We start from the raw sequence: 72,089 nt of genomic DNA, 5'->3' as shown, positions 1-72,089 counted from the left end.
TTTAAACGTGTCGTGTAAAATCGTATCGTCTCAAAACATGTCATCATATAATTATATGTGTCGTGTAAAATCATATCATGTCAAAACATATCATCTCATGTTATCATATACGTATACATTTTCTTTTAATTGAATTCAGTTCATTAGTTGTGACTTTCGTATCAGCTCTATCGTATCAGCTCTATCGATGGATCCATCTATAAAAACCGTGGTACCCGGCGGCGGGGGACATCAGCGATAGCATTACCCGCCCACTGAGCCCGGGCCTCAGCTCCTCATATCTCATGTCATCGTATACTTATACATCGTCAGTCACAACCAATTCCCATCCTTCAAAAATATCATCATTTTCCTCACTTAATAAAAACATGCATATGCGTAACTTTTCCTTTAAAACAAGCATGCAACGTATTTATCGTAATTGCGTAAAAATCATAAAAATGATGCATAAACATTTAAAATATCATATATTTGTGCTCAGGGCGCTACCAGGACCAAAATCTCACCCCGGTGCAAAATGACCATTTTGCCCCTGGAAACCCAAAAATTACCTTTTTGCCCCTAGACGTCAAATTTCACCTTTTTGACATTTTCTTAATTCCATTGACTCTAACATGTCCCAAATAATTATTTAAGCCTACATGAACTTTCCCATATTTTTATTTGGCTTAAATCTATGACTTTTAAATTAATCTTTAAATATAACATATTAATGCGTTTTAATCCCGAATTAAACCAAACCTTAGCATAAACTTCCCAAATTAAAAACTTAGACTTCTAATAATTATTTGAGCTAAAATATAATTTCCCATAATTTTATCAAGCTTGAATCTAGGCGTTTCAATTAATCCTTTAATTTACGTTTCGTGCGGCGACTAAATCCCGGATAAATCCAAAACTCATTATTATTATCCGAAACTTACCGAACTCCTAAAAATGTCCCAAAACATATTTAAAAGCTTCCCTAGACGTAAATTCGAGCCTAAAACAAAACTTAATCGATTCATTTTAAAACTTGGACCGGGGTCCTGGTTTTAATCCGAATCGACTCAAAACACAACCAAATTTTTCCCAACTTTTTAACACATCTTACACACACTATAAAGCTCCTAAAACTTCCACCTCAGCCCCTAAAACTAACGGCTGATGAACCAGCAAGTCGTTGGACTCTAATTCCCGCCAACAAGACACGTACACCATCAATCACCCCTCTAAATATTTGTGATGGCCCTTCTCCACCGAAAACATCCCTCAACCAATCATATCTTGGCAACTCTAGGCTCTTCTGGACTCAAATAACCCATGCTTGAATTTCCATGCACTAACCCCTTCCCTCCCGATAAGAAATAACCGAACCCACTCCTCAAGGAAACCATCGACACGACCCTTTCCTTGCAGCATCCCACAACTAAAATAACACCCAAGCCAACTACTTGATACCACCAGCAGCCCCTTGCACGGTACATTAAAACGTGAGTGGAAAACAAAGAATACATGTATTTGACAAGAACAAACGGAAACCTTCCCTGGTATGGCTGGATCGAGATATACACACGCATATAACACATCACAGTATGTATAAGACGTAAATGATGCAGAAATAAGGGTACGGAGCGTGCCTTGAAGATTGAAAAACAAGAACAATGCAAAGGGAGACCCGGTTGAAGCTTTTCTTTTGCAAAACAAGAGAGAACCGACGCCTTCAATCATGGAGCTCTGAAACCGAGGGTGGGGAATGCTGAATGGGGAGAGAATCTGAATGGAGAGGGACGTGTATCAGCTGTGGGGGGGTTACGGGAGGTTAAGGGATTTAATTAGGCTTAATGAGGTTGCAATTAAAAAGGTTAATGGGCTCTAACCTTGATAATTAAAGGTTTAAAATAATATTTAAGTCTAATGAGTTCAAAAGTTGGCTCGTTAAATTCAAATACACTCCCGAAAAATATTTCGTGTTGAAAAGGTTTTGAAAATATTAGTCGAACCCTTAAAAAGTCCCCCGATTTGATAAAATTTGCGTACCGATAAAAATTAAAATCCTGCAGGTAAATATATCCATAAAAATCCTATTTTGCTAAATACCTTCAAAACACCTTATTTTAATGAATAAAAAATTAATTATGTAATAAAATAATTTTCCTGAAAATTCTCCGGTCTCCGTTTCTCTTCGATCGTGAAATTCACCTAGAAATCCTAATGCATGAATTTCATGAATTAAATCCTATCATGCATGAATTATGCATAAAATGCATAAAATAATTAAACACAAATTAATAAAATAAACATGCATTTAATGCTTTAAAATAATTTAATAAAATATCAAAGAAAATTAATAATTTACATGCACGTGGTTCACGTGGACTTTCATATTTTCGGGACGTTACAATCTTCCTCCCTTAAATTGAATTTCGTCCCAGAAATTCGCTTATCCTCGATACACCAAAATTTTAGACTGTTAATTCTAGTATCCCAATAATATACGCTTCCGCTGCGCTACTCTGATAAAATAAGTGTTAAACTGTCCTTACGTGTCCTCAATCCTAATTAAATTTGCCTACCTAAATTCTCATTGGCGGATCGCAACTTAAAACAACTTATGGTAACTTAGTTCTATTTTCTATAACCTCGAATTTCAACTTTTCTTAAACTTCCCAATATTAGAAATGACAGTCGGAATTTTATTGCGTCTTACTTTCTTATATTATACCCAAGATGTTCATTGACCTATTATACTCCAATATTGAAATATTAACAGCATCATTTCTTAAATTTATTGAACCCAAGATATGTTAAATCTTCAAATCCAAGTATTGACATTCATGCAGTTCGACTTAAGAGATCTTAGCATCAAAATTTTCTAATCGACTTCTATACTGGGTAAAACACTTAAAAGTTAAACATTATCTAAACCTTAATTATAATAATATTAGCATAAAATCCTTGAATCGAACTTTATCTTACCACACCAAACTTACATAAGTTAACTATTTAGAAGTACATCCTAACATAACGTTGTTGCAAATCTTAAATTCGAGTAGTGTTAATCCATAAAACCCAAGACATATGATACCGATCTTCTACCTAAATAATAAAATCATTCTAGCACCAATTACATGCTTAAACTATTATCTTCCCAATTACAAGAAAGTTGAGGCCGAAGACCCTTGAACTTTTCTCATTGGAACAAATGTCGCATTCTTACGCATCCTTAATGCTTAATTAGTAATAGCGTATAAAACTTATTAAGTTAGCCCATGGTAGTCTTAGACTAACTCTAATAAATCAACTATGCTTACAACTCATAGAGCTCTAGAATCCCCACATCAAGATTTTAGATTTTTTTTTTACTCGATAAGAATCTTAATATTCGTTTCTCGGTAATCTATGTTGAACACCACAAATTCCCTTTTCGTTTATTTCACCCAATTTTTAATATATAATATAACTCCAACACACATATCTGCTTTATTCCAAGTTTCTTAATGACTTTTAAAAATTTCCCAAAACAAGGTGTCTACCTCACCTCTTACATGCGTGTAACGACCCGAAAATCAGACTACGTATAAGCCATGCATAATTATTACTATTTAAATTTAAAAATGATATGTGTATATATATATATATATTTATATATATATATATATATGAAGGGCCTAATTCATTTTTGATATTTGACAAGTCATAACTATTTATTTTAAATGCAAAATTTTAGTTTTATCTTTTCAGTTAAATACGCGAGGCCGGACCGGAGTTACAGATTTGAGATAAGATTAATAATAAGAAAATATTCCTAAATTTAAATAAGTCAAGGAATAAGTTAATTTATAGAAAAAGAATGTTTTAGGATTTATTTAATTAATTGGAGTCAAGTTAGTAAATAAATTCTATTAGGTTCAATATTTAATTAAAGTTGAAGAAAAAGGTGTAAACAATTGTAGATGAATTAATCTAGGTATAATATATTCGAGAAATTAAACACAACATTTAAAAACATTTAAATTTGGAGGTCAAGCATGCCATACAAAATTCTAAGCAAGATTCTAAACTAAATTAATTTGTTAATGCATTAAAATATATAATGGAGGTTTAACATTTTAATCAAATAAAATGCAAGGATTAAATAAAAACCTATCATGCAAATGAGTAACAAATTCGGTCAAGCCTTAAACCATTTCTAATGTGATTAGTAACTCCCCATTCAAGTATGTATTCATCTCCCAATTTTAATGCATCATTTATAAGTAAATTCAAATGCAAAAGACACCTTAATTCTTCCTTAATCTGTCATGCTATCAAAGGGACGGAAACATACAGAAAAGAATAAGAACAAGAATCGGTGAGCAAAGGAATAAGGAAAACAATTCAAACTCCATTCAAATTCTGCACTTGTAACTCTCAAGTAAATGCAATTCAATATCCATTTAACACCTCTTGTAACACTCCTATTCAGTGTCTAGCAAACCCACACTCTCACCATTCGAAAATAATCAGAGAAAACAGCAGCTTAGTACCGAAACACAGCAGCTGAAACAAGAAAAGAATACCAACTCCGATCCCGCCGCTCGTATTCGTCGTTTTGAGTTGTTTTCTTCAAAACAAATTCCAGGCATGTATATATTGTTTCTTTTCTCTTCAATCAAGTCCTATAGATATTTTTAAACCATTATATAACCATGATTCAATCAATATCACGAAATTGACAGCAACTTTCCAAGCAAAAAGTCTGCACAGATTTTTCGGCTCTTTTGTTTCAACTTCACGGTTTTGGTGTGTTTTGTTGCTTACAGGGAGTTGCTCGATTCCAAGCTTTTAAGGCTGCTTCTAGGCATGATTTATAGTGTGTTAGGGTGTTGTTGGTTCAATGGTTTAAGTCCAAACACTCAAAAATAAAGAAAAGACAGCAACCTTTTTCTTAGATGCAGAATTGGATCACAGTTTTGTCATTTGGTTGTTTAGGGTGAGGGTTTGAATCAGTGGTGTGCTGTCGTTGTGCCACCAAATTAATTCCTACCCTTTTAAATAAAACTAGTGCAATGGTGAGTAGGGTCGAATCCACAGGGAACGGGAGATTTATTTCTTTCGAGTAAAATGCAAATAAAGGGGGGATTTGTTTGATAAAAACTAATACTAGAACTAATTTAACATGCAAGAAGAAATAACAAAATCAAGATGAATAACTAATTAAATGTAAATTAATATTACTAAGCTCGATTCAAGGGATTTCTACTATTCAATTGTATCACTGTTCATCGGCTAACATATATTTATTCATGCAATTACAAGCAATTAACTTTAGAATTATAGGGATAGCCGCTAAAATTCTTGTGTTTTCCTAAAATAATTGACCAAACCCAGCATCCAGTCAAAACTTATTAATAATTAACTGGGCACGATAGCGTTCCATATTAATTAAAAATAGCATTTTCGTTTTGTGAAAACAGTTAATCCTAAATCTAACAACCGAGATAGCTGCAATTGATAGATCGCGTTTCGTTGATTTATTTAGATTAAATATGCTATGATAGCACAACACACCTAATCTATCGCTACTCATGTTCCAATCATTCATGACAATTACGGATCACTGAATTCATGGATAGCAGTAGAAAATTATATATCGAATTAAATTGTCAGATTAATCAACATACAACTTTCATATAAATAAATCATAAATCAACAAATACTTGAACAAAGCACAAATATTAAATTAAAGCACAAAAGCCTCACAGTGATAAATCGAATTAGTAAAAAATATCCCTTGAATCAAAAACTAAAACTTAGCCTAAAGTTGTGGAAAGAGTTGGAGAGAAAATCTTGAGCCTCCTTGTTCTTGTGTTACGTGAGATTGGTTGGAAGATTGTAGAAAGCTTTCAATTTTGATTTTTCTCAAATCTTGTGTGCGGCTGTGTCTCTCCTTTTTAATTGAGTAGTGGATTTGGGTTTTATTAAGCTAACAAGCCCAATAATACTTAATTAACCTAATTCTTAAAATATAATATAATAGATAATATTTTATCTATATTTTCCCTTCTTGCAATTTTTTGGCAGCTGAAGTATCATCATAAGGCGTGGCCACGCCTTATTCCAAGACTTCTTCTGGTTTGGTCATTCACTTTGAACTCTATCTTGGAAACTTCAAATGTGATAAACATCACCTTTTTAGCTCAAATTTGTTCCAAGACCGTAAAAGTTCCTCCTACAATAAAATTACACAAAAATGTGTCAATTAAACATATCGGAGGTTAAAATAACGGGAAATATGAAAATAAAATGTTAACTATTACAAGCCTATCAATCAGGGTGGTTCCAGGGACTGTAACTACGGTCTCAAACCTTCTTTATCATGTCTAGGACGTGACCAAATCATCTTTTCAAAGCTTGTGTCATAGGTCCCTCAGATTTTTACAGAAACAGGACAAGTACCCTTCGGTTTCAAAATCTGATTTTTCTGTGGGAGTATAATTTCGGTTTTGGGGTGTGTTTTGGATTGTGGTTGGCTTTTAGCCTGTAGCCATGGTCCAAGCCATGCCTTAGGATGTTGGTAAGAGTCTAGGGTCGATGGTTCAAGCCAAGAGTTAAAATTTTTCAGAGTTTCAACCCAAATAAGCAACATAGCCGCTGCTGTAATTTTAGTGCTTTTTGACAGTAACTTGGGTCACGGTTTTTGGTGTTGGTTGAGTTCTTGGTTGTCTTTTAGCCCATGGCCTTGGACTGGACAATACCTCAATGAGTTAGGAAGGTCATGGTTTTGGCCGTTCGTGATTTGGTCGAGTTTAGAGGTCGTACGAGATTTTACGGCGAAAGGTGCCAAAATGACTCTCGAAAGAGCGTTTTATGTTTTTGGACTCATTTCACTTATTTTCGTGATTTACACTTATTGTGCATATTTTTCAGTATGTTTGTGGTATTTTAATCATGGTTAAACGTCGGTTTAATGTTGGGTCGGGTTGGTACGAAGCCATGGTTAAAAATCAAGTTATTGGTTCTATTTGTCTCGTTTTTGGTTCTATTGTTAAAATTTTGTCAAGTTAAGATTTATTGCATGTGTCACATATTATTAGTAAGTCGCAGCAAGCTTGGGAGCGATCCAACTCATCCGGTAAAATAAGGTTATAATTATATTACGTGCATAAAAATATAAAATGTTTATTTTTGAGATATATGTTATATGTCTTGTGGCCAACTTTATGCTTATGGGTTTGGAAGTCGGTAGGCGCAATCGAGGACCTCTCCGCCCGGTGACTTACGACCGGTTTATGATTATGTATGGGTACGGACATCCAGTCCAAGGGCTGTGATTGATCTCTACCGCCCAGTATACTGTGGTTTAGTCTGATCAGGCGCTTACGCTATGTTATGGGCCACTAGCTTAGAAACATTATCTCTACAGGAAATTATGATATGTTATGACAGAGCTCTATGGAGCAAATCTTTTACGTATGATTTTCAGTAATGCACGTAGGTATAATTATTCATGATATGATTTTCATCGTACGCTTTATGAAACTTTATTTTTACGTTGCAAGCGATTTTATGATATATATTACTTGTTATTCACGATATATACATGTTGAGTCTTTAGACTCACTAGACTTGATTGTTGTAGGTATTGACGAGGTCGAGACCACGGGCGGAGACCAGTGAGCGTTCTTGGGACAGCAGTAGTAAACCCGAGGACCTTACGATTTAGTTTATGCATCTTTTATTATTCAAACTCAGTTTTAATACGTTGGATAATTTATAAATTTTTTTTTACGTTGGATTATTTTTAAATTGTTGCTCGAAAATTTTATTTACTTCCGCTGTTATTTTAAAATGAATATTATTTACATGTTTACTTTAACTAAATAAGACAAGATAATTATTCATTTAGAAAATTTTTATTATTCATTTAGAAATTTTTTAATAATTCCGCAAAATTATGAATACGAAATACGGGCCTTTACAGTTGGTATCAGAGCCTATGATCTTGTAAAGGGTTGTACTACTACTGCTCTCGAGAAGCTCATGAAGTCACGTCTTCGGTCTGTAAGTTTTACATTTATGCATTTTATTTAAAGCATGAATAATTTTAAAAGCATGTTTTCATGAAATGTTTTTACGTTCAGATTTTAATTGTTCAGTGTTTATTTTAAAAAAAAATAAATTATGGAATTATGCATGTTGGGTACGTTTGGAATTGGACATGTCTAAGAATTTGAATATTGGGCTTTAGGAGAGGTTGAAAATGATTTGATTATATTAATTTTTAGGTCAGTAGAGTTGATGTCCTCCTTATGGGTCATAAGTTAATCTTGAAAATTATGAATGCTTTTGGGACTTGTAGAATATCTAAGAAATTATTGATGGTTCTTGGTTGCTAGTCGAGTAAATTTTTGAGGATTTCATAGAAGCAATAGCGATTTGAAGACTACGACAATCTTTAGGATTATAAATGTACAATTTGAGGATTTTAAGTATCTATGAAAATGTAAGATTAATTATAAGAATTTATTTAGGATGCATGCTCTACATAGTTGGATTTAAGGATTGAATTGCAGGAATTGAGAATTTTAAAGACCTAATTGTAATTACTAATAATTTGAGGACCTAAGTGCAAAACAAAATTCTAAGGGACTATTTTCGAATTTACCAAATTTTGGGGATTAAATTTTGAGTTCGAGAATTTAAAAGTTTAATGAGGTAAAGATGGAAAATTTTATGGGGACAATAATGCAAATTTCGAAGAGTTATAGGACCAAAATGTAAATTTGGAGAACTGTAAGGGCCAGATTGCAATTTTCAAAATTTTTATAGATTAAATGCTAACTTTTCAGGAACACTTGGGATTTTAAGTATTTATAGAAATGTAAGACGTGTTATGGGAAATTTTGGGTTTAATAAACTGAAGGTTATTGAACCTTATGATGCGAGAAATCTATAAAATGAAATTGAGAATACTGAGGACTCATGGGTAATTGTGGAATTTCGAGATTTAGAAAAAAAAAATTGGATGATATTCGAGGAAATTAAGAATTAATTTTACAATTTTAAGAAATTTGAGAACTTATTTAGTAGTAAGTGAGAATTGAACGGTTTAAATGATAGGAATTTTCGGTTATTTAGGCTCGAAGGAAATATAGAATATTTAGATATTTGGGTTATAATGTTATAAGAATGACAATCAAGGACACTGTAGGATGAATAAATCTTGGGTTTAAAAATTTAAGCGTTGGTGATATAACGTCGGGGCAAATTAAGAATTTAAAGTGACGACAAGTTAAAGTAAAAATTTATCGGTTAGCTAAGTTATAAGAGTAAACATTGAGTTAGCGAATTTTTTTGGGAATTTAAGTTTGATGTGTCGTAAGTTTTAACCAGGATCTTAACCGTTAGAATTATACCTTTGAGGGAATTTGATTTTTCTAGAAAGTTGAGTATGATGGATGGTTAGGTTACTCGATAAACGCATGTAAAAATTGAATTAGACACCTTATCTTGAGGAATTTTGAAAGTCATTAAGAAATTTGGGACTAAGCGGATATGTGGGCTGGAGTTATACTATCTAAAATATTATTTGGGTTGCATAAGCTTGAATTTCAAGATTTATAATATAGGTGTTCATACATAAGTTTTGGGTGAAATAAAAACAAAAAGAGAATTAGAGGCGTTCAACATAGAGTACCAATGAACTAAAATTAAGATATTAATTGAGTAAGAAATCCGAAATCTTGATATGGGAATTTTAGAACTCTATGGGTGATATGAGCGAAGTTGAATTATTAGAGTAAGTTTATCGCTAACATGAGATAACTTATTAAGTTTTATACACTAGACTTAATTAAGCATTGATGATACTTAAGAATGCGACATTTGTTTCAATGAGGAAAGTCCAGAGTCTTAGGCCTCAACTATATTGTAATTGGAAAGAAAATGGTTTAAGCATATAATTGAGGCTTGAAGGGCTTTAAAATATTGGTAGAAGGTCGATGTTGTATAATTGGGTTTTATGGATTAACGTTATTTGAGGTTTAAGATTTGCAACAATTTTATATTTGGGGTGTACTCGTAAATAGTTAAGTTATATAAGTTTGGGCTGTAGGATAAAGATTCGATTCAAGGATCTTAGACTAATTTTGTTATGGAGCTGAGATAAGATTTAACTTTTAAGTGTATCACCGAGGATAGAAGTTGATCAGTAACCTTTGGTGCTAAGAGTCTTTAAGTTAAGTTATATAAGTTTGGGCTGTAGGATAAAGATTCGATTCAAGGATCTTAGACTAATTTTGTTATGGAGCTGAGATAAGATTTAACTTTTAAGTGTATCACCGAGGATAGAAGTTGATCAGTAACCTTTGGTGCTAAGAGTCTTTAAGTTGAACTGCGTAAATGCTAATGTAATAGGTCGTTGAACATTACGGGTATAGTATAAGGAAGGTAAGACATGATAAGTTTGAACCACCAATTCTAATATTGAGAACGATGAGAAAAGTCAGAATTCGAGGTCATAGTAAAGTAAAGCTAAGTTACTATAAGTCGTTTTAAGTTGCGATTCGCAAATGAGATTTTTGTAGGCAATCTAATTAGGATTGAAGAAACGTAAGGACAGCCTATGACTTAATTTTTATCAGAGTAGTGCAGCGGTAGCGTGGATTGTTGGGATAATAGAATTAAGAATATAAACTTTTGGATTATCGAGGATTAGCGAATTTCGGAGACGAAATTCAATTTAAGGGGGGAAGATTGTAACGACCCGAAAATCAGACTACGTATAAGCCATGCATAATTATTACTATTTAAATTTAAAAATGATATGTGTGTATATATATATATATATTTATATATATATATATATATGAAGGGCCTAATTCATTTTTGATATTTGACAAGTCATAACTATTTATTTTAAATGCAAAATTTTAGTTTTATCTTTTCAGTTAAATACGCGAGGCCGGACCGGAGTTACAGATTTGAGATAAGATTAATAATAAGAAAATATTCCTAAATTTAAATAAGTCAAGGAATAAGTTAATTTATAGAAAAAGAATGTTTTAGGATTTATTTAATTAATTGGAGTCAAGTTAGTAAATAAATTCTATTAGGTTCAATATTTAATTAAAGTTGAAGAAAAAGGTGTAAACAATTGTAGATGAATTAATCTAGGTATAATATATTCGAGAAATTAAACACAACATTTAAAAACATTTAAATTTGGAGGTCAAGCATGCCATACAAAATTCTAAGCAAGATTCTAAACTAAATTAATTTGTTAATGCATTAAAATATATAATGGAGGTTTAACATTTTAATCAAATAAAATGCAAGGATTAAATAAAAACCTATCATGCAAATGAGTAACAAATTCGGTCAAGCCTTAAACCATTTCTAATGTGATTAGTAACTCCCCATTCAAGTATGTATTCATCTCCCAATTTTAATGCATCATTTATAAGTAAATTCAAATGCAAAAGACACCTTAATTCTTCCTTAATCTGTCATGCTATCAAAGGGACGGAAACATACAGAAAAGAATAAGAACAAGAATCGGTGAGCAAAGGAATAAGGAAAACAATTCAAACTCCATTCAAATTCTGCACTTGTAACTCTCAAGTAAATGCAATTCAATATCCATTTAACACCTCTTGTAACACTCCTATTCAGTGTCTAGCAAACCCACACTCTCACCATTCGAAAATAATCAGAGAAAACAGCAGCTTAGTACCGAAACACAGCAGCTGAAACAAGAAAAGAATACCAACTCCGATCCCGCCGCTCGTATTCGTCGTTTTGAGTTGTTTTCTTCAAAACAAATTCCAGGCATGTATATATTGTTTCTTTTCTCTTCAATCAAGTCCTATAGATATTTTTAAACCATTATATAACCATGATTCAATCAATATCACGAAATTGACAGCAACTTTCCAAGCAAAAAGTCTGCACAGATTTTTCGGCTCTTTTGTTTCAACTTCACGGTTTTGGTGTGTTTTGTTGCTTACAGGGAGTTGCTCGATTCCAAGCTTTTAAGGCTGCTTCTAGGCATGATTTATAGTGTGTTAGGGTGTTGTTGGTTCAATGGTTTAAGTCCAAACACTCAAAAATAAAGAAAAGACAGCAACCTTTTTCTTAGATGCAGAATTGGATCACAGTTTTGTCATTTGGTTGTTTAGGGTGAGGGTTTGAATCAGGGTGGTTCCAGGGACTGTAACTACGGTCTCAAACCTTCTTTATCATGTCTAGGACGTGACCAAATCATCTTTTCAAAGCTTGTGTCATAGGTCCCTCAGATTTTTACAGAAACAGGACAAGTACCCTTCGGTTTCAAAATCTGATTTTTCTGTGGGAGTATAATTTCGGTTTTGGGGTGTGTTTTGGATTGTGGTTGGCTTTTAGCCTGTAGCCATGGTCCAAGCCATGCCTTAGGATGTTGGTAAGAGTCTAGGGTCGATGGTTCAAGCCAAGAGTTAAAATTGTTCAGAGTTTCAACCCAAATAAGCAACATAGCCGCTGCTGTAATTTTTCTGCTTTTTGACAGTAACTTGGGTCACGGTTTTTGGTGTTGGTTGAGTTCTTGGTTGGCTTTTAGCCCATGGCATTGGACTGGACAATACCTCAATGAGTTAGGAAGGTCATGGTTTTGGCCGTTCGTGATTTGGTCGAGTTTAGAGGTCGTACGAGATTTTACGGCGAAAGGTGCCAAAATGACTCTCGAAAGAGCGTTTTATGTTTTTGGACTCATTTCACTTATTTTCGTGATTTACACTTATTGTGCATATTTTTCAGTATGTTTGTGGTATTTTAATCATGGTTAAACGTCGGTTTAATGTTGGGTCGGGTTGGTACGAAGCCATGGTTAAAAATCAAGTTATTGGTTCTATTTGTCTGGTTTTTGGTTCTATTGTTAAAATTTTGTCAAGTTAAGATTTATTGCATGTGTCACATATTATTAGTAAGTCGCAGCAAGCTTGGGAGCGATCCAACTCATCCGGTAAAATAAGGTTATAATTATATTACGTGCATAAAAATATAAAATGTTTATTTTTGAGATATATGTTATATGTCTTGTGGCCAACTTTATGCTTATGGGTTTGGAAGTCGGTAGGCGCAATCGAGGACCTCTCCGCCCGGTGACTTACGACCGGTTTATGATTATGTATGGGTACGGACATCCAGTCCAAGGGCTGTGATTGATCTCTACCGCCCAGTATACTGTGGTTTAGTCTGATCAGGCGCTTACGCTATGTTATGGGCCACTAGCTTAGAAACATTATCTCTACAGGAAATTATGATATGTTATGACAGAGCTCTATGGAGCAAATCTTTTACGTATGATTTTCAGTTATGCACGTAGGTATAATTATTCATGATATGATTTTCATCGTACGCTTTATGAAACTTTATTTTTACGTTGCAAGCGATTTTATGATATATATTACTTGTTATTCACGATATATACATGTTGAGTCTTTAGACTCACTAGACTTGATTGTTGTAGGTATTGACGAGGTCGAGACCACGGGCGGAGACCAGTGAGCGATCTTGGGACAGCAATAGTAAACCCGAGGACCTTACGATTTAGTTTATGCATCTTTTATTATTCAAACTCAGTTTAATACGTTGGATAATTTATAAATTTTTTTTTACGTTGGATTATTTTTAAATTGTTGCTCGAAAATTTTATTTACTTCCGCTGTTATTTTAAAATGAATATTATTTACATGTTTACTTTAATTAAATAAGACAAGATAATTATTCATTTAGAAAATTTTTATTATTCATTTAGAAATTTTTTAATAATTCCGCAAAATTATGAATACGAAATACGGGCCTTTACAATGCGTCTGTCAAATATCCTAATCATCAATCACACCCAACTTTCTAGAAAAATTAAATTCCAACAAAAGTATAATTTTAACTCTTAAGATCACGATAAAAAAAATTATGATACATCAAACTTAAATTCCCAAAATTTTGTTAGCTCCATGTCTATTCTTATAACTTAACTAACTGATCAACTTCACCTTAATTTGCTATCGTTTTAAATTCTTAATTTGTCACATATTATTTTACTAACGCTTAGATTTTCGAGCCCAACACCGATTCATGCTACAATGTCCTTGATTACCATTCCTTATAACATTATAACCCAAATGTTTCGAGATTCTAAATATACCTGGGAGCCTAAATCATCGAAAATTTCTATCTTTTAAACCGTTTGATTCTCACTTACTGATAAACTAGTCTCCAAATTTCTTAAAAGTTAAAAAATTAATTCTTACTTTCCTCAAATATTATCCTATTTTTCCTAAATTTTGAAAATTCCACAATTACTCATAAATTATTAGCGTTCCTAATCCCACATTATATGTTTCTCGTGGCATAAAGTTCAATAATCTTAAGATTATTAGACCCAAGATCATTTCTCATAACCTCGAAAATTATTGATTTTACCCAAGTGTTCCTCAAAATTTCGAATTTAATCCTCAAAATTTCAAAATTTACAATTTTGTCCTTAAAATTCTCGAAGATTACAATTTTTGCCCTATAACTCTTCGAAATTTGTATTTTTGTCCCCATAAAATTTTCGCCTTGGCCTCAATAAACCTTAAAATTCTTAAAACTAAAAATTAAATCCCAAAGTTTTGTAAATTCGAAATAGTCCCTTAGAATTTTATTGTTGCACTTAGGTCTTCAAATTATTGGTTAATACAGTTAGGTCCTTAAAATTCTCAATCCATGCAATTCAATCCTTAGCTCCCCCTAAGTAGAGCATGAATCCTAAATAAATTCTACGTTTTTATACTTCCAAACATCGTTGTAGTTTTCAAATCATTAATCCTTACATGGAATCCTCAAAACTTAATTCAACTAGCAACCACGGACCATCAGTAATTTCTTAGAAATTCTACAAGTCTCAAAAGCATTTATAATTTTCAAGATTAAGTTATGACCCATAAGGAGAACATCAGTACTACTAACCCAAAAATTAATATAATCAAATCATTTCCCGTATTTCATAATGCCCAATAGAAAAATTTCTTATTCATGTCCAATTCCACCGCAAAGCCATCATGAATGAAATCGTAACATGCATAAAATTTTTTTAAAGCAACTAATCTCAAAACATAATGAAACATAAACATGTACTGCAAAGCATATATCATGTACACATGCAGGTGATAACATTAAATTATTTAAAACATTTAAATCATAAAATCTTACAGACTTGAGGCTTGAAGACTGAGCGGCAGAAGCTGGCGGTGGCACAACCCTATACAGGACCCTTGCTCTGATACCAACTATCACGTCTACGAGTTTTAAAAGTGCGGAAATATTTTTTTATTATAATAAAACTCACATTTTCGAATAACATTTAAAAATGATCTTAAATATTCGACCATAAAAATAGCGTCGTTTAAAAATAATCAAACTCATCTTTTAAAATAATCATATTTATTTTAACATAAAAATAGGCATGCTGTCGTACTGAAATTATCATTTAACAATACTCGTAAGTATTTGCCAATAAAAATTATCACGGGAAATAAGCGAGTAAAAATCCTAACATCCAAATCATAAACGTAGGAAAATTTTCATCTCCTCTCAACATCATAAAATCATAATGCGGAAAACATGTCGTCCTCGGGTCGTGTCGTCGCACCAGGTCTGCCTACTCAGAGTTCGGCACCTCCAGTCTCCTCATCATTTAGCTCACCTGCATCACACACGTCTAGTGAGTCTAAAGACTCAACACACCTGCACCGTTGATAACAAGTACATATACATAGCACACAGCAATGAAAAATATCATACTCAACATATCTTTCATGAACTTAAAAGCATAATTTAAACGTGTCGTGCAAAATCGTATCGTCTCAAAACATGTCATCATATAATTATATGTGTCGTGTAAAATCATATCATGTCAAAACATATCATCTCATGTTATCATATATGTATACATTTTCTTTTAATTGAATTCAGTTCATTAGTTGTGACTTTCGTATCAGCTCTATCGTATCAGCTCTATCGATGGATCCATCTATAAAAACCGTGGTACCCGGCGGCGGGGGACATCAGCGACAGCATTACCCGCCCACTGAGCCCGGGCCTCAGCTCATCATATCTCATGTCATCGTATACTTATACATCGTCAATCACAACCAATTCCCATCCTTCAAAAATATCATCATTTTCCTCACTTAATAAAAACATGCATATGCGTAACTTTTCCTTTAAAACAAGCATGCAACGTATTTATCGTAATTGCGTAAAAATCATAAAAATGATGCATAAACATTTAAAATATCATATATTTGTGCTCAGGGCGCTACCAGGACCAAAATCTCACCCCGGGTGCAAAATGACCATTTTGCCCCTGGAAACCCAAAAATTGCCTTTTTGCCCCTAGACGTCAAATTTCACCTTTTTGACATTTTCTTAATTCCATTGACTCTAACATGTCCCAAATAATTATTTAAGCCTACATGAACTTTCCCATATTTTTATTTGGCTTAAATCTATGACTTTTAAATTAATCTTTAAATATAACATATTAATGCGTTTTAATCCCGAATTAAACCAAACCTTAGCATAAACTTCCCAAATTAAAAACTTAGACTTCTAATAATTATTTGAGCTAAAATATAATTTCCCATAATTTTATCAAGCTTGAATCTAGGCGTTTCAATTAATCCTTTAATTTACGTTTCGTGCGGCGACTAAATCCCGGATAAATCCAAAACTCATTATTATTATCCGAAACTTACCGAACTCCTAAAAATGTCCCAAAACATATTTAAAAGCTTCCCTAGACGTAAATTCGAGCCTAAAACAAAACTTAATCGATTCATTTTAAAACTTGGACCGGGGTCCTGGTTTTAATCCGAATCGACTCAAAACACAACCAAATTTTTCCCAACTTTTTAACACATCTTACACACACTATAAAGCTCCTAAAACTTCCACCTCAGCCCCTAAAACTAACGGCTGATGAACCAGCAAGTCGTTGGACTCTAATTCCCCCCAACAAGACACGTACACCATCAATCACCCCTCTAAATATTTGTGATGGCCCTTCTCCACCGAAAACATCCCTCAACCAATCATATCTTGGCAACTCTAGGCTCTTCTGGACTCAAATAACCCATGCTTGAATTTCCATGCACTAACCCCTTCCCTCCCGATAAGAAATAACCGAACCCACTCCTCAAGGAAACCATCGACACGACCCTTTCCTTGCAGCATCCCACAACTAAAATAACACCCAAGCCAACTACTTGATACCACCAGCAGCCCCTTGCACGGTACATTAAAACGTGAGTGGAAAACAAAGAATACATGTATTTGACAAGAACAAACGGAAACCTTCCCTGGTATGGCTGGATCGAGATATACACACGCATATAACACATCACAGTATGTATAAGACGTAAATGATGCAGAAATAAGGGTACGGAGCGTGCCTTGAAGATTGAAAAACAAGAACAATGCAAAGGGAGACCCGGTTGAAGCTTTTCTTTTGCAAAACAAGAGAGAACCGACGCCTTCAATCATGGAGCTCTGAAACCGAGGGTGGGGAATGCTGAATGGGGAGAGAATCTGAATGGAGAGGGACGTGTATCAGCTGTGGGGGGGTTACGGGAGGTTAAGGGATTTAATTAGGCTTAATGAGGTTGCAATTAAAAAGGTTAATGGGCTCTAACCTTGATAATTAAAGGTTTAAAATAATATTTAAGTCTAATGAGTTCAAAAGTTGGCTCGTTAAATTCAAATACACTCCCGAAAAATATTTCGTGTTGAAAAGGTTTTGAAAATATTAGTCGAACCCTTAAAAAGTCCTCCGATTTGATAAAATTTGCGTACCGATAAAAATTAAAATCCTGCAGGTAAATATATCCATAAAAATCCTATTTTGCTAAATACCTTCAAAACACCTTATTTTAATGAATAAAAAATTAATTATGTAATAAAATAATTTTCCTGAAAATTCTCCGGTCTCCGTTTCTCTTCGATCGTGAAATTCACCTAGAAATCCTAATGCATGAATTTCATGAATTAAATCCTATCATGCATGAATTATGCATATAATGCATAAAATAATTAAACACAAATTAATAAAATAAACATGCATTTAATGCTTTAAAATAATTAATAAAATATCAAAGAAAATTAATAATTTACATGCACGTGGTTCACGTGGACTTTCATATTTTCGAGACGTTACAATCTTCCTCCCTTAAATTGAATTTCGTCCCAGAAATTCGCTTATCCTCGATACACCAAAATTTTAGACTCTTAATTCTAGTATCCCAATAATATACGCTTCCGCTGCGTTACTCTGATAAAATAAGTGTTAAACTGTCCTTACGTGTCCTCAATCCTAATTAAATTTGCCTACCTAAATTTTCATTGGCGGATCGAAACTTAAAACAACTTATGGTAACTTAGTTCTATTTTCTATAACCTGGAATTTCAACTTTTCTTAAACTTCCCAATATTAGAAATGACAGTCCGAATTTTATTGCGTCTTACTTTCTTATATTATACCCAAGATGTTCATTGACCTATTATATTCCAATATTGAAATATTAACAGCATCATTTCTTAAATTTATTGAACCCAAGATATGTTAAATCTTCAAATCCAAGTATTGACATTCATGCAGTTCGACTTAAGAGATCTTAGCATCAAAATTTTCTAATCGACTTCTATACTGGGTAAAACACTTAAAAGTTAAACATTATCTAAACCTTATAATAATATTAGCATAAGATCCTTGAATCGAACTTTATCTTACCACACCAAACTTACATAAGTTAACTATTTAGAAGTACATCCCAACATAACGTTGTTGCAAATCTTAAATTCGAGTAGTGTTAATCCATAAAACCCAAAACATACGATACCGATCTTCTACCTAAATAATAAAATCATTCTAGCACCAATTACATGCTTAAACTATTATCTTCCCAATTACAAGAAAGTTGAGGCCGAAGACCCTTGAACTTTTCTCATTGGAACAAATGTCGCATTCTTACGCATCCTTAATGCTTAATTAGTAATAGCGTATAAAACTTATTAAGTTAGCCCATAGTAGTCTTAGACTAACTCTAATAAATCAACTATGCTTACAACTCATAGAGTTCTAGAATCCCCACATCAAGATTTTAGATTTTTTTTTACTCGATAAGTGTAGAACCCGTAAATCAGTCTACGTATAAGCCATGCATAATTCTATTATTTTAAAATTTAATTGACTTCAGAGCATGTTTATTTTAATGCATTTCTTTGAAGTTAATTATTTTATTATTTCAGTTCAGTAGCTTGATTTTCATCTTTTCAGTAAATTCAGTGAGGCCGGACCGGAGTTGGAGTTTAGAGATAAAGTTAAAATTTCAGAAAATATTTCCAGGATTTATTTTTAGCTAGCAAGTAAGTAATTCATTTAAGTTAAAAAAGAGGTTTGAAGATTTAATTTAATTACTTGAGGTGATTAAGAAATAAGCTTAATTAAGTTATTCTTTTAAGGGTTTTATTCACTAAATTAATTAAGGATTAGTAAGGCTTTTAAGGTTTATTAAATTACTAGATAATCAATTTCCCCTACCATTTATCATGCATGTTTCGGCCACCTTATTGTCTAGATAATTCATTGCCAACTCATCCAACTTTGACCCCTTCTTGATAATTAATTAGTAGGATAATCCCTCCCATTTGTTTAATACCATTTAATTAATTAAAGAGCTAATCCTAGTCTAGGTTGGTAAGGATATTCGGTCATCACATTCTAGAATCACCCAAGTAATCTTTTGTTAGCAACTAGAATTCAAATTCAAAAAAAAAAAAGACTTGGTCATACCTTGGTGTCCCTTTATTATTGGACCTCCCTCACCCTCTTAACCATTTCACATCCCTCACCACCGAATTACCTCTTCATTCAGATCCATTTTCAGTGTAGAAAGTCGTGCGTCCATAGCTAGAAAGTTGAGAGAAAATCGAGTGCAAGAAAGATAGAAAAGAAAGCGTTCTACTCCTCCGCGCCGCGTCGTCGTCGTTTCGTTCGTTTTATTTCGAAACGCAACCAGGCATGTCTACACTTTTTTCTAAACCTCAATCAAGTCCTATTATCAAATATTTTTCATTCCATGATCATCACTGCTATGTTAAAACCGAAATATACAGCAAATTTCAGAAACTTGCACATGCAGAATTTTCTATACTTCAAGATGCACTTCACGGTTTTTGCTTGTTTTTGTATATTCAGGTTATGGTTCGACTCCAGGCTCCCAAGGCAACATCTATACATGTTCTATCATGGATTAGGATCATTTTAGCCCAACGTTTCAGCCCCCATGCTTGCTTGAATTCGGTTTTGACAGCAACCTTTCCCCTTGCATCTTATGTGCTTCGAAAATTCAGATTTGCTGTCAAGGGGATTGAATCTGATCTTGGCTGCCCTAGGGCTCATTGCCATGGTTGGATCACTCCCCTAGCACGTCTAAGACATGACTAAGTCGCCCTTTTGGTGGCTTGGTCCATGGCTCCTCGGTTTTAAATAAAAACATGACAGCAGCCCCTCCCCTTTCTTGGCCCCTTCATTTTGACAGCACTTGTGTTTCGGTTTTGGGTTGGCTTGGTGTGGATCTGGCTTGGCCTTGTGCCCTTAGCTACGGTTCATACCACACCCCAAGATGTCTAGGTCATGCCACGGTAAATTAATGGCCACTGGAACGACGCAAGATAACCCACGAAACAAGAACAGCCCACACTCCCCTTCTCGGCCCTTCATTGTACAGCACATGCATTTCGGTTTTGGTTGCTTGGTGTGAATCTTGGTTGGCCTATGGCCCATAGCCACGGTTCATACCATACCCCTACATGTCTAGATCGTGCCATGGTCAACCAAATGGCCACTGGAACGACGCAAGACATCGATCAAAGCAAGACACTACACTTGCACAGCTGCTGGAAATTTCAGCAACTTGCTGTGTCGATTAGGAGGCTCGTTTGAGTTCTTGGTTGGCTTTTAGCCTATGGCCTTGGACTGGACAGTGCCCCATTGAGTTAGGAAGGTCATGTTTTGGACCGTTCGTGATTCGGATCATTTTTGAAGTCGTTCGAGAATTTACGGTGCGATGTGACAAATTGACTCTCGAAAGAGCGTTTCATGTTTTGGCCTCCATTTCACCTAGATTTCGACCCTCATAATTTTAGGAGCATAAATTCATAATTTTAAGCGTATTTTAATCATGACGTCACGTTGGTTCAGTGTTGGTTCGGGTTGGTTTAAAGTCATGATTAAATACGAGGTCGTTAGACGTAGTTGTCGCATTTTAGAAATTTAATTGCATAAATTTGCCTAAGAAAAATCCATTGCATATTTTCATGGCATTTTTAGGTTGCAGCGAGCCTGGGGACGATCCATTCCAGTTGGTAAAATTTCAGGATATTTTCATTATCGTCAGTTAATTATTTTACGTGCATGAAAACAGAAAAATGATTATTTTTGAGATTTATGCGATATGGCTTGTGGTTCATTCACTATGTGGGAGCATTATTATTATTTATACGGTCGCCAGTGACCGCTCAGTTCAGGTTGGTACCATCGGGTCTTCAGTGACCGCTCAGTTCAGGTTGGTATCATCGGGTCTTCAGTGACCGCCAGCTCAGTTCCAGGCTCCCCGGTAGTCAGTTACCGATCAGTTCAGCTTAGTGCAGTGGCCACAGGCGTAAAACATAATCTCAACAGAAAGGTTTTATCAGTTATTTCAGTGCAGGCTCCAAGGAGCAATTATTTTCACTGTGATTATCAGTTCAGCATGCACGTATTATAATTGCTCAGTACAGATTATTTTCAGCATGTCACATGGCATGATATTTTATCCCATGCATATTTTACTCAAGATTTTTACTCGTTACCTGCGATATATGCATGCTGAGTCTTAAGACTCACTAGACTTGATTGTTGTAGGTACTGATGAGGTCAGGGCCGAGGGCGGGGACCAGTGAGCCAGCTTGGGTCGGCAGTAGTGGCACCCGAGGACCTCAGTGCAGCAGTGTTTATTTTATTCCCCAAACAAATTTTTATCAGTCATTGGATATTTTTTAAAATTGTTATTGTTGGCAAACAATTATTTTCTTCCGCTGCAACCTTTTTAAAACATTGAACTTGATTCACCAGTTGATTTTATGAATGAGGCCATTTAAGTTCTTTTAAAAAGAAAATTTTTAATTTTCCGCAAATTTTAAAGCAAGAAGTTTTAGGGCCTTTACAATAAGAATCTTAATATTCGTTTCTCGGTAATCTATGTTGAACACCACAAATTCCCTTTTCGTTTATTTCACCCAATTTTTAATATATAATATAACTCCAACACACATATCTGCTTTATTCAAGTTTCTTAATGACTTTTAAAAATTTCCCAAAACAAGGTGTCTACCTCACCTCTTACATGCGTCTGTCAAATATCCTAATCATCAATCACACCCAACTTTCTAGAAAAATTAAATTCCAACAAAAGTATAATTTTAACTCTTAAGATCACGATAAAAAAAATTATGATACATCAAACTTAAATTCCCAAAATTTTGTTAGCTCCATGTCTATTCTTATAACTTAACTAACTGATCAACTTCACATTAATTTGCTATCGTTTTAAATTCTTAATTTGTCACATATTATTTTACAAACGCTTAGATTTTCGAGCCCAACACCGATTCATGCTACAATGTCCTTGATTACCATTCCTTATAACATTATAACCCAAATGTTTCGAGATTCTAAATATACCTGCGAGCCTAAATCATCGAAAATTTCTATCTTCTAAACCGTTTGATTCTCACTTACTGATAAACTTGTCTCCAAATTTCTTAAAAGTTACAAAATTAATTCTTACTTTCCTCAAATATTATCCTAATTTTCCTAAATTTTGAAAATAACACAATTACTCATAAATTATTTATGTAATAAAATAATTTTCCTGAAAATTCTCCGGTCTCCGTTTCTCTTCGATCGTGAAATTTACCTAGAAATCCTAATGCATGAATTTCATGAATAAATCCTATCATGCATGAATTATGCATAAAATGCATAAAATAATTAAACACAAATTAATAAAATAAACATGCATTTAATGCTTTAAAATAATTTAATAAAATATCAAAGAAAATTAATAATTTACATGCACGTGGTTCACGTGGACTTTCATATTTTCGGGACGTAACACAAACCGTCGCTTTATAGCGACGTTTTTCGAAAAACCCGTCGCTATATAGCGACCGTTTGGGCAAAAACCGTCGCTAGGATTCTAAATATACCGAGGTTCGCGAACATTACCTTGAACGATTTTTCATCTATCTCAGGTAGTAGCGAAACTCTATCAAATTTTTCGAAGTTTCGATTTTTTTATTTTGTACTAACATTTTTTCCTATTTATTTCGTAGATTTCCTTGTCGGTGCTATCTTCCAGCGTTACGTGAAGCTGCATATCTTCACGCAAATCAGGTTTTAAAGTTTTTTTTTTTTTGCATTGTAGTTATTTTTTTATGAATTTTATTGATAAACACCGTCGCTTCTTAAATGGCGGTTTTTTTAAAAAACCGCCGATAAATATAGCGACGGATTGTACGAAACCGTCGCTAATATTAACGATGGTTTTGTATAAACCATCGCTTAATATTAACGACGGTTTCTTAAAACCGTCGCAACAATAGCGACGGTCTTCTTCCAAAGAACCGTCGCTATAAGCGACAGGAGTTGAAAAACTGTCGCTTCTAGAATGCGACGCAGCCTCCGTGACGGATCGCGAAACCGTCGTTAAAACCGTCGCCTTACCCTTTTCATTATCTAAATAATAATTCCAAACTATAACAAAAGAATCATTAATATTTTCATTATCAATCTTCATAGTTTAATCTAAAAATTAATGAAACTCTAATCAAAAAATTGCATGCACAATGATATTAGTATTATTAAACATTAAGAGATCTGAAGTAATTAAATTTAATGTCATTATCTAATTTTATGTAACAAAAATCAGCTCAAACAAATGATAAAATATTTTATTTTGTTCAATAAAAAATATCGCCAAAGCCTATTTTTATAAATTTGTGGTTCGTCTATAATTATAATATGCTAATAAATATTTCTTTATGTTTATAAACCAAATTAATCTTCTAAAATATGATATCATCTCTAACAATTTCATAAATTTGAAATAATAAAATACTATCATATTTAAGTAATTATTCTAGTTAATTATAAAAAAATCATACAAAAATTATTTCAAAATTTTTTAATATAATAAGATTTTGTTTTTTATTTCTGTGATATCATAATTTTGTGTGTTGTGTGTGTATTTGTATACTCAATCAGGAGTAGGTCTCTTGTGAGACGGTCTCACGAATCTTTATCTGTGAGAAGGGTCAACCCTACTGATATTAACAATAAAAAATAATACTCTTAGCATAAAAAGTAATTTTTTTCATGGAAGATCCAAATAAGAGATCCATCTCACGAAATACGATTCGTGATATCGTCTCACATAAGTTTTTGCACTCAATCCGGAAGCCAATTTGCATGATTGAATTTTAGTTAATTTAGAATAATTTTTTTGCCACAATATAAAATAATTTTCATCAAATAAAGATTCTATGCATTGGTGTCTCCTTTAAACCCTAAGCCTTCACCGCTTTCCACAGGCGAGTCTTCCGTGCTTAATAATTATTTTGAATTTTGTGTAAATACGAAAGAAATCCGTTTTTTTTTCTGTACCGATAATCTTCGTTGTTTCACGGTTAAATTATTTCAACTCAAGATTTTTGTTAGCCCTTTATGTTTTCTGCAGTGGTTTTTGCCTTTATGAAGTGCGTAAATTGATTTTAAAGTTCTGTTAATTTTTTTTGCTAGCATAAAGATGTCGTCTTTAAGGAATGCTATTCCAAGAAAATCTCACAAAGTGCGCGCTCAGCCGTAAGTGTGATTATTTTTTGGGGCCATTAATTTCTTTATTGCCCGTTTTGAAATATTTTGACGTATATTTCCGGTTCACTCAATTGATGATTTGTTGTGTGTACCAGGCATTTGAGAAGGAAGTTTGGGCTGCTCGAAAAACATAAAGATTATCTCATTCGTGCACGAGCCTATCACCAGAAAGAGCAGACTTTACTGGTAATTTCTGCTACCCCGCGTCTTGTTGGTTTTGGTAGCATTTTATGAACGAAATTTGGCGAGTTCTTATTTTATGGTAAGTCGCTTCTGCGTGTTTATAACAGAAACTTAAGGAAAAAGCAGCATTGAGGAACCCAGATGAATTTTACTTCAAGATGAGTAAAACAAAAACTGTTGGCGGAGTCCATAAACCTGAGTAAGCTGGAAAATTTTTATGAGGTTAGCTGTTCTCTTTTGAGGATATTTATTTGAGTGTAATTTGAATATTAGCTGTTGAATGTGGATTTTGTAAAGGAGCCAGGCTAATAAGTACACTAACGAAGAGCTGATGTTGATGAAGACCCAAGACATTGGATATATTTTGCAGAAGCTTCACACTGAAAAAAGGTTTTATTTTAGAATTTCTGGTTTTTTGGGTCTCGGATTCTCGAGATAGCTGTCATGCAGGTTCTTTATTCTGAAATTTAACTTTTTGGATGCAGAAAATGGAAAGACTTAATGGTATGCTGCATTCTCTTGACAATTAGTCATCATCCAAACATGTTTATTATGCCGGCAACAGGTGACTGATCAAGCCCTTTTTCTGCTGACTCTTGATAGTTTTCATACCCATTTTTTAGAGTAGTCAATTCCATGTTATAACAGTTATGTCACCACCAAAGTTTATTATTTTCTCATTATTAGATATGGTCGCTTCTGATAGCTCAATTAATTTATTTTTTCAAAGTCATTTTATTCCCTTCTGCTTTAGAAAGAACGTCTAATATGTAATCTAGGCAATTAAGATAAAACTATCCGAAGGCCAATTTCAAAAGTTCAATGACCAAGGGGCAATGAGACTGTCTTCTCTGGAACTTCTGTTTGAATCAATTGAATTCCATGTTTACACTTGTGTGTCTGCAAATGACAGATTTTTTTTTTCATCCAAGACAGTGATTTGGTGGTAATGTACTGGTCACACAAAGTATTAATGCATAAAATGGTGCATGACAAATATTGCTCAGTTGTGGGGCCCTTAGCTCCTAATCGTTATTATAACACAATCTGATTAGGTTTAACTAATTACAGCGGAAAACGAGCTTAAAATGTTCCTTTTACAACGAGCCCAAAATATCTCTTCTGATATTTAAATACTAAAAATAGTATCTAAATTCAAATCATAAAACACGCCCACACATAATTAAAACCAATCATATACAAACAACTCATATCCTCGGGACATGCCCCGGTATATAGATACATATACATATATTGGGAACACGACATAAACCTCAACTCAAACTATGACTCCCTCCAGAAGCACCATCTCCGGTCTCCTGATATCCTAGAGTACCTGCCATTGTCCACACACAAAGACAACAACAGCCCCCCTTGGGGGTGAGCAAAGCTCCGTATCGAACAACCAATCATATATACCACAGATATCTAAACAATGATATATGGTATGCAATGCATGTATGTCGTGGAGGTATCAGGTCAAATGCCCATCCACTGAGCACATGTCAGAATCAATCGAATCGCTATCAAATCAAATCAATGCTCGAGCTGGCACACCGGCCGATATGGGAATACACGTATGATAGCGTCGACGAAGCGCCATCAATCTCACATCTAATATCCAATCATATGGGGCCACAATTGTCTATGCTTTACGGGTCATATAATACCGGCATAGCGATTGTGTTCACAAACCCCGGAATCCAATCCAATCATATCAGGGTATCCAAGGATCATAGCTCAACGTGCATGTCATGTATCGATGTATGCATAAAATGATGTGTGTTAACAAAACATTTATTTTATACATCGATATCTCAATCTCAATGTCATGTATGCCACATCAATCAACAAATAGGCATATAGACACATATTCTCAATCCAATCAATCAAATCAATCCAACATATATCATATAATACAGATACCTGTCGTATGTTACCCGGTCGTAACATACCTCAATTCTTCGTTCCAATTGATGTAGCTTGAAGATAACGCTTTATCTACATCAATTACATACTCATTTCAATCAACAACATACTCCAAAATCATTAATATGAGTTTCGAATATCATTTGAAACTTCAATAATTCATATCAAATTCAAATCATATCATAATTCAATTCCGACTTCAGATATAAGTTTATTGTCGGATATTTTACTACATATCAGAAATTCAACTTCAAATACAGGCTATTCCAGCACTTTGATATTTAAAGCTGCTGAAACCAGAAGAGAATTACCTCAGTCTGAAGCCCTCGACGCGCAGATCACAGATATGTAATTTGTTTCGCGTTTAGACGGCGTTTCGAAGTCGATTTGGAAGAAAGAATTTTGAATTCTCTCAACTCTCTCGAAGGTTATGTAAAACCAAATGAAGAAAGAAAAGGAAACCTCGTTCTTATCATCCCACCGATACCGCGCTCGGGCGGTAGAATTCTCGCGCCCGAGCGCGAGACATTCTGCCCCGGGTTTGGTTTGTGCCGCGCTCGGGCGGTCAAAAGTTACCGCTCGGGCGCGGAACTTTCTGCCCAAGTATCAAGTTTTCATTCCTTGGCGCTCGGGCGGTCATTTTCTACCGCCCGGGCGCCACACGTTCTGTACAAATGTTTATGTTTGTACTAAATTGGCGCCCGGCCTCTCAAATCAAATTCGTACAACATCAATTCATATACAATATTCATTTTCTCAATTCATTATCATAGTATACATCAAATGTATAATCACAAATCAAATTCATAAATTATCGATAATCACACAGGATTTACGATAATACGATACACGGTCCTTACATTTCTTCCCCTCTTAAAAGTTTTCGTCCTCGAAATCTCAACCATCAATATATACATAACATTGGCAAACATACATATGTCACCAGTTATAGTACATATCAAAACTAAAATCAGAAAAAGGATCAGAATACATCGAATACAATGGTACAGATGTCATAGAATCAAATAAATACGGATACGAATCTCGCATCTTGCTTTCCAATTCCAACGTTGATTCTTCAACACCGTGTCGTGTCCATTGCACTCGTACTAGAGGAATCGATTTGTTTCTCAATATCTTTTCCTTTCGATCCATAATACGAACAGGTTGTTCGACATAGGAAAGAGAAGGATCAAGTTCAACCTCATCAGGTGAAAGTACATGCGATGGATCTGGTTCATATTTCCTCAACATAGAAACATGAAACACATCGTGAATAGTAGATAGAGTTGGTGGCAATGCCAATCGATACGCAAGATCACCAACTCGATCAAGAATCTCATATGGTCCAACATATCGAGGAGATAATTTCCCTCGCATGCCAAATCGAACAGTGCCTCTAAATGGAGATATTTTCAAAAATACTCTGTCACCTTTCTGGAATTCCAAGGGTCGTCTTCGTTTATTCGCATAACTCGTTTGACGATCCTGAGCAGCTTTCATCCGCTGCCGAATTAACTGAACCTTATCGTTCATTTCCTGTATCATTTCAGGTCCAGTCAATTGTTTCTCACCAATCTCATCCCAGAATAAAGGCGATCTACATCGTCTCTCATATAGAGCTTCAAACGGTGCCATACCGATACTCGTCTGAAAGCTATTATTATAAGAAAATTCAACCAATGGTAAGGCATCTTGCCATCCCATTCTGAAATCCATCACAATAGCACGTAACATATCCTCTAATGTCTGAATCGTACGCTCAGTCTGGCCATCAGTTTGAGGATGATAAGCAGTACTCATAGCCAAACGCATACCCATCGCTTCCTGAAAACTACCCCAGAATTTAGAAGCAAACCTGGGATCACGATCAGATACAATTGAGATTGGCACACCATGCAGTCTCACAACATTCTCAATGTATAAACGGGCCATTCTCTTATAGGGATAAGTCCGCTCATACGGAATAAAATGTGCAGATTTCGAAAGCTGATCAATAATAACCCAAATAACATCACAGCCCTTGGGCGAACGAGGTAAATGAGTCACGAAATCCATAGCAATATGCTCCCAATTCCATTTCGGGATTTCGAGACTATGGAGTAAACCTCCAGGTTTCATTCTCTCGGCTTTCACTTGCTTGCAGACAAGACATTTAGAAATAAATTCAGCAATGTCCTTCTTCATACGTCTCCACCAGAATTGAGGTCTCAATGTCAAATACATTTTCCGACCTCCCGGGTGAATACTATATTTGCTACAATGTGCTTCTCGAAGAAGGGCAGATCTCAAATCAGAATCATCAGGAACTACCAGCCGACCATTAAGTCGTAAAGAACCATCAGAAGAAATCTGAAATCCAGACTGATGTCCTGTAGATGCAAGTTCTTTCGACTTCTGGATCTGAGCATCGCTTCGTTGGGCCTTTCGAATCTTCGATATCAAGTTCGGCTCAATTTGCAATGCTGAAACAGTGACAGAATTCCAATTCGAGTGAAAAGTCCAACCAAAAGTACATATATCCTCATGTACCTTGGCGACATTGATAGAAGCTAAAACAGAATCATGAACTTTACGACTCAGGGCATCCGCAGTAACATTCACCGATCCAGGGTGATATTGAATCTCACAATCAAAATCTTTTAGGAGATCTATCCACCTGCGTTGCCTCATATTCAAATCAGATTGAGAAAAGAGATATTTCAGACTTTTATGGTCTGAATAGATAACAAACTTTTCTCCGTACAAATAATAGCGCCAAATTTTCAAAGCAAACACAATGGCGGCCAATTCGAGATCATGAACAGGATAACGTGTTTCATGAGATTTCAATTGACGAGACGCATAAGCAACCACTTTGCCATGTTGCATCAGAACACAGCCCAAACCTTTACCAGACGCATCTGTACATACCACAAATCCTCCGGTACCTGAGGGAATAGTAAGCACAGGTGCTGTGGTCAATCTCGTCTTCAATTCAAGAAAACTAGCTTCACATTCATCTGACCAAATGAATCGCTGATTCTTCTGTGTCAGTTGAGTAATAGGTTTAGCTATTTTCGAAAATCCTTCAATAAAACGACGATAATAACCAGCTAAACCCATGAAGCTTCAAATCTCAGGAACATTCATAGGTCTCGGCCAATTCAATACGGCTTCAACCTTCGCAGGATCAACAGATATGCCATGTCTCGAAATGACGTGGCCCAGAAATACCACTTTGTCCATCCAGAATTTACATTTGGACAATTTGGCATACAAATGACTAGTACAAAGAGTCTGAAGTACCAGTCTCAGATGTTCAGCATGCTCCTTCTTCGATTTCGAATACACAAGAATATAATCAATAAAGACGATAACGAATCGGTCAAGATAATCTCGGAAGACCCGATTCATTAAATCCATAAAGATAGCAGGAGAATTCGTGAGACCAAAAGGCATAACCAAGAATTCATAGTTGCCATACCTCGTACGGAAAGCAGTTTTGGGTACATCTTCGTCTCGAACTCGTACTTGATGATATCCAGAACGAAGATCAATCTTCGAGTATACAGAAGTACCCTGAAGCTGATCAAATAAATCATCAATACGAGGAAGTGGGTACTTATTTTTCACAGTAGCCCGATTCAGTTGCCTATAATCGATACACAATCGCATCGTACCATCTTTTTTCCGAACAAATAAAACTGGAGCTCCCCAAGGTGATACACTCGGTCGAATATATCCCTTATCGAGAAGATCCTGTAATTGTTCTTTCAGTTCTTTAAATGCCAATGGTGCCATGCGATAAGGAGCTTTAGAAATAGGTGCAGTCCCCAGCATAAGATCAATACTAAATTCAACTTCTCGATGAGGAGGAAAATCAGGAATCTCATCGGGAAATACATCCGGGAATTCTTTCGCAACAGGAATCTCAGATAATGAAGGCTCCTTCTTAGAGACATCAATAGCGTAGATAAGATAACTCTCATCTCCGCTAGTCAAAAGTCGAGACATTTCCAAGGAAGATACCAATGGAATTTTGGCTTGGGAACCCTTGCCATAAAAATTCCACTTGGGTCCATCAATAGGTCTAAATCGAACCACTCCGTGACAACAATCAACAGTAGCTCGATTTGTCATCAAGATATCCATGCCAACAACACAATCAAAGTCGTGCATTAGGAGGACAATCAAATTCAGGAATATTACATTATCCTCATATATCAATACACAATCATGCACAACTTTCTCAGACAAAATAATCTTCCCTGCTGGCGTGGCTATCGATAAAGTATCGTACAATGGGGTACACTCAATATCGTGAGATGCAACAAATGCATGAGATATGAATGAATGAGATGCTCCTGTATCAAATAAAACACATGCAGGATAATCGTAAAGCGTGCAAATACCTGCAATCACACCCCCAGGAGCTTCTCTCGCCTGATCCTCAGTCATGGCGTACACTCTCACTTGAGGAGGAACTTGGGCACTCTGACCATCCGGTCCTCGATATCGTGGGACATTTGACTGCTGAAAAGATGGAACAGGAACAACAGGTCTCATCGTACTAGGGCCACCTCTAAATCCTGGCTGGGGTTGAGCAGAAGTCGTACCCCTGTTCGGACATACTTGAGAGAAATGTCCTTCCTGCCCACACTGATAACAGGTACCAAACATACCTCGACACTGTTCGATAGTATGTTTACCTCCACAATGGCTACAATAGGGAGCAATCACAGGACTCCCTCGCTGAAATCCACTAGAACTCGAAGAAGACGAAGAAGCAGAACCAATCTTCTTGAACTTCTTACCCCTCGGTCGCAAAGTAGGCTGCTGAGCTGATACCGGAGGTGGAGGAGTATACTGTGGACCTCCTCTCCTAAGTCCAGCTTCGGCTGCCTTGGCTCGTTCAACTGCCTCTGCGTAGCTGGTAGGCAATCCAGAAACAACATATGGATACAAAACAGGATGTAAACCATTTACAAACCTGTTATATTTTGCCCTCGCATTCCCAGCCACGTGAGGTGCATACTTCAATAGAGTAGAAAACTTCGAAGCATATTCTGCAACAGACATCGTTCCCTGCTGCAGATTATTAAATTCATTCTCCTGATCAGTATAATAAGAAGGAGGAGAATACTGCTCTAAAAACTGGGCCTTGAAGACATCCCATGTGACTTCAGTCCCGGCTTCTTTCAATCCAATCTCAGCGGCTTCCCACCAAGATTTAGCTCGGTCTTTCAACTGATACAAAGCAAGTTTCAGTCTCTGAGCCTTGGAATACTCAACAATATTAAACAAGTGCTCGATATCTTTCAGCCAGGCCTCAGCTCTTTCAGTACTCTCGGTGCCAAAGAACCTCGGTGGTTTCAAATCCTGGAATCGAGCCATCACAACATCCATGAACAATCCTTCAAATTTCCCAACAATCCTCTCAGTACTGCTACTCGCAGTTTCATTTGTGTGATCCATCTACAAATCAAAAGATAATATCACAATTTCATATCAATTCAATTTCCCATCATCATTATCTCATATCATCAATCTCATCAGATACTTACTCAAACCAAATCAAATAGGAGCAAGTAATAAAAATAAATCAAACACAAGCGCACAATTCATTTGTGCCTATTCAAGTGTACACAAGACTCGAGCATTCCCAGCTATGCTCTGATACCACCCTGTGTGGGGCCCTTAGCTCCTAATCGTTATTATAACACAATCTGATTAGGTTTAACTAATTATAGCGGAAAACGAGTTTAAAATTTTCCTTTTACAACGAGCCCAAAATATCTCTTCTGATATTTAAATAATAAAAATAGTATCTAAATTCAAATCATAAAACACGCCCACACATAATTAAAACCAATCATATACAAACAACTCATATCCTCGGGACATGCCCCGGTATATAGATACATATACATATATTGGGAACACGACATAAACCTCAACTCAAACTATGACTCCCTCCAGAAGCACCATCTCCGGTCTCCTGATATCCTAGAGTACCTGCCAATGTCCACACACAAAGACAACAACAGCCCCCCTTGGGGGTGAGCAAAGCTCCGTATCGAACAACCAATCATATATACCACAGATATCTAAACAATGATATATGGTATGCAATGCATGTATATTGTGGAGGTATCAGGTCAAATGCCCATCCACTGAGCACATGTCAGAATCAATCTAATCGCTATCAAATCAAATCAATGCTCGAGCTGGCACACCGGCCGATATGGGAATACACGTATGATAGCGTCGACGAAGCGCCATCAATCCCACATCTAATATCCAATCATATGGGGCCACAATTGTCTATGCTTTACGGGTCATATAATACCGGCATAGCGATTGTGTTCACAAACCCCGGAATCCAATCCAATCATATCAGGGTATCCAAAGATCATAGCTCAACGTGCATGTCATGTATCGATGTATGCATAAAATGATGTGTGTTAACAAAACATTTATTTTATACATCGATATCTCAATCTCAATGTCATGTATGTCACATCAATCAACAAATAGGCATATAGACACATATTCTCAATCCAATCAATCAAATCAATCCAACATATATCATATAATACAGATACCTGTCGTATGTTACCCGGTCGTAACATACCTCAATTCTTCGTTCCAATTGATGTAGCTTGAAGATAACGCTTTATCTACATCAATTACATACTCATTTCAATCAACAACATACTCCAAAATCATTAATATGAGTTTCAAATATCATTTGAAACTTCAATAATTCATATCAAATTCAAATCATATCATAATTCAATTCCGACTTCAGATATAAGTTTATTGTCGGATATTTTACTACATATCAGAAAATCAACTTCAAATACAGGCTATTCCAGCACTTTGATATTTAAAGCTGCTGAAACCAGAAGAGAATTACCTCAGTCTGAAGCCCTCGACGTGCAGATCACAGATATGTAATTTGTTTCGCGTTTAGACGGCGTTTCGAAGTCGATTTGGAAGAAAGAATTTCGAATTCTCTCAACTCTCTCGAAGGTTATGTAAAACCAAATGAAGAAAGAAAAGGAAACATCGTTCTTATCATCCCACCGATACCGCGCTCGGGCGGTAGAATTCTCGCGCCCGAGCGCGAGAAATTCTGCCCCGGGTTTGGTTTGTGCCGCGCCCGAGCGGTCAAAAGTTACCGCTCGGGCGCGGAACTTTCTGCCCGAGTATCAAGTTTTCATTCCTTGGCGCTCGGGCGGTCATTTTCTACCGCCAGGGCGCCACACGTTCTGTACAAATGTTTATGTTTGTACTAAATTGGCGTCCGGCCTCTCAAATCAAATTCGTACAACATCAATTCATATACAATATTCATTTTCTCAATTCATTATCATAGTATACATCAAATGTATAATCACAAATCAAATTCATGAATTATCGATAATCACACAGGATTTACGATAATACGATACACGGTCCTTACATCAGTAGTATAGCATTTTGAGCTTAGTAGATATTTTTGTGTTTCATGAAGTATGTTGGCTGGCTGTTGATTCTCTTTCTAGGGAGGAGGCAAGAGAAGTACGCAAAAAAGCTTCAGAACAAGGGAACCCATCAGCTTTTAAAGACTTGCCTAAAGTTATTTTGAGGTACTGAAAGCTATTTTTTTTTAGTCAATTGCCTCCTACGAAATTGGATTGCCAGGTTGATAACCTGTTTCTACTTGCCTCCCCACAATTAAGATCCCTACCGAGTACCGAATGATATCATTATCGTCAATCCATAAGCTATATTGCAAAAACTAAGTGGACTACAAATTTTCATTGACAATCAGAAATAATTTTCTTTAGTCTGCCTGTCCTCACTGCTCTTTCATTTGTCTCTTCACCACCCATATTTACCCCCTTTAAGTTATCAATACCTCACTTGTTGATTGAATATGGTGATATTTGGCGCCTTGTCATAATATCTTATTTTTCTTATTGAATTTAGTTTTCAATTTCTACTTCTTTGGTTTTTCCTGCTATTGTTCGAGTTTTCTCTTCAAAATTTTTTTTGGATTTGTTGCTCACAAATATATACCAATTGGGAATATCAATCGCATGCTATGTGAGTTAATTATAATTCCATTTATGCGTGCATGGCAAATATTTATGGCCTTGTGTCCTTTTTGTCTTGTCTGGACTTTCTACTGGACTTCTATTTCTTCCCAGAGATCAATACTATCCCGTCATTATGTGTGCTGTATCTTTCTATAAATTTTATGGGAATTAGGGGATGATACTTTTCTCCATCATTTATCCTTGCCACCTGACGAACTTTGGTTCAAGAAATCGAAGTGATGCACAAGTGCTAGAGCATTTAAACTCAACTGACGTTTCTTTTAACATGAACTACTATCTATCATATTCCCTAAAGGGTCTTGCTTGTTGGCAATCGTTGCTGCATTTTCCTAAAATTTAATCCTTTTTCTATGCTGTATCTTTCTACTTTGATTTTGGGTATTTAGTTTTATTCCAAATGACTTTTCTGTTTCTTGTAGAACATAACTTTATCGAATCAAATGGTTGGTTATCTGTCCGCCGTGCACAAATCCTTTTCCTTTTGATGAGTTTTGCTTTGGTTTATTTCCAAATTTTTTTCAGTCTCTCCTTGGCTTTAGGCCTTCATATTACTTTTGTTTCTCTTCTACATCGAGAAAGTTGTTTTGAATGTTATATATATATATATATATATATTTAGAAAACCAACATTTAAAAATATGTTCTATTTAGATATATGTGTAATAAAAGAGTTACTTTGGAGAGAGTTCAAACAAGTTTTATGGTTTATGCATAAGTTTTTAGGTTTGCTACCTTTTGCTATGACAAGCGAGCAAACTTGGGCCGCCACACATCGATTTGGTATTTAAAGAATTCGGTGGTGAACCCAAGTTGGTGATTTATTGTTAAATTTGATCGTGAATTATTTAGTTCTGGCCATATTGATAAGTTGTTTTTGATATTGGGCGAGAAAATTGAAGATAAGGCATTTCTAGATTTGATAAAAATGTTGTTTGAATGTAAGATAGTCAACATTGAATTGGGTGGGGTTTGTTTAGGCAGGGGTCTGCCTCAAGAATCTGCCTTGAGTTCGATGTTGATCAATGTTTACTTTAATGGGTTTGATAAGGAAGTTCAAGAATTACTATTAAACACGAATAAAGAGATTCTTAAGTTCGTGGAAAATGATCTTGTATCGGCTTAAAGAGATTCAGACCATGTTTTTTTATAAGCCATTGAAAATTTATGATGTCCGATTATTGGATGAGATATTGATTGTTACTTCATGAACAAAGATTGATGGCTTTAGAATTGAAGAATAGAGTAGTGAAGTTTTTAAAACGTGATTTGGATTTGAGAGTGGATAAACTTACAACTGTCATTGATAGCGCGGTTCACTACAAAAAATCGGAAGGCGTAGCGACGATTTTATTAATAGCGACGGTGTTTCCTAAACCGTCGCTATATATCGACGGTTTTTATTAAAACCGTCGCCTATTAAATTTAGCGACAATTTACTAACACCCGTCGCTATTATAGCGACGGGTTTATTAAAATCATCGCAATATTAGCGACGGTTGATGTATTCTACCGTCGCTATGTTAGCGATCGTTTTCAATCAACCGTCGCTTAATTCTAAAGACGACGGGTTTTATCAAAAAAGTCGCTATAGAGCGACATTTTAAATAAACCATCTCTTAATATGATAAGCAACTGTTTTCATAAAACCGTCACTATATAGCGACGGTTCAAGCTAACCGTCGCAATAATAGTGACGGTTATGCATCAACATTGGAACATTGCTGAAATGAGCCATGTCTGTTAAATATTTTTCAGAACAAGAATAACTCTGCTCTGATACCACTTGTTGAGGATCGGGTTGAGTTTAGAAGGGGGGGTTGAATAAACTCAACGACAAACTTAATAAATTCTTCTTTTGATGTGCTAAAATCCTGTTAGAGATATTAGCAATTCTTTTTCAAGTTCAAAGACCAGCAGATCACAAGATAATGTGCGGAAAACGATCTGTTGGTTAGTGGGTGAAAAATGATAAAGCAGAAAAGCAGTAGATAGCACAAGGTTTGTTTCTGGAAGTTCGAAGATGAATCTTCTACGTCTCTCCTTCTTCTGTTTCCAGAAGGTATCACTAAAAGACTTTGGTGAATACAGTACAGCAGTTGTACACACCCACTTCAACAGGACTTACCCTTCGCCTATTGAAACTCTCATCTTTACAACTCAACTTCTTGAATGATCTTAAGTTCTAGAAAAGACTCTTTTCCAGTTACAAATTCTTCTATCAATGAGTTGGTGAAATGAATAGCTTAAGAAGATATAACTGAGAATAGCTATAACAATATGATCTTGATGATCAAATGTATGCAATGAAGCGTGTGCTAATTTTTCAGTGTTGAGCTTTTTAGATAACTGAAAGTTCTAACAATGCTCGAATGATATTATTAATTCAGATTTTTTGTTTCAACACCGATACACTTGACAAAATCCTTCATCTCCATATATAGGCTCCATTTAACGTTCCAAAATCTGAACGGCTCTTTAAATTTTCAGTGGTTCAGCTTTATTGCTTAAAATGGACCCTGCAAAATACATTAAAAATAATCAGTCTCATTTCATATCAAAAATGATAAACCGTCTTAAATGTTCTTGTATAACATTTAATGGCATTTAATGAAGCAATAAATTCTAGTATCACATTAATAGATCAACGGTAATATTTAGAGACTTTGAGATACGCAAGATTCTGTTAGTGTATATTTCGAATTTTGTATCCTTCTAGTTCTGGTTTTAGCTAAGAAATTATTTGTTTAATCAGTACTTGATAAGTGCTGCTACTGGTTTTAGCGCGATCTAAGTGCTTCTGGTTTACATCTACTGGTTTTGTACTAACCCAACATCTACTGGTTTTTCCTTAGCATCTCCACAATAAATTTAATTCTAACAACTAACCCCTTTGTGATGATGCCAAAACCTAGATGTTCTGTGTTAGTAAAGTAGAGAAAAGAACGGATTAGATAAACAAAACAGTTTATATCCAGAGAAAATTAATTAGTTAATTAGGACACAAAGAGAACTAATTTGTTCCAATATCTCTGAAGGTAGCTTCATCTGGATTTTGATTCCTTCCAGTTGAATGAGATCTGCTGCTACTTGCTCCAGTTCTATCTTCTTCCCCCTTTTTGGCCCATCAGGAATGACCCTAGCAAGTAGTTCATCCATTCGCCCAGATAAGTGGTGAATGCCATTTGTCAGCATCTCCAGATATAGAGCTTGATTAGAAAATCGATCATTTATAGCAGTGAGAGTTTGAGATTGAGAATCAATCTTGGCATCCATCAGGTCCATGGTAGTGGAGATTGATCGAAACATATCATCATGCTCGGTGATCCAGGTAAGTATGTGCGATTGAGCAAGCGTGATTTGACCGGAATTTCTTGAGATAGCCTGTCGAAAAACAATGATCTCAGCATACATTTTATGCATCGATTCCGCCGTGTTCTGTATTTCTTTAGACATGCGGTCTCGGAAGAACTGAGCGTCATGAATTTCTGCGGCGTTTTCATAAGATATCCGCTTGACTAAGTCTGAAAATTTACAAGATCCCTTTGTAGAGAATCAATTTGGAATTCTAGATCAAATGGTTCCACAACTGGGGAAGGAGTTCTTGCTTGCAATCTTTGTTTAATTTCTTCCATTCTGGCAATGCGCTCAGGAGACTGCAAAGAAAGAATAGAAGAATGTGCAGCTTCTGCTTGAGTCGTAACAGCTGGTTCTGGTTCAGCAGAAGGTCCTTCTGAAGTAGTAGACTGTTTTGTTGGCCTTTCTTCTGGTTGCTGCAAGTCAGCAGCAGGTTCGGATATAGCTTGTGGCTCAACAACAGAGGGTGAAGTATGCAACAAAGTTGCCATGTCAGCATGATGAGCTTCTGAAAAATGCTCAAGTGCTGGAAGAGATGAGGAAGCAGTAGCAATAATAGTAGCATTGGCAGCAGCAGTTGCAGATTCTGGAGAAGGATCAGTAGAAGTAGGAATAACTTGAAGCAAGTCATCTTGTGCTCTTTGGGTCGGCACAATCGATTCAATTACCTCATCAACAGAGGCCGGATCATGAACAGAGATCAGAGATGATGATTGAGTAGGAACTTCTACAGGTGCAGGAGTACTAGAGACATTGACTTCAGAAGAAGCTTTGGTCGGTTCCTCAACTGTCTGACTCTTCAAAAAGGTGGGGACAGAAGTGATACTGAACTTTGGTGGCCGAGAAAAGGCCTTTTCCTTATTAGCAATTTGTTCAGATAGAATTGTCAGCTGCTCCGACAAAATTTGAATGACATTCTGGTCATGAAAAGCAATAGGACTAGAAGAGTCAAAATTTGACTTTAAAATTTTCAGAACAATGCCCATCTTCTGCAGTTTGAATTTTTCCAGAATGTAATTTCGATGATTTATAGCTTCTATTACCTTAAGACAATCGTCAAAGAATTTCATATCTTCTCTGGTTGAGATCTCAATTTCTTCCAGATGAAGATCAATTACTGTTTGGATTGAGGAGGGAGCCACCGGTGATTCAGACAACTCAGGAATCTTACCTTTCCCTTTTTCAGAAGAGGCAGAGACTACTGGTTTAAAAGCAGAAGAACCGGTAGCTGATTCTCGAATGACCACACCAGAAGTTGGTCTGAAGCTTTGAGCAGGTGAAGGCCCTGATTCAATTGGTTTGGCTTTGGTGGATGAGACAACTGTTGGAAAAACTTGTCGAAGAGGGACATTTTCCAGTTCATAAAGAGCTGTTGTTTTCTTGATGCGGATGGTGGTGCGTGGCTTCTTCTTGGATGAAGTGGGAGGCAGTGAAGCTTGCTGAGTGGGTGCTGCTGATTCTCCAGATTCCGTTTTGTCAGAATCAGACAAAACCACAACTCGTTTTCGTTTAATTTTCTTTTGCCCCTCAGCCTGAGATTCTCCAATCTCCTTCTTAATGGCCACAAACTCACCAACGGTTGGCTTTGGCCTTAAAGCAAGCACTCTATCAGCATCAGTCATGGTCACCGAAGAGCCATCCTCTTCTGCTGTTCCAGGAAAACCAGCATCTTTCAACATTGTACTGACTTGTACAGCAAATCCAGTACTTTTCCTGAGAATCATATCCTTCATAATACGAAACAGAAAACGACCCCAATCTAATTTCTTTTCAGAAGTGATGGCCACCATCACTTGAACCTTTTCTTTTGTTAGTTTGTCAAAGGTTCCAGCCTTAGCTAACAAGGCTTTTGCTATTATATCAACGAGTACCTGGTACTTTTTTTTCAGTAGCTTCTTGAAGCATGAGGGTGAAAGTTCTTCTACTGTGGCTGAAAAATTTGTCAAGGCGATGGACATGTCTTCCTTTGATATGTCCGAGAGCTCGGAAAGTCCAGAAATCGGTAGGAAGAAAGTGGAACCGAGAAGTGCAGCATCAATAGAGATTGATGCATCTCTCTGTGTATAGGTAATCTTTTCTTCCACAACTTTTTCTTTAGCATAGAAATCTAGAAGAGCAGACTTGTAGATAACAGCAGGCGATTCCAAGAATTTTTGAAGCCCAGACTTTTCCAATGATTTGAACATCTTGACAAGATTATCATCCTTAATAGTGAGAACAGATGCAAAATTCACCTGATAAGCAATCAAAGTATAAGCTGCGGTCATTTCTAAGTTTGAGAGAGAAAAGAGGTATATTAGCAGTAAATGCGAGAAAGCAGTAGAGGCAAGGAAATAATCTGAGTTCGTAAAGCGTAATGAAGACGAAAATGATCAGTTAACAAATGATATGTACAGCCGTTAGTAAACATAGGGACACATGTCGATATGTTAGTAGAAGCTGATTTGTCGTTTTATGATAATATATACTGGAAGTGGATAAGGTGCTGAAACAAATGCAGCACTTCAACAACTTCTGGTAGATATACTGTTTTATCAAAAAGACAAATTAGTTTCTAATATAAATGCCATAAAGATGTTCCCCCTCAATTAATGCAGTAATAATGGATATTAAACACCAGGCGACCCTTGGCAATCTTTTCAATCTAAACCGTTGAATTTGAACAGTCGCAATGATCCCTATCTCTTTTGAATATCACTATAAATACCTGCAAGGAGTAAACAAGGTTAAGTATACATTTAAATAAAACTCGAATGAAAACAAATTAAAGTAAAATCTGATCCAGAAGCCGAGGCAAGAATGTTCAGAAGACAGCTTGCTGCGAAGAGGATGTTGGAAGAAGTCATTCTGTACATAATGATCCTTGGATCAAACACCTGGAGTTGTAATATCAACAATCAAAGAGATTGTTTGCTTTCATTAAGATTGAGATGTAGTGTGAAGGCCCGAAAATATTTACTTGAATATTTGCGAAAAATTAAAAATTTTCTTTTTAAATAATTAAAATGCCCCGTTCATAATTAAACTAATAAACAGAGTTTGATATCCAAGATGGCAGCGGAAGAAAATATTTGTTTGCGAAATAACAATTTAAGAATATCCAACAACTGATAAAAATTGTTTGCGGAATAAAATAATAAATGCTGAACTGAGATCCTCGGGTGCCACTACTGCCAACCCAAGCTGGCTCACTGATCCCCGCCCTCGGCCCTGACCTCATCGGTACCTACAACAATCAAGTCTAGTGAGCCTAAAGACTCAGCATGCATATATCGTAGATAACGGGAAAATACTGTAATAAAATTTGCATGGGATAAAATATCGTGTCATGAGGCATGCTGAAAATAACTTGTACTGAGCAATTATATTACGTGCATAACTGAATTAAATAACATAGTAAAAATGTTTGCTCCTTGGAGCCCTGCACTGAAATGACTGAACTGAACTGTCCGATCACTGGCGACCGGGGTACAAAACTGAACTGATCGGTCACTGGCGACCGTGGTACAAAATTGAGCTGATCGGTCACTGGCGACCGTGTAAAATAATATTCCCATGATAGTGAATCGACCACAAGCAATATCGCATAAATCTAAAAAATAAGCATTTATTATTTTTGCACGTAATAAATTAAATGACTGAATTAAATATCTTGTACCATTTTAACAACTGGATTGGATCGTCCCAAGGCTCCCTGCAACCTAAATATGCCATGAAAATATGCAATATATTTTTCTTGACCCAACTATGCAATCAAGTTTGAAAATGCGACAATTACGTCTATCGACTTCGTATTTAATCATGACTCCAAACCAACCCGAACCAACACTGAACCGACGTATAGTCATGATTAAAATACGCTTAAAATTATGAACTTATGCTCCTAAAATGATTAGGGTCGAAATCTAGGTGTATGAAGGCCAAAACGTGAAACGCTCTTTCGAGAGTCAATTTGGCACATCGCACCGTAAATTCTCGTACGACCTCAAAAATGATCTGAATCACAAACGGTCAAAAACATGACCCTTCTAACTCAAGGGGGCACTGTCCAGTCCAAGGCCATAGGCTAAAAGCCGACCGAGAACTCGAACTAGCCTCCGAACCGACACAGCAACTTGCTGTAATTTTCCAGCAGCTGCAACCTTGCATGCATCGCGTCGTTTGCGAGACTTTTGGCCATCGGGGCTTGAACCACCGACCAAAGACTCTCCACAACGTCCCAAGGAATGATTCGAACCATGGCTAGGGGCCATAGGCAAACCAAGATCCACACCAAACCAACAAAACCCGAAGCACAAGTGCCGTCCAACCGAAGGGGCGAGAAGGGGAGGGGGCTGTTTTGATGTTTTGCGTAAAAACCGATGAGCCATGGACCAATCCACCAAAAGGGTGACTTCGTCATGTCTTAGACATGCTAGGGAAGTGATCTAACCATGGCTATAGGCCCTTGGGGCAGCCAAGATCAGATCCTTCCTCCTTGATAACCAAACTGAATTTTCGAACTCAAAAAGGGACACCAATGGTGTTGCTGTCATTTCTTGCTTTCCAGCGAGCATGGGGTGAAACCGATGTACAAATGTGTCCTAATGCATCCTATTACATGTATATAAGTCGCCTTGGGAGCCTGGAGTCGATCCAATACCTGAAACTCACAAACCAAAAGAAATCGTGAAGCTTGCCAAGGAAAATCGAAAATCAGTTTTTGCTTGATAAAACATGATCATGTACTGAAAAATAATTGCTAATATGACTTGATTGAGGTTTGAAAGAGATCTAGACATGCCTGGTTTCGTTTCGAAAGAAAACGAAGGAAAGAAGACGACGCGGCACGGAGAAGATGGAGCGCTTCTTTCCTTTCTTCTTGCACTCGATTTTTTCTTTCTTTCCCTCTAGCTAAGACTCACGATTTTTTTCACACAAATGGGGCTCTAAATGGTGCTGAATTCGGGGGTGAGGGAGGGAGGAAATGGTTGGGGAGTGAGGGAAGAGGGGTGCAAAATATAAGGAAGAATCAAGACCAAGTCCACTCTCCTTTTGAAATTTGAATTATTGTTTGATATCAAGTCTACTTGGGGATGAGGTGGCCGAGTTTATGCATGGTAGTCTAGGTTAGAATGAGGTTAATTAATAATTTAATGGTGCTCCCAAACAAAAAGAATTATCCTCCTAATTAAATACCAAGAAGGGGTCCAAGGTGATGAGTTGGCAAATGAATCTTCTAGCAACTAGGGGTGGCCGAAAATGCATAATAAAATAAAGGGGAAATTTTGGTTATCTAGTAAATTAATAACCCTTAAAATCTTCACTAATCCTTTAATTAATTTAGTGAATTAAACCCTTAATTATTGGAACTTAAATGAACTTATTTCTTAATCACCTCAAGTAATCAAATTAAATCCTCAAACCTCCTTTTTAACTTAAATGAACTTACTTGCTAGCTAAATTAACTTCTGGAAATATTTCTCGAATCTTAAATTCTATCTCAAAACTCCAACTCCAGTCCGGCCTCACTGAAATAACTGAAAAATCAAACTACTGAACTGAAATAATAAAATAATTAACTTAAAAAATAATCAGGCAATGAAGTCAATTAAATTTAAAATACTAGAATTATGCATGGCTTATACGTAGACTGATTTACGGGTTCTACATTCCTTGCCCCCTTAAAAGAAATTTCGTCCTCGAAATTAGAACTCACCGAATAACTCAGGGTAACGATCTCTCATCTTCGGCTCAGACTCCCACGTAGCTTCCTCCTCAGAATGGTTGAGCAATTTGACTTTAACTCGCCTAACCGGCTTGTTCCGAAGCTTCTTCTCCTGTCTGTCTAGGATCTGCACTGGTCTCTCCTCATAAGATAAGTTCGGAGTAAGCTGCAACAGCTCAAAATTCAGCACGTGCGAAGGATTGGCCATATACTTCCTCAGCATGGAGACGTGGAACACATTGTGTACTCTGGCCAGATTCGACGGAAGAGCCACACGATACACTAGTGTCCAAACTCTGTCGAGGATCTCAAACAGTTCAATGAATCTCGGACTGAGCTTCCCTTTCTTGCCAAATCTCATGACACCCTTCATAGGTGCCACCTTCACAAAAACATGGTCGCCCACTGCGAACTCTAAATCTCTCCTCCGCTGATCTGCATAGCTTTTCTGTCGACTCTGAGCAGTCCTCATCTTATCACGGATCTTGACTACTACATCGGTAGCCTGCTGAACAATCTCTGGACCCAACTCTGCTCTCTCTCCTACTTCATCCCAATGAACAGGAGATCTACACTTGCGGCCACACAAAGCTTCATACGGTGCCATACCAATAGAAGACTGGAAACTATTGTTATAGGTGAACTCAACCAGTGGCAAGTTCGACTCTCAACTCCCAGAGAAATCAATGACGCAAGCACGAAGAAGTTCCTCCAAAATCTAAATAACTCGCTCTGACTGCCCATCTGTCTGCGGATGGAAAGCTGTGCTAAACAGCAACTTTGTACCCAAAGTCGAATGCAAACTCTTCCAAAATGAGGAAGTGAATCTGGGATCTCTGTCGGATACGATCGAAACTGGAACACCATGAAGTCGGACTATCTCCCGATTATACAACTCTGCATACTGAACCATGGTGAAAGTCGTCTTAATAGGCAAGAAGTGCTCTGATTTGGTAAGACAATCTACAATCACCTAGATGGCATTCGATCCTCTAGCTGACTTCGGCAAACCGATCACAAAATCCATGGTAATGTTCTCCCACTTCCACTCGGGAATAGAGAGAGGCTTGAGCAAACCTGCTGGTCTCTTATGTTCGGTCTTCACTAACTGACAGGTCAGAGACTCGGACACAAATCGTCTGATGTCCTTCTTCATACCAGGCCACCAATACAATAGCTGCAGATCTTTGTACATCTTCGTACTCACAGGGTGAATGGAGTACGGGGACATATGGGCCTCTGATAAGATGTCTGCTCGGATAGAATCACTGCTAGGAACCCATATCCTGTCTCGGTATCTCACAATACCGTCGCTGGCTGTATACAAGACACTGCCCTTGGCTTCATCTCTCTTCTTCCACTGTGCCAATTGCTCATCTGCTGACTGACCACTGCGAATACGGTCAAGAAGGGAAGACTGAATGGTCAAGGTAGATAGACGGGGAACTCTACCTCGAGGATAAGTCTCGAGATCAAACCTCTGCATCTCAGTCTGAAGAGGTCTCTGAATCGTCAAGTGAGCCATCACTGCGACTTTTCTGCTCAACGCATCCGCCACTACATTAGCTTTACCCGGGTGGTAGCTAATGTCACAGTCATAATCCTTCACAAGCTCCAACCAACGCCTCTGACGCATGTTCAGCTCCTTCTGCGTAAAGAAATACTTGAGGCTCTTGTGGTCGGTAAAGATCTGGCACTTCTCTCCATACAAATAATGCCTCCAAATCTTCAAGGCAAAAACTACGGCCGCTAACTCCAGATCATGGGTAGGGTAATTCTTCTCATGGACCTTCAGCTGTCGGGAAGCATACGCTATCACTTTCCCATGCTGCATCAATACTGCGGCAAGACCGAGCTTTGAAGCATCGGTATACAGAACAAACTCGCCGGGTCCTGACGGTGTGGCCAAAACTGGTGCGGAAATAAGAGCTTGCTACAAAGTATCGAAGCTCTTCTGGCACTCATCGCTCCACACAAACTTCACATTCTTCTTTGTCAATGATGTGAGTGGAACGGCAATGGAGGAGAATCCCTGAATGAATTTCCTGTAAAATCCTGCTAGCCCCAGAAAACTGCGAATCTCGGATGCATTCTGCGGCACCACCCAATCTCTGACTGCAGCGACTTTCGCCGGGTCTACCTCAATGCCACTGCTAGAAACAATGTGGCCCAAGAACGCCACCTTCTCTAACCAGAATTCGCACTTACTGAACTTTGCGAATAGTTTGTGTTTCTGCAAGGTCTGCATCACTGTGGTCAGATGTCTGCTGTGATCCTCCCGACTCTTGGAGTAGACGAGAATGTCATCTATGAACACTATCACAAACTGGTCGAGGTACGGCTGAAATATGCGATTCATGAGATCCATGAAGATCGCTGGCGCATTCGTCAGACCGAACGGCATCACAAGGAACTCGTAGTGGCCATAACGAGTCCTGAAAGCAGTTTTGGAAACATCAGCATCTCTCACCCTCAACTGGTGATAACCGGAACGCAGATCAATCTTTGAGAAAATCGAAGCTCCCTGCAATTGGTCAAACAGATCCTCAATCCTCGGAAGTGGGTACTTGTTCTTCACTGTAACCTTGTTCAACTCCCGGTAGTCAATGCAAAGCCTCATAGAGCAATCCTTCTTTTTAACAAACAAGACTGGCGCGCCCCATGGTGAAAAGCTCGGGCGAATGAACTCCTTGTCGAGAAGTTCCTGAATCTGCTTCTTAGGCTCTGCCATCTCTGTCGGTGCTAATCGGTACGACGCTTTGGATATCGGAGCCGTACCTGGCATAAGCTCAATGAAAAACTCCACCTCTCTCTCAGGTGGCATACCAGAGACGTCTTCGGGAAAAATGTCTAAGAATCTCTGACAATCGGAACATCTGAGGCTGACTGGCTGGGTTTCTTGGGGAAAGATAAAAAGGTCGCTAGAAATGCCCGACACCCTCTATGCATGAGCTTCCTAGCCTGAACATATGGAATAATGCGCGGTAAAGGAAAGTACATGTCCGGCTCAAATAAGAATTGCTCAATTCCAGGCGGTCGGACAAGAACAGATCTCCGCTGGAAGTCTATCAACACTCTGTTCCTCAATAGCCAGTCCATTCCTAGGATAATGTCAAATTCTGGCATCGGTAGCACGATCAGATCCGCATAAACCAGATTACCGTGTAGCTCCATATCTATATCACGGATAACATTGGTGGATGCCATCTCCTCGCCTGACGGCAACACTACTGAAAAGGCTATGTCTAGCCCAATGGTCTTGATCTTGAGAAAGTTTGCAAAGACCTCCGAAATAAACGAGTGAGTGGCCCATGAATCTATCAAGGCCTTGGTAGCGGAACCAGATATAAAAATTCTCCCTGAAAGATCGGAACTCTAAGTTGAATCCCACTACAAGAACTAAACTTATAGACATGCAAAGGTCAAGGTTCTTCTAGCTTAATTCCCCCAAAATAAATCTGAGTAGAGCATGCAATCCTATAACAGTTCTAAGTTCAAAAATCTAAATCCCGATTTCCGAAACGCTGAAATTCGAATAATAACTCAATGCTTAAAGGTATCTGCCAACAACATAGTCTCCGGGTTTGTTTCCGCGGCATGGAGAGCAAAAACTCTGCCTTGAGTAGGCAGATTTCTCTGAGGACACTGCAGCAACATGTGGTCTGGATTGCCACACTTAAAACACTTTCCTGAGCCAGACTTACACGCTCCAGGATGGCGGCATGAGCAACTGGGGCAGACTGCGTGCTCAAAAGTCCTCGGGGCTGGGCGCCCCTGCTGTTGCGCCTGCTGCTGGCCTCTAATTCTAGGCGGCCCATGAAATGGCCTCTTGTTTTGCTGCTGATGCTGATGAGAGGAAGGCGGTGTGGTACCTGGACTGGGCGCTTGCCCTAGCGATCCCTCTCGATATCCCGCAGATCCTGCTCTGCGTCTAGGACTTTGGAGACAACATTCTCATAAGTAGTAGGGTCAGACACCCTAACATCCCGGCGCATCGGCCGTAGACCCACCAGGAAATGCATCAACTTAGCTCTGGCATCATTCGCTATCAGGGGCACAAAGTGATAGCCCCTCTCGAACTTACGGATGAACTCCGTAACCGTCTTATCACCCAGTCTCAGACTCATGAACTCGGTGGTCAACTGGGTGCGAACTTCCTCCGCAAAATACTTGGAGTAGAAAAATTCCGTAAAGCGTGTCCATGAAAGTGTAGCCAAGGTCAGGGCTACCGACGCTCCTTCCCACCATAAGCGGGCGTCTCCAGTGAACAGATAGGTGGCACATCGGACTCGGTCTGCGTCTCCCAGCTCCATAAACTCGAAGATGACCTCGAGGGATTTGATCCATCCCTCGGAAATCATGGGGTCAGACGTCCCAGAAAAATCCTTTGGACGCATTTTCATGAATCGCTCGTAAACAGCCTCTGGCCCTGTCGGCCTAGTCACCACAGCATTGTTCTCCGCAAACTGTGCGAAGAACTGTGTCATCCCAGCTAGCATCTGGGCACTCATGTCAGGTGGGGGCGGTGGTGGAGGTGGAGGAGGAGGAGGTGTCTGCCTCTCTTGTCTCTGATCATCATCGTCCTCGCGAAGGTGCTCGCAACCACCTCTCGGGCGTCCTACTTGACGTCTAGGGGGCATACTGTTCCAACATAACCCATACGTAACTAACATGCATAATTCCATAATTTATTTGAAATGAACACTGAAATACTGAAAATCTGGTCGAAATTATTTCATGGAAGCATGCTGTCAAAATAATTCATGTTTTAAATAAAATGCTGAAACGTAAAACTTACAGACCGAAGGCGTGACTTCGTGAGCTTCTCGTGGTTAGTAGTAGTGTAACCCTTTACAAGAACATAGGCTCTGATACCAACTGTGAAGGCCCGAAAATATTTACTTGAATATTTGCGGAAAATTAAAAATTTTCTTTTTAAATAATTAAAATGCCTCGTTCATAATTAAACTGATAAACAGAGTTTGATATCCAAGATGGCAGCGGAAGAAAATATTTGTTTGCGAAATAACAATTTAAGAATATCCAACAACTGATAAAAATTGTTTGCGAAATAAAATAATAAATGCTGAACTGAGGTCCCCGGGTGCCACTACTGCCGACCCAAGCTGGCTCACTGATCCCCGCCCTCGGCCCTGACCTCATCGGTACCTACAACAATCAATTCTAGTGAGCCTAAAGACTCAGCATGCATATATCGTAGATAACGGAAAAATACTGTAGTAAAATTTGAATGGGATAAAATATCGTGTCATGAGGCTTGCTGAAAATAACTTGTACTGAGCAATTATATTACGTGCATAACTGAATTAAATAACATAGTAAAAATGTTTGCTCCTTGGAGCCCTGCACTGAAGTGTCTGATAAAAATTTTCTGTTGAGATTATGGTCTACGCGTGTGATCTCTGCACTGAACTGAACTGTCCGATCACTGGCGACCGGGGTACCAAACTCAACTGATTGGTCACTGGCGACCGTGGTACAAAACTGAGCTGATCGGTCACTGGCGACCGTGTAAAATAATATTCCCATGATAGTGAATCGACCACAAGCAATATCGCATAAATCTCAAAAATAAGAATTTTCTATTTTTGCACGTAATAAATAAAATGACTGAATTAAATATCTTGTACCATTTTACCAACTGGATTGGATCGTCCCCAGGCTCGCTGCAACCTAAATATGCCATGAAAATATGCAATATATTTTTCTTGACCCAACTATGCAATCAAGTTTGAAAATGCGACAATTACGTCTACCGACTTCGTATTTAATCATGACTCCGAACCAACCCAAAACAACACTGAACTGACGTATAGTCATGATTAAAATACGCTTAAAATTATGAACTTATGCTCCTAAAATGATGAGGGTCGAAATCTAGGTGAATGGAGGCCAAAACGTGAAACGCTCTTTCGAGAGTCAATTTAGCACATCGCACCGTAAATTCGCGTACGACCTCAAAAAAATTATCCGAATCACAAACGGTCAAAAACACGACCTTCCTAACTCAAGGGGGCACTGTCCAGTCCAAGGCCAGAGGCTAAAAGCCGACCGAGAACTCGAACGAGCCTCCGAACCGACACAGAAACTTGTTGTAATTTTCCAGCAGCTGCAACCTTGCTTGCATCGCGTCGTTTGCGAGACTTTTGGCCATTGGTGCTTGAACCACCGACCAAAGCCTCTCCACAACGTCCCAAGGAATGATTCGAACCATGGCTAGGGGCCATAGGCCAACCAAGATCCACAACAAACCAACAAAACCCGAAGCACAAGTGCTGTCCAACCGAAGGGGCGAGAAGGGGAGGGGGCTGTTTTGATGTTTTGCGTAAAAACCAATGAGCCATGGACCAAGCCACCAAAAGGGCGACTTATTCACGTCTTAGACATGCTAGGGAAGTGATCTAACCATGGCTATAGGCCCATGGGGTAGCCAAGATCAGATCCTTCCTCCTTGACAACCAAATTGAATTTTCGAACTCAAAAAGGGACACCAATGGTGTTGCTGTCATTTATTGCTTTCCAGAGAGCATGGTGTGAAACCGATGGACAAATGTGGTCCTAATGCATCCTATTACATGTATATAAGTCGCCTTGGGAGCCTGGAGTCGATCCAATACCTGAAACTCACAAACCAAAAGAAATCGTGAAGCTTGCCAAGGAAAATCGAAAATTCTGCATCATGGTTTCGAAAATGTTTTGACATGCATTTCGGTTTTTGCTTGATAAAACATGATCATGTACTGAAAAATAATTGCTAATATGACTTGATTGAGGTTTGAAAGAGATCTAGACATGCCTGGTTTCGTTTCGAAAGAAAACGAACGAAACGACGACGACGCGGCACGGAGAAGATGGAGCGCTTCTTTCCTTTCCTCTTGCACTCGATTTTTTCTTTCTTTCCCTCTAGCTAAGACTCACGATTTTTTTCACACAAATGGGGCTCTGAATGGTGCTGAATTCGGTGGTGAGGGAGGGAGGAAATTGTAGGGGAGTGAGGGAAGATGGGTGCAAAATATAAGGAAGAACCAAGACCAAGTCCACTCTCCTTTTGAAATTTGAATTATTGTTTGATATCAAGTCTACTTGGGGATGAGGTGGCCGAATTTATGCATGGTATTCTAGATTAGAATGAGGTTAATTAATAATTTAATGGTGCTCCCAAACAAAAAGAATTATCCTCCTAATTAAATACCAAGAAGGGGTCCAAGGTGATGAGTTGGCAAATGAATCTTCTAGCAACTAGGGGTGGCCGAAAATGCATAATAAAATAAAGGGTAAATGTTGGTTATCTAGTAAATTAATAACCCTTAAAAGCCTCACTAATCCTTTAATTAATTTAGTGAATTAAACTCTTAATTATTGGAACTTAAATGAACTTATTTCTTAATCACCTCAAGTAATCAAATTAAATCCTAAAACCTCCTTTTTAACTTAAATGAACTTACTTGCTAGCTAAATTAACTTCTGGAAATATTTCTCGAATCTTAAATTCTATCTCAAAACTCAAACTCCAGTCCGGCCTCACTGAAATAACTGAAAAATCAAACCACTGAACTGAAATAGTAAAATAATTAACTTAAAAAATAATCAGGCAATGAATTCAATTAAATTTAAAATACTAAAATTATGCATGGCTTATACGTAGATTGATTTACGGGTTCTACATGTAGCATCAATCCCTTTCAGAAGCATTCTAATGCAATAAGATAGTGTTGGTGGATCGATGGTATTGATATCTTCTGTGAGGCATCTGATTATAAATTAGTGCTGACAAGACCCAAGCTTGCTAGATTCTTACAAGACCCAAGCTTGCTGGAATCTTTTCGAAGAAGACCCTCCTTTTCTTGCTAAAAAACTTTGCGACAAATACTACAAGCTGCTGATATTACTGAAGACATAAGCTTAATTAGTCTAGAATTTCAGAAGACGTTTCAATTGTCTTGAAATTTCTGTAACTTCTGCTTTGTTAGATGTACTGGGAAGATTTCTAATAAAATTTCAGTTGAAGTACTTGGTGTTCCTTTATTCCTTTCTGCAAACAACTCAATGTTAAATGAGTAAAATGGATAAATGATAGATAATGAATTAAGTTCAGAAGGAAGTATGTCGTCTTATGATAGTTTCTACTGGAAGATGAAAACAAAATGCCTTGTTTTGTTAATGAGACAAAATACCTTCTGCATCTGACACAAAATCACATAGAATCAGAATAAAGTTTTACCTAAATTAGTGCAATTATTTAATGATAATACTTGGTAACTGAACCGATGATAGCTTTATATGGGATGCTTCATATTCTTTACTGTAGGCAAGACTATTTTGAACTTTGGTGCCTGGTCTGTCATCTATAAATATGAATCAAGTGGGTAAACCAGATATTCATTCTTAAGAAAAATGGCAAGAGATAATAGTCCTGATTTGGCCAAGGAGTTTATGAAGGAGGCGATTGCTGCAAGGAAACAAGCAATAGAAGACAAGGTGCTGAAGAAAACACTTGCCACTTGAACTAACGTCCATGAGCTTCGGTCCTCCTTTGAAGCTGGGTTGTTGGTTACTACCAAACAGCTGGTAGCAATGGAGAAGTATCATCGACGTCTCCATAGTGTTGATAGCGCAAACGTCTTCTCTGATGATGACGTCTACCTCCTCATGCTCTTAAAGGAGCAGAGGACTCTGAAAAAGATTGCTTTTTCAGAAGAGTTCTTGCGTACCTCCACCGGAGAGCTGACCACTTGGTTGGCATTCTGGAGAGATTACATTAAGGAAGAAGTTAAGGATGTACGCCCCCGCTTTTATTATTAATAAAACTTCATATTTTGTCTACTGATTGTCTCCTTCGCTCAGCTTTTATTTTCTGCAAACTAAAACTTGAACAACCACAAAAGAAAATTAATCCATACTATATAAATGAGATGAAGACAACAAATAATTAAGCTAAATCTATCAATCCAAGTGTATTTCGAAAATAAGAAAACTTTTTATCTGGCAGAGGTTTAGTAAATATGTCTGCTGCTTGCTAATCAGTAGGAACGTATTCCAGACGAATGTTCTTCTTTTGCACATGATCTCTAATGAAATGATGTCTGATATCAATGTACTTAGTTCTGGAATGGAGTACTGGATTATGCGATATAGCAATTGCATTGGTATTGTCACAAAATATAGGTGATTCAGAAGCTTGAACTCCATAGTCTTTAAGTTGTTGTTGCATCCAAAGTATTTGAGAACAACAACTTTCCAGCAGCAAGATATTCTGTTTCTGCAGTAGACGTGGCTATGGAAGTCTGCTTTTTGCTAAACCAAGAGATCAACCTATCACCAAGAAATTGACAAAAACCACTTGTGCTTTTCCTATCCAGTTTACATCCTGCATAATCAGCATCTGAGTATCCAATAAGATTAAACGACGAATCCTTGGGATAGCAGAGGCCTACATTTTGAGTTCCTTTCAAGTACTTTAAAATATGTTTAGCAGCAATATAATGAGATTGTTTGGGGTTAGATTGAAATCTCGCACTAATACAAACAGCAAACGTAATATCGGGTCTATTGGCAGTAAGATATAATAATGATCCAATAAGACCACAATACTGAGTTACCTCTACTGGACTTCCCCCTTCATCTTTATCAAGTTTGGTAGACGAACTCATAGGAGTGGAAGCAGCAGAACATGCTTCCATCCCAAACTTTTTCAGTAGTTCCTTGTATACTTAGCTTGATTTATGAAGATTCCAGTATCAAGTTGCTTGATTTGAAGTCCTAAGAAAAATGTTAATTCTCCCATCATGCTCATCTCGAACTGTTCTTGCATTAACTTAGCAAACTTTGCACATAACTTGGGGTTAGTTGACCCAAATATGATATCATCAACATAAATCTGAACTAATAATATGTGCTTGTTTTTTACTAGTGTAAACAAGGTCTTATCTACGGTACCAACAGTGAAATCATGATTAATGAGAAATTATGAAAGTGTGTCGTACCAAGCCCTAGGTGCTTGTTTCACACCATAAAATGCTTTGTATAATTTAAAAACATGATTTGGTAATAAATGATTAGAAAAACCTAGAGGCTGTTCAACATAGACTTCCTCTTGTAGTAGACCATTAAGAAACGCACTCTTCACATCCATTTGATATACTTTGAAGTTTTTGAAAGCATCAAAGGCTAAAAATATTTTGATAGCTTCGAGCCTAGCTACTGGTGCAAAGGTTTCATCATAGTCTATTCCTTATTCTTGCCTTAATCCTTGTGCAACCAGTCTTCTTTGTTTCTTACAAATGTTTCTTCCTCCTTTAGTTTGTTTCTGAATACCCACCGAGTTCCAATGACAGCTTGGTGAGAAGGTCTAGGTACTAGAAACCAAACCTTATTCTCTCAAATTGATTCAGCTCTTCTTGCATAGCTTCTATCCAACTAGGATCCAGAAGAGCTTCTTCAATCTTCTTTGGTTCATCTTGAGAAATAAAAGCAGCATGCATGTATTCATTTATCATCTGTCTTCTGGTCCTTAGTGGAGCTGCTGGATTTCCAATTACCAAAGATGGAGGGTGAGATTTTTTCCAAATAAAAGGATTTAGATTATCTTCATACAAAGTAGTAGATTGTTTTGGAGTATCGGCTGTTGGTTTTGAAATGTTAGCTGCTGGTTCTGGAATGTCAGCTGCTGGTTCTGGAATGTGAATGTCTGGTTCTGGATTTTGAATATCCTTGACACTTGCTTCTGCATCATCTTCACTGTATAATTCCAGATGAACCATGTCTAACCTTTTACTTAAATTAGATATGTTAGTAATTTCGGAAGCACTGCTGTCTTCATGAAAGAGAACATGAATAGATTCTTCAACATTGAGTGTTTTATTATTGAATATTCTAAAAGCATTACTAACTGCAAAATATCCAAGAAATAAACCAGTGTCAGATTTTTAATCAAATGCAGCTAAATAATTTTTGCCATTATTATGCACAAAACATCTACAACCGAAAACATGAAAGTAAGATACGTTCGGTTTACTTTCTTTCCATATTTCATAGGGAGTCTGATTGTTTCTCTTGTTGATCATTGTTCTGTTTTGTGTGTAGCAAGCTGTATTAATAGCTTCTTCCCAGAAACGCTGAGAGATGTCTACATCTGCTAGAATTGTTCTAGCAGTTTCTTTAAGTGTTCTGTTTCTCCACTCAGCTACTCTATTTTGTTGAGGCTTCCTGGCAGCTGAATATTCATGATGAATGCCCTGTTCATCTAGATATATCTCAAGAATCTTGTTAGTAAATTTAGTACCTTGATCACTTCCGATTCTAATGACAGAAACTGATTTTTCATTCTGAATCTTTTTCAGAAGTTTGATCAGGAGGCTACTGGTTTGATCTTTTCCAGCAAGAAAAATTACCCAAGTAAATCTAGAGAAATCATCAACCACAACAAGGGTGTATTTCATTCCCCCTAAGCTCATGAAAGAGATTGGACCAAATAAGTCCATATGTAATAATTCTAAACATCTTGAGGATAATTTGCTGCCTTTATTTTTGAAGCTAGATCTTACTTGCTTACCAAGTTGACATGCAGAACATACATGATTCTTAATAAATTTTATGTCTGGCAATCCATAAACTAAGTTCTGCTTTTTGAGATTGTTAATAGACTTGAAGTTCAGATCATTCAATCTTTTGTGCCACAACCAGTGTTTATCACTTAGAGATGCAACTAAACATGTAGGGGCAATGATATGATCTATGTTCCATGAAATTTTATAGGTGTTGCCTTTTCTTATTCCGGTTAAAATAGTAGAATCATCAGCATTTTTAACTGTGCAAGTGTGCTTCTGGAATGCTATGAAAATCCATTATCACATAATTGACTAATACTGATCAAGTTATAACAAAGATTTTCAACTAAGAGCACATCCTTAATAGTGATGTTACCATGGATAATCTTACCCTTACCAACGGTTTTATCTTTTGAGTTGTCCCCAAAGGTTATCTCTGGTCCGGCACAATTTACTACTTCTGATAGTAGACTCTTCTGTCCAGTCATATGTCTTGAACATCCACTGTCCAAATACCACGTTGAGCTACTGATCTTGGTTTTTTTCACCTGTTCCTGCAAACACAAATTTTAGTATCTGGTACCCAATCTATTTGGGTCCAATCCTTATTAGTCCCTTTGGAACCCACATTTGTACAATTTTCGTACTTCGGGTATCCATGGAGGTGTGTGCAACAGAGAGTTTGTTGTTTCTAACATTATGCATCTTAGCATGTTGTTCTTCCCTTCTGTTTCTGTTGTCCGGCCTGTATCTCTTCTGAACAGGTCTAGAATTGTAGAACTGGTAGTTTTTAACCTTCATAGGAGGTTGTCTTCCTGAGTTGAATCCTCTTCTGATTCTAGAACTCTGATCAACTCTTTCCTTAGGTTCAACATAACCCAGACCATAATGCATTCTTTTGTTCATCTGATTTACATTCCTTTCAACTGAGGCAGTAGGTACTTCTGGTTTCTGTAGCACACTGGATTTCACAAAATGAATGTACTTCCCTTTTCACATATCCAGTTTTGGCTTAGTATTCGTTTCAGAAGTGCCTTAACTATTACAAAATCCGATGTCTCCAGATTGTTTTTGTAACTCTTGCATCTTTTCCAGTGAAATAGAAGACTTGTTCCAAACATTCACCAGTAGTGATAACTTCTGGTTTTCAGAAAGCATCGTCTGGTAATCTGCTTTTGCTCTTTCATTCTCCGTTTTTAATTTACTCATCTCGACTTGTAAATCATTACAGCTGTCTACTTGCAAGCAAGTTAACTTACTGTTCTGATCTTTCAAGTTCTGATTTTCGATCTTAACTTCCTCGAATCATTGAGAAAGTCTAGAATACTCTTCTACCATGTCGTGTAATGCTTTGACTAACTCAGTGCATGTAAATTCATCAGAATCAAAGTCAAATACCTCTCCAGATGTCGAGGTTGAATCAGTATTTGCCATCAGACATTTGATCTCATCTTCATCACTTTCACTTGAATGGCTTTCAGAACCAGAAGATTCAGAACTTGAGTCTGCCTATTTGGACTTACTTTCTTCTGCAATCATTGCCTTTCTGTCTCTTCTGGTCTTTTATCATTGCGTTTGAAACCCTTCTTCCTCTGGTCATCCTTCTTTGGTTTTGGACAATCAGCAATGAAGTGTCCAACTTTTCCACAGTTAAAGCATGCCTTATCACTAGGTGATGATTCCTTTTTGAAATTGCGGTTGGGAATTTGAAATGTTTTCTGATTCTTTCTCATTAATCTGGAAAGCTTCTTAACAAATAATGACATTGCGTCATTGCTTATCTGTTTAGCACTTCTCTCAGAAGTGTTCTCTATAGCAGTAGCAGAAGATGAACTTGGGGCAACTGTAGTAGTAGAGTTAATAGTTGCTGTGAGAGCTTTGGTTGGTGGATTTGCTAAGGGCTCTTCTCCACTTGGAACTTCAAGCTCAAACTCATATGCCTTTAAATCCGAGAACAAATCATGCAATTCTAACTTGTTTATATCTCTGGAAGCTCTCATTGCCATTGTTTTGACGTCCCATTCTCTGGGTAGGCCTCTCATTACTTTTAATGCAATTTCTCTATTGCCAAAGTCTTTCCCAAGAGCTGAGAATTCATTGACAAGGCTGCTGAATCGTTCATCAAATTCATTCATAGTTTCTCCAGCCTTCATCTTCATATTCTCAAACTTCTGCATGGCTACAGACAGTTTGTTTTCCTTTGTTTCTTCGTTTCTTTCATAGATCTAAATTAATTTTTCCCAGATTTCCTTGGCAGTATGGCACATCTTGATTTTGCTGAAGGTATTTTTGTTGAGTGTCTTGTACAAAATGTCCTTCGCAACGTTGTCAAGATTGGCTTTCTTCTTGTCCTCACTTGTCCATTCATATCTTGGTTTTTCAAGCATCTGAGGTGCACCTTTGGTGATAGCAATAGCTGGATTTGGCTTTAAGATTTTTAATGGACCATCTGTGATGACATACCAAATGTCATCATCTTGAGCCACAAGATGAGCGTGCATTCTGATTTTCCAGTCATCGAAATCTTCTTTTGAGAACATTGGAACTTTGCTGAAATGAGCCATGTCTGTTAAATATTTTTCAGAACAAGAATAACTCTGCTCTGATACCACTTGTTGAGGATCGGGTTTAGTTTAGAAGGGGGGGTTGAATAAACTCAACGACAAACTTAATAAATTCTTCTTTTGATGTGCTAAAATCATGTTAGAGATATTAGCAATTCTTGTTCAAGTTCAAAGACCAGCAGATCACAAGATAATGTGCGGAAAATGATCTGTTGGTTAGTGGGTGAAAAATGATAAAGCAGAAAAGCAGTAGATAGCACAAGGTTTGTTTCTGGAAGTTCGAAGATGAAACTTCTACGTCTCTCTTTCTTCTGTTTCCAGAAGGTATCACTAAAAGACTTTGGTGAATACAGTACAGCAGTTGTACACACCCACTTCAACAGGACTTACCCTTCGCCTATTGAAACTCTGAGCTTTACAACTCAACTTCTTGAATGATCTTAAGTTCTGGAAAAGACTCTTTTCCAGTTACAAATTCTTCTATCAATGAGTTGGTGAAATGAATAGCTTAAGAAGATATAACTGAGAATAGCTAGCACAATATGATCTTGATGATCAAAAGTATGCAATGAAGCGTGTGCTACTTTTTCAGTGTTGAGCTTTTTAGATAACTGAAAGTTCTAACAATGCTCGAATGATATTATTGATTCAGATTTTTTATTTCAACACCGATACACTTGACAAAATCCTTCATCTCCATATATAGGCTCCATTTAACGTTCCAAAATCTGAACGGCTCTTTAACTTTTCAGTGGTTCAGCTTTAATGCTTAAAATGGACCTTGCAAAATACATTAAAAATAATCAGTCTCAGTTCATACAAAAAATGGTAAACCATATTAATTGTTCTCGTATAACATTTAATGTCATTTAATGAAGCAATAAATGCTAGTATCACATTAATAGATCAACGGTAATATTTAGAGACTTTGAGATATGCAAGATTCTGTTAGTTTATATTTCGAATTTTGTATCCTTCTAGTTCTGGTTTACATCTACTGGTTTTGTACTATCCCAACATCTACTAGTTTTTCCTTAGCATCTCCACAATAAATTTAATTCTAATAGAGTTAATTATAATTCCATTTATGTGTGCATGATAAATATTTATGGCCGTGTGTCCTTTTTGTGTTGTCTGGACTTTCTACTGGGCTTCTATTTCTTCCCAGAGATCAATACTATCTCGTCATTGTGAGTGTTGAATCTTTGTATAAATTTTATGGGAATTAGGGGATGATACTTTTCTCTATCATTTATCCTTGACACTTGACGAACTTTGGTTCAAGAAATCGAATTGATGTACAAGTGCTAGAGCATTTAAACCCAACTGACGTTTATTTTATCATGAACTACTATCTATCATATTCCTTAAAGGGTCTTGCTTGTTGGCATCGTTGCTGCATTTTCCTAAAATTTAATCCTTTTTCTATGCTGTATCTTTCTACTTTGATTTTGGGTATTTAGTTTTATTCCAAATGACTTTTCTGTTTCTTGTAGAACATAACTTTATCGAATCAAATGGTTGGTTATCTGTCCGCCGTGCACAAATCCTTTTCCTTTTGATGAGTTTTGCTTTGGTTGATTTCCAAATTTCTTTTCAGTCTCTCCTTGGCTTTAGGCCTTCATATTACTTTTGTTTCTCTTCTACATCGAGGAAGTTAGACTAGAATTTGTGGTTGAGGAGTTTAGTTTAATCGTGTATAGAAACACTGTCAACATGCAGGAAGATAGATTCTTCATATCGAGAGCTAGAGGCTAGAACAAAACGGTTAAAAGATCTAGAGAAAATATACACGGATATGTCTATGCAGAAAGAGTTACAGGTATCAATATTTTAGAGAGTACGTTATACGCTTCATTTTTTCCTTGTTTCGCTGTAGGGTAATCATTTTAATGCATCATTGGTGCAGAAAAGGGGTAAGAAACGCAAACTGCGTGAAGATGAAATGGTTAGTCCCACTTCAAGACCCGTGTATAAATGGCGACAAGAAAGGAAACGTTGAATAGAATACTTATATAACGAAGATTTCTTGAATGAGAGAACCTGAGGAGGGGACGTGCAACAATATCCTGTAGTCATCTGGGAAGCACAATTTTCGTAACTGTGTGGAAACCGCGTGATTTTTTAATCGGAACAACCGTAAACGTTGAAACATAATTTTTCTGTGACTGATGTTGGAAATAAAAGTATACTTCAATGTTTTCATAACCGGATCACCTGCATAACCGGACCGGTGATCGAATCGAAAAACACATGTTGAATTTATGGTGTGACTGAAAATTGTTATATTATATAAAATAATAATATAATATTATAAATAATGAAAAAGATATAGTTACCGATATAGTGATATTTCGTGCTTTTAAGTTCCCAAAAATACTCTGCCATTAGAGCAGTCAGATCCATCAAATGTCACTGCGAAGAACTACAATAATGTGTGTAAAGTTTATAGATTATATTTTCATTGTCGAAATTCTTTTCCGTAAAAATATAATAGAAAAAAGTGGGAAAATAGAGTGTTGTTTTGAATGTTTTATATATATATATTTAGAAAACTAACATTTAAAAATATGTTCTATTTATATATATGTGTAATAAAAGAGTTACTTTGGAGAGAGTTCAAACAAGTTTTATGGTTTATGCATAAGTTTTTAGGTTTGCTACCTTTTGCTATGACAAGCGAGCAAACTTTGGCTGCCACACATCGATTTGGTATTTAAAGAATTCGGTGGTGAACCCAAGTTGGTGATTTATTATTAATTTTGATCGTGAATTATTTAGTTCTGGCCATATTGATAAGTTGTTTTTGATACTGGGTGAGAAAATTGAAGATAAGGCATTTCTAGATTTGATAAAAAGGTTGTTTGAATGTAAGATAGTCAACATTGAATTGGGTGAGGTTTGTTTAGGCAGGGGTCTGCCTCAAGAATCTTCCTTGAGTTCGATGTTGATCAATGTTTACTTTAATGGGTTTGATAAGGAAGTTCAAGAATTACTATTAAACACGAATAAAGAGATTCCTAAGTTCGTGGAAAATGATCTTGTAATTAGAATAGTCTTGATTTTATTTAGAAAAATCAATTGACGAAGTTGTTTATACCAATAACTAGATTTAAAACTAAATTAAATTATAGTACCAAATAATAATGAATAACAATAGAATAAATGATCTAGAGGTCCGATTTCACGCAACTATCCACCATGTGTATTTTGTGTAGCTATATTATATTTGTCCTTCTTATTCATTAGCTAAGAATTCTAAAATCATCTACTCCCTCTCCCGAGTGCTAAGTAGATACTAATTATCTAACAAAAGATTGTAACGTCCCCATCAACAATCTATAATTAAATAACACAATAAGCACTCAAGTCTTTTAATGGCTTCAATAGCACTATATGTCCTCCCGAACTATATAAATACTATCGATGTATTTTTTCCTTTCTTGTTTATAAATTCCCTTTTCCAAGTGATAATTTATAAACATAAGCATCATTCAAGATATGGCCAATAAATTGAAAGCATTAAAATTGGAAACATACAAATGAACAATAAAGAAATCTCATATAGCATAAATCATAAATCATCACACATGGTTTCTAGTTTTGATCCATCGTTCCTCTAGAATTAAAAATTAGTTCATAATAAAAATAACACAACACCACACAAATCTTAAACAAAACATAGTAAATAAAAATGAAAGTAAAGAAAGAAGAACTTAGAACAAGAGTTTTGGAGTTCAAATGAAGCTTTTATCCAAAGATGTGCAAGAACTTTCCCAAGGATGCACTTGATCTTTAATCTCTTTGTTGTAGCCTCCAACCTTTTCCTTTTGCTCCAAGATGCCCTAGATGATGAATAATGGATGCTTTTTATAGTCCTCAACAAGTCTTGCACGCAAAACACCAAAGTCTTCAAGTCCCATGCGCAGCACACCATAGTTTCACAATTTCCGGAAGTTGTCTGTGCATGACCGCGGGTGCGGTACTAACATGACCGCGGGTGCGGTGCATGTTCGTAAAAAAATCTCTTGTTCATCTGGCAGGACCGCGGGTGCGGCGCTTACATGACCGCAGGTGCGGTCATGCCTCGGCGAACAGCGCGGGTGCGGCGGTGTATGCAGCGCGGGTGCGCTGTTCTGCTTCGTCAAGCTTTGTCCTTTGCACCTTCTAATTCATCACTATACTACTCCAAACTCTCATTTATAAGCTTCCAAACTACAATAACAAAAACAACAACAAATCAAATAAAACCTGCTCAAGAATCACAAAATTCCAAGTTAAAAACAAGTAATAAAAGTACAATAAATTGCACTTATCAAACTCCCCCAAACTTAAGATTTTGCTAGTCCCGAGCAAATCAAAACAACAAAAACAAACAAACAAACAAATAAATAAGTCATGAAATATTTTAAAGAACTTGGCCTCAATATAAAATCAAAATCCATCATGCATTTACAATTCAAATCAATTCAACCACTTGTTCATCCGGATAAAATCATGTGATTGGTTCTTTCTCTAACTTAAAATGTCTTCAACCATGTTTCAAATCATTATCAATTGATTTTAAATTTTTTTTTTTACAAACACATATCACAAGGTCTTTTTCGGTAAAAATTTGGTTCAAAGCAATATTCATTCAAGAAATGGATACCCAATAAATATTTGATGCAATGAGGTGTGTGAAAATTTGATCAAAATTCTTATTCAATGACAGTGTTTATCGATTGTCCATAGGCTAGATCCTCCCAATCACTCTCCACTAGTATATTGGACAACTATGACTAGGTTAATAGGATTTTCAATGGTTATAATGTTAGGCCTCGGTTCATAGCTACAAATAAAGTCTAAGAGTTCAAATAAGGGAGTAAATTGAATTTCTTCTGTTTTGCACACTCCACTATTTCTTTCAATCTCCAATTTTTATCTTTTTCTTTTCTTTATTCATCTCATCTCTTTTTCTCCCCTTTTTTCTCCAATTTTCAACAATGTATCATTAGTCATTTTTCTTTTGTAGGAGAAAATTAATTTCTTTCAAATTCTTACTCCCTTGAGAAGGTAGGAATTAATTGTATAAGATATTCAAAAGATTGGTAATTGTGGGATACTTGAAAAATTATTTGAATGGGGTCTTTTACACGTATTTATGTGTGCCATTCAAATTCATATAAGCTCAAAGAGGTGACAAATGATAAATTAATTTATTTGGTAGCTTGAAAGGCTCAATCGATCCAAAAATCACCTAAATCATTCCTAAATCATAATTTGTCCGTATTTCGCCTCGAGTGTTGTTTGGATAGTTCTAGACAAAATCTCAAGTCACCATCAAAAAGTAAAATTCTAATCATCGTGAAAATGATATCTCAATGCATCAACCAAATACATATATATTAAAAAGAAATGTGCTTGGCTTCCAAGGAATGTAAAAACACAACTCTTTTCTCATATAGGCTCAAAAGGGCTTCAAATAAATGTTTATGAATAATATACATGGCCCAAATAAATTAAAAGATTGCCTAAATCATTTATATGTTTGCAAAAATTTTATTTCAATGTCAAATAAAAATCACAAAGTTTTATAGAAATTTTAAGTCTCAAACTCACCAAATCTCATGATTATTCTCTAAATTTTCAAAGTGGTTAATTAACATGAATTTGATGCATGACATTGCTTTTCCATAAAAAAAAATGTTTTCATCATTGGCCAATTCATTAAACATTTCATGACTAAAAATACTACAAACACACAAAATAAACCAAAAAAATTAAACACAAAAATACACTAAGTAAATAAACACACAAAAGCAAATAAACAAATAAACACTCTAAATAAATTAAAACAAAACACACAAAGATAGAATAAAATAACTCCCCCAAACTTAAACATGTGCATCGTCCTCGATGTAAATAGTCATGATAAATAGGAAAATGCACATACACTGGGCAACGACCGTCAGTGGTCATTGCCATCATCCTCGTCGTCGTCATCATGGTGGGGTGGTTGGAACTCTGGCGGGTGGTAGACAGCTGGCCACTGTGGAGGAGGTGGAAATGGATGTCCTGAAGTAGAAGCAGATGGGAACTGCTGAGCCAACACCGTAGTGAAATCCATCATGTAATCCATGAATGTATCGGTCCTATACCGAAAAGCATCCATCTCTTGGCGTTGTACCCTCATATCCTCTTCCAACTGATTCAACCGATTTCTCCTATGTCTTTGCTGCGGCTGTGGCTCTTGAGCTTGGGCTTGGTCACGTCTCTCTGCAGCCCTCTGATTGAATTCCCTTTGAGCTCTACGTGCTTCAGCCTGATCATTTCTGACTCCCATAAATGCCTGAGCTATCACAATAGGATTTTTCGGCTTCAGAACTTCTTCATTCGGAGCCCAAATCACTCCCGCATGTTGGCACAATATGGTGATGAGAGAGGGGTGGAGAAGTCCACTCGGAGAGTTGCCACTTGCATAATCATAAATTGAATTTTGAAGCAATCGACCTAAGTCAATTGTTTTTCCTGTTATGATGCAAAAAATGAGGATGGCCCTCTCCTTGATAACGGTCGTTGTGTGTTCAGTAGGTTTGATTCTCGCAGAAATGAAAGAATACCAATATTTGGCCATTTCCTTGAGGTCAGACTTTGCGAGGCTCAAGTGCACATTGTCTCTCATTCGCCATTCGGCTCCCTGTATACATATAGTCTGAAGAATACTGTTATAATCAACATGTTCATTTCTGTACTCTTCATACTCGTCATGCATGATTTGAGGGTAGCCATATATCGTGTTGATTGTATGTGCATCAAATCCTACCTCTTTTCCTCTCACAAACACCGTTAACCGATCATATCTAACCTTTAAGTTAGCGTAGAACTCTCTCACCAGTGATATGACAGCATCCTGTGGCTGTCTTCCAAACTCCTCCCACTGTCGATCCCTAAGCATTTGTTTAATTTGAGTATTAGGGGCACTAAGATCAAATCCCCTCTCTTTAATAATGCTTCTATTAAAAATCTTCCCATATTGTTCCTCCGCCCTCTCATTATAAAACCGAGTCGCATCATAATTCACCCTTGATGAGGATGAAGCACCCTTTGATGACTTTCTTTTTAGTGGCATTTTGTCAAACACCTTGCAAACACCAACATTACTTCAACCCAATTCTCACAATTCAATGATTTTTTACTCCCCCAAACTCAATACAAAAAATATCCACAACACAACAATCAATGAACAATATCCCCAAAATGAAGAATGTATTCACCAATAATTCCTTCTATAGCCACTAACACCAACAATCTCGAATTTTCCAACAAATATGCAATGAATTGGCTCACCTTGAGTGTGTTGAAATGTTTCTTGAAGAATTAATTCAAAGCTCCACTCAAATCTTGAATAGATTTTCGAAACCCCTTTTTCAACCCTAGGTTGGATTTGTGAATTTGATGGAAAGAAATGAGGTATTTGATGGAATGTGTGAAGATTTGTTAGTTGTAGTGATGAATTTGTTGAAAGAAGAACAAAGATTTGGTGAGTGAGTTGAATTTTGGGTAGGGATTTCGAAAATATGGAAGTGGGTTTTCTTGAGTGTGAGTTTCGGTAATGAAGAAGAAATCCCGATTGTGTCTTAAAAAGGAAGCACCGCGGGTGCGGTAATGGAAGCACCGCGGGTGCGGTGTTTGTTCGAAAAGGAACGCGGGTGCGGTGTCATAAGGAGCGCGGGTGCGCTATGTTCTCGGCAATTGCATGAATTTTTTTTTTTTTTCATCGACAAAGCGCGGGGGCGGTGATGTAAGCACCGCGGGTGCGCTCTTGTCTCGGCAGTTTAGCGCAGGAGCGGTAGCTTAGGAGCGCGGGTGCGGTATGTGTTCGGCAGCTACGCGCATTTCTCCATAATGCACGACCGCGGGTGCGGTCATGTAAGCACCGCGGGTGCGGTGTCACTTCAGCATTCCTAGCGCGGTGGCGCTGTCTTTGTGCTGCGGGTGCACTCCTGCTTCGAATTTTCTGTATTTTGAATGCACCTCAAGCATAGGTGCAGTGCTCATGAGACTGTAAGGGCGCTCCTGTTTCGTAAAAATATTTTCTTCTCAAATTTTCAGTCCTAAAAAGAAAACAATTGGGATTCATTAAATTTGGAAAGATATAAGCATACACTATATTAAAAATACAAAACTAAAAATAACATGATTAAAATAAAATCAAAACTGAAATCACAATGCAAACAAGAAACAAAGAATTGGGTTGCCTCCCAATAAGCGCTTGGTTTAACGTCATCAACCTGACTACCATCAGTCTATATCAAGTTGATCCGCCCAAAGGAATGTTGTCAAGGTGCCTTACTTCATTTCCATAATATGGTTTAACTCTTTTGCCGTTCACCTTGAAAGTCCTCCCATCACTGCATTTTAGCTCAATCGCCCCATGAGGATACACTGTCTCCACCAAAAATGAACCTGACCAACGCGATTTCAACTTACCAGGAAACAACTTAAGACGGGAATTGAACAAGAGTACTTGTTGTCCTGGTTTTAGTTCCTTTCGTACAATGAGCTTATCATGCCACTTTTTTGTCTGTTCTTTATAAATCTTGGCATTTTCATAGGCTTCATTGCGGAATTCCTCCATTTCATTTAACTGTAGTTTTCTTTCATCACCAGCGGCTTTCAAGTCAAAATTCAATTTCTTAACTGCCCAGAATGCTCGATGCTCCAATTCCAGCGGCAAGTGACAGGCTTTATCAAAAACCAACCTATATGGAGACATCCCTATAGGTGTTTTGAATGCTGTCCTATAAGCCCACAGTGCATCATCCAACTTTATAGCCCAATCCTTCCGGTTTGTATTGACAGTATTTTCTAAGATTTGTTTGATTTCCCGGTTGGATATTTCAGCTTGTCCGTTCGACTGAGGATGATATGCCAATGCCACTCTGTGCTTCACATTGTATTTAGCCATCAGTGAATTGAAAATTTTATTGCAAAAGTGCGTACCTTCATCACTTATGATAGCTCTTGGTGTTCCAAACCTTGTGAAAATGTTCTTGTGCACAAATTTAACTACAACACGAGCATCGTTAGTACTGGTGGCGATTGCTTCCACCCATTTCGAAACATAATCTACAGCTAATAATATGTAAGATTGACCAAAAGAAGGGGGAAAAGGTCCCATGAAATCTATGCCCCAGACATCAAAAAGTTCCACTTCCAAAATATTTGTCAGTGGTAATTCATGACGCCTAGAAATGTTCCCTAACCTTTGGCACCTATCACATGATTTCACTAAGGTATAGCTATCCTTGAACAAAGTAGGCCAGTAAAAACCTGATTGCAATACCTTAGCTGTTGTTCGTGTTACCCCAAAATGTCCACCATACGGTGATGAATGACATTGTTCCAGAATTTTGTGTGCATCTTCTCCATCAACACATCTCCTAATCACTTGGTCAGCACATCTCTTATACACACAAGGATCATCCCAAAAGAAAAATTTGATATCATGGAAGAACTTCTTTTTCTGGTGATGATTAAGATCTGGAGGAAAAGTACCACAAGACAAGAAGTTAGCTATATCAGCAAACCACGGGAGTTTAGAACTTACCTCAAACAGTTGTTCATCTGGGAACAACTCATTTATAACTCCACTTTCCGTTCTTTCTTCTAACTCTAGTCTTGATAAGTGATCTGCCACCTGATTTTCACAACATTTCTTGTCTTTTACTTCAAAATCGAATTCTTGAAGTAGGAGTATCCAACGTATCAACCTGGGCTTGGCATCCTTTTTGGCAAACAAGTATCGAAGCGCTGCATGGTCAGTGAAAACAGTTACCTTGGTGCCAATAAGATATGTTCTGAACTTGTCAAATGCGAACACTACTGCTAGCATCTCTTTCTCAGTAGTTGTATAGTTCTGTTGAGCTGCATTAAGTGTACGACTTGCATAGTATATAGCCTTGAACATCTTATCTCTCCTCTGTCCCAATGCTGCTCCCACAGCATAGTCGCTAGCATCGCACATGAGCTCAAAAGGCTCCTTCCAATCAGGCACTATCATAATGGGAGCAGAAATCAGTGCTTTCTTGATCTTGTTAAATGCCTGCAAACAATCATCATCAAAAATAAATGTTGAATCTTTCTCTAACAAATTACATAAAGGTCTCGTAATTTTAGAGAAATCTTTGATATAACGACGATAGAACCCGGCATGTCCCAAGAAACTTCTTATTCCTTTCACGTTCTTTGGCGGTGGAAGATTTTCAATTGCCACAACTTTGGCCCTGTCAACTTCTATTCCTTTAGCTGAAATTTTGCGGCCAAGCACAATACCTTCGGGAACCATGAAGTGACATTTTTCCCAATTGAGAACTAGATTCTTAGCTTGACATCTCTGCAAAACAAGCATTAAATTTTGCAAACAATGATCAAAAGATGTACCAAATACAGAAATGTCATCCATAAAAACCTCCATTATTTCCTCAACCATGTCAGAAAATATGGCCATCATACACCTCTGAAAAGTAGCATCTGCATTGCATAGTCCAAATGGCATTCTCCTGAAAGCAAATGTACCGTAAGGGCAAGTGAAAGTAGTCTTCTCCTGATCCTCCGGTGCTATGACAATCTGATTGTAACCTGAATAACCATCTAAAAAACAATAATAATGATAACCACCAACTCTATCAAGCATCTGGTCAATAAATGGAAGTGGGAAATGATCTTTCCTAGTAGCATCATTCAATTTCCTGTAGTCTATGCATACTCGCCAACCAGTCACTGGGCGAGTTGAAATCAATTCATTGTTCTCATTTTTCACTACAGTTATTCCTCCCTTCTTAGGCACTACTTGTACTGGTGAAACCCATGAGCTATCAGATATAGCATAAATAACACCAGCATTTAACAATTTTAACACCTCAGCCCTTACAACCTCTTTCATTGCAGGATTAAGCCTTCTCTGATGATCAACATAAGGTGAATATGATTCCTGCATCAAAATTTTATGCATACAAACAGTAGGGCTAATTCCCCTTATATCAGCAATTGTCCATCCCAGAGCAGATTTAAATTCTCTCAACACCCTCAACAATTTTTCTTTTTCATTACAAGTAAGAAAAGAAGAGATGATTACCGGATATGTTGAATTTTCACCTAAAAATGCATAACAGAGGTGACTTGGAAGTTCCTTCAATTCAGGGGATACTTTTGGCACCTCTATAGTTGCATCTTCAAGTAATTCTACATTATGCACATCAATCTTTTCTCTAGGCAATGTATCGAGAGCAAGTAATTCCTCTTGCACATCCCAATCATCTTCATCCAGTATAGACGCCGATTCCAACAAGCATCTCTCCAAGGAATCTTTTGTCAATCTTCCTGCACCAACATGAGATACACATGAGTCAATTACATCAATGCTATTACAAGTACTTACCTCATTTGGTTCTTTGATTGTGTTGTAGATGTTGAACATGACTTCTTCTCCACCTACTCTCAATGTAAGCTCACCCTTGTGCACATCGATCAAAGCTTTTCCAGTGGCCAAAAATGGCCTTCCAAAGATAAGTGGGGTGTCCTGGTCTTCTTCCATATCTAGAATGACAAAATCAGCAGGAAATATAAATTTGTCTACCTTTACCAGAACATCCTCCACTATACCCCGTGGATATGTAAGTGATCTATCCGCCAGCTGCAAGGTAATAGTGCTAGGCTTCACCTCGCCAAGCTCTAAAGTCCTGTAAATATAAAATGGCATTAAATTAATACTGGCACCTAAATCACACAAAGCTTTATTTATTCTAGAACCACCAATAACACAAGGGATAGTAAAACTCCCTGGATCTTTGAGTTTCTGTGGTAGTTTCCTTTGAAGTATGGCGCTACACTCTTCTGTCAATTTCACTGTCTCAAACTCATGCAATTTCCTCTTCTTTGACATCACATCTTTTATGAACTTTGCATAGTTTGGCATTTGCTCTAAAGCATCAGCAAATGGGATGTTGATATGAATCTTCTTGAAGATCTCCAAAAATTTGGCAAATTGCTCATCCAATTTCTTCTTTTTAAACCTCTGCGGATATGGAAGTATTGGCTGAAATACCGGAGGTTTTTCAACTTCAACTTCAACTTTGGAACCCTCAGTTTCGACTTCTTCAACAGTTACCTCCTTTTCATCCTTATCATTGGAATTTTTACCATCAAGTTCTTTTCCACTCCTCAAAGTCACTGCCTTGCACTGCTCTTTTGGGTTCACCTCTGTGTTACTGGGAAATTGCCCCTTGTTCTGATCTTTTAGAGCGTTGGCCAACTGTCCGATTTTCGTTTCCAAAGATTTCATTGTGGCACCCATGTTTCCCATGTGAGTCTCCATATTGTCAAGACGAGATTCAGTTCTCGCCATCCTTTTTCCAGACTCAGCAACAAATGTACCTACCAAATCTTCAAATGAAGGCTTTCCCTCCCCCTTTGATGTATTGAACCCCGGTGGAGGATTCAACACATTCTTATTATTAGCATATGAAAAATTTTCATGATTTCTCAAACCAGGATGATACGTGTTAGAGGGAGGGTTACCTCGATATCCTCCATAACCACCAAAATTCCTATTGTTGATATAATGAGCCTCATCAGGAATTTGTGGTTCTTCAGTAACAACCGATGCATTTTCAACCTCTGATGTACCAGTCTTATTCATTGCTGCAATTTGATTTGTCAAAGCTGAAACTTGAGCTGTGAGTGATGTAATAGGATCTATGGCATAAATTCCAGCTTGCTTCTATACTCCTGACCTTTCAGACGGCCACTGATAACTGTTAATGGTCATCTGTTCCAGCAAATCATATGCTTGATCAGGTGATTTTGCAAATATCGTGCCACCAGATGCTGCATCCACAGTACCTCTTGTTTGTCCATTCAAACCATTGTAAAATAATTCAATTTGTACCCAATCTTCGAAACCATGGTTTGGACATCTTCTCAACAACTCCTTATACCGTTCCCATGCCTCATATAATTGCTCAAAATCAGTCTGCCTAAAAGTACTTATCTCGATTTTTAACTGTGCAGACTTTGCAGGTGGGAAATATTTTGCAAGAAACTTGGTTGCTAACTCCTGCCATGTAGTGATACTCCCCAAAGGAAGTGATTGAAGCCATCCTCTTGCTTGATCCCTAAGAGAAAAAGGAAACAAACGCATTCGAATTATATCATCAGAAACACCATTTATTTTTACCGTATCAGTAATTTCAAGGAATGTTCTGAGATGTAGATGAGGATCTGCAGTAGCGACTCCATTAAACTGATTCTGTTGAACCATGTTTATCAATGCAGGCTTGAGCTCAAAGTTGTTTGCATTAATAGTTCCTCGTGCTATACCAGAATAATGAGCATTCAATACTGGTCTAAAATGATCTCTGATGGGTATTGCAGGGGGTGGATTTTCATTGTCTCTGTTTTCAGCCATTGCTAGAATCTCTTCTCTTCTTGCCTTTCTTAACCTTCTTGTGGTTCTTTCGATCTCCGGATCAAAGATAAGCAAGTCAAGATTTTGCGATCTTCGCATGCACTGTCAAACAAAAACAATAAACAAATCAGTGTTTAATGTAGTATAATAAAAAATAGCTCTAAATTAAAATCTAGACTAATTGGTAACAATACTAATATAAATTCAAATTTTACACTCCCCGGCAACGGCGCCAAAAACTTGTTGCGTGTTTTCTTTAATGCTCGCAAGCGCACGGCGTCAAGTTA

The 72,089-nt window shown here is 37.1% G+C and overlaps 1 non-coding gene and 1 pseudogene across 1 annotated transcript; both read left to right on the top strand.

The window, feature by feature from the left end:
* Positions 1-24,890: 24,890 nt before the first annotated feature.
* Positions 24,891-60,537, top strand: LOC140803106 (probable U3 small nucleolar RNA-associated protein 11; annotated as a pseudogene).
* Positions 60,538-71,293: 10,756 nt separating this feature from the next.
* On the top strand, positions 71,294-71,401 carry LOC140804122 (small nucleolar RNA R71). The gene has a single exon (XR_012112080.1). It is a non-coding gene; the product is annotated as a small nucleolar RNA R71 (small nucleolar RNA).
* Positions 71,402-72,089: the final 688 nt, after the last annotated feature.

This window comes from Primulina eburnea, chromosome 10 (assembly GCF_022965805.1).
Source record: "Primulina eburnea isolate SZY01 chromosome 10, ASM2296580v1, whole genome shotgun sequence".
Taxonomy (NCBI): Eukaryota; Viridiplantae; Streptophyta; class Magnoliopsida; order Lamiales; family Gesneriaceae; genus Primulina; species Primulina eburnea.
The sequence above is the reverse complement of the archived record's forward strand: the minus strand, read 5'-3'. Positions and strand labels throughout refer to the sequence as shown.